This window comes from Eufriesea mexicana, unplaced genomic scaffold (genome assembly GCF_001483705.2).
Source record: "Eufriesea mexicana isolate 0111107269 unplaced genomic scaffold, ASM148370v2 scaffold1809, whole genome shotgun sequence".
NCBI lineage: Eukaryota > Metazoa > Arthropoda > Insecta > Hymenoptera > Apidae > Eufriesea > Eufriesea mexicana.
Window position 1 is genome coordinate 50,920 of NW_016909914.1, and position 63,977 is coordinate 114,896.

Sequence of the window (63,977 nt, forward strand, 5' to 3'; positions counted from 1 at the left end):
TTTAATTTGTGTTTTTAAGTGATTGGTTTCATTGGTAATTTTAAATCAGCACTTTAACACAATTTAAATTTCATCATCATCAAAATAACGTACATTATGATGTATAATTTAATTAATTAATCTTGGATACAATGCGTGTTCGTACATTGTATATTAAATATACATGCAAGTTGAATTACACGTAATTATTTGAAAAAAATTGAAAAATTAAGTTTCGCAAAATTGACTTCGCGGTTCAATTTAGTTAAATTGATAAATAAATAAAAATTATCCACAGATATACGTACCAAATACACAGAGCCCACTTAATCGCTGAATTTAAGCAGAAATATAAATGCAACAAATATAATACAAATTTTTATATATTCCAAAAAGATTTTGAGTAAATATAATTAAGTAGCGAATATAAGAAATATCCTATAAAAAGTATAATATAGAAAATAGGAACAATTAATAGATAAATTAATACTGATGATTAATACTGATAATACTGAATAATATTATTCTTACTGAATAATAATTCTTCGTTTTGTATCGTATAATAATAAGATTCCATTTGTTAAATAATGAGATTCCATTACTATAATACAATTAGACTCTTAGATAGATAGATGGATAAACAAGATAAAATACTGAAGATGAAATATGCAACGCATCAGTTGCATATAATTATTCATAACTTCATAGCTGTCTGCCCACTTGCGACCCATTCTGTTAGCCCTTCTGTATGACTAATATATGCAGTTAGGCAAGTATGCTATTCTGTGTGAAAAGTGGAGTTAATTAAAAACGTAGATAAATCTGAAAATTAATTATCGTATTTTTAGAAATGAAGAATAATTTTGCTCATTTTTTTCAGACATATTTTATCAATAACACACTTATATTTTCTGTAAAATAATAACAAATTATTTATTAGGATTAATTAATAGATTAATAATAGATACTGATTATTTATGAAATAATATAACAAATATTGATACATTATCAATATTCAAAACTCGTAAAAAGTATCATAATTCTAAATGTACTATACCAAAATTGATTAAAATTATAAAATTGGTTCACATGAACTAATTAGCTTTTATATTAATCTATAAGCCAAACGATACAACATAAATACATTATTACGTTAAAAATAAATTCATTATAGTTTATTAAAACAAAACAAGTATTTAAAATAAAAAGACACTTTCTCAAAAAAATTAAGAATAGCTCGAAATAAAAATTAATATATTATGAGTGAATTTGTTATTGCTATAGTAACATTTATAATCCTTTTTTGGGGTTAATAAATAATTTATTAGGTAGTTCCTTCTCGTTTGTTCTGAAAGCAATCGTATTATATCGTATTTTTCCAAAATATTTAATTCGAATACTTTGTTTAAATATATCACTGTTTTTCCCTTTAAAATACAAATTTTTTATTCTCTGTTTAAACTAAATTTGAAATAAAATATTCTTTTTTAATTTAATAGAATTTTCGATTTGAAGTCTTATTTACGTTTCAATTTTTATAAAAAATATTAAATACTATTAACGTTAATTATATCATTATTTTTAATGTAATCTTTAAAAGTAATAAATTGACATGTTAATTACTAAGAAAAATTAACATGTCATCCAATATCTATATCGATAATATTCTAAAATTAATTCTTTGAAAAAAAGAAAACGAAAAACAATTAACGTATCAATTTTTTATTCAAAAACCTAGTGACAAATTGATAAAACTATCCAACAAAAATTTGTCATAAAATAATCTTTAGTAAATACACTAATATACCAATGATACTAAAAATCATACTAGAAATTATATCAAAGATTACTCGGTAAATTATAATATAAATTATAACATCAGTCAGTAAATTATTATAAATTATTAAGTAAATATATATCGCCTAATTACTAATGAATAACAAGTGTATTCTTGTTTGTTTTAGGTTCTTTTAGGATTTACGACAATGGTTTGTGCCCAATTCAACAGATACCCATACAACCCTGATTATTACGGTCGACGTTTCGCCATATTGCGACAGTCGCAAGATTCTTCTCCGGATGGATCGTATTCCTACAGGTGAGATCGTCCTTCCACATCGTCCTGAACGTCGACAGAACGATAAGCGTCGTCGAGGTACGTTTCCTCAAAAGCAATCTCGACACGCTCGAAGAGTCTCACATAGTCTCAATCCTAAAAACACATTGTCATCTGTTCACGTCATTCTTCGTTTCGAATCTATTATTGGTTGCAGTATCTCTCGTGGATACATCATAAAATGTTTAATTTTGCAAATACTTTTTATGTCAAAGAAAGATCAAGACATTTTCTTCCAAAATTCATTTATTGTATGATTATCTCAATTATTTTTTCAATTCGTTAAAAATCCATTATTCACTTGAACGTAAACAAAATTTCGTTAAATTAATTTCTTTAAATTAAACAATTGAAATTTGACTCTAATTAAATAATATTAAATAATATTTTATGCTAAATTAAGTTACCGACTTATTTAAGTATTAACTTAAAGTATTAAGTCATGTTCCCTAGTTGTCTTTCGATATTCAATTTTATCTCGTTTGAATTTCCCGTATTAAGTCATGTTCCCTAGTTATCTTTCGATATTCAATTTTATCTTGTTTGAATTTCCCGCCAATTTCAAACACTCGTTTCCTGATTCTTAGATTAAAGTGAATTGAATTGAATTTCTTAGAATGATATCCTGCTATGTAAAGATTGGTAACCTGTACGTTTATGGTCATACGATTATGAAGTTACAAAGCTTGTACCTTTGAAAATAGAAACGTCTGCCTACGTTGCTAGTTGGTATGCTATCTATTATATTCGTTGTTTCTCCCACGCTGGAGTTTTCACGAAGTAATTACGTAAATGTGCAAATCTTGGGTATACCCCAAACAATTTTCTTTAAATTCTACACTGCAACATTACATTTAGATTAGGTATAATGATGCAACGGAACGATTAATAATGGTATCTTTCAGTAATTTTCAAACAGGAAATACATTGTTAATAATTTAATCTTGTTACTTTTTTCATTGCAAACATTGCAATACGTATTATGATGACATGAAATATGACACAAGCGTAACCTTGGCTTGAAAGAGTATACAATGTTTTATACAGCTGACCGGCATTTGGCACTTTCTATAGTAATTTAGCTTTCTATCACACCTGGGTTCCCTCGACCATGATTAACTACGTTAAGGTCATGAACAGATCTAAGGTTAAATTAAGCCCTAACTTTATAGAATATTCTACTTTTAAACCTGAGTTAATCCAGACATTTTTCTTATATTTATTACAAGTATTACGTGGAGTTTCATAACTAATCGCATATGCGATAATTATAATTACTCGTAACACATTTATATTATAGAAAGTTATGTGACGTATATGCACTATCAAATTATTATTATTATTAGTATTATTATATATATTTATATGTAATAATAGTAATAATTATTATAGATGCATATAAAGAAACATATGCAATAGTCCTTATTAATTACTTTATTGCTATTTTCATGACATATAGATATACATATTTGTGTTGATGAATTTTTATTCGTATTTCTCATACATGTATAATCAAATTACTTTATTAGATACACTCGAAAAAATATTAATTTTATAGCCTTTTATTTCTTTTTAAAACACAGTTGGTCTATAAACTATAAAATAACTATTTTATTTCATTTATTTGGAAATTGTTCTATTTTTCTCTTTTTTTAAAGAATGCAACTATCTGACAACTTCCAGTGTAATTGTGATAATACTTTAAAGAATCTAAGAATAACTTTTAATAATTTTCACTTGAACAAATGAATTTTGGAGACATTAGATTTATTTCTATTAAAGATAATATTCAGTTTACTATCATAACTACTACTAAGGATGACAAAAAATATAATGAAATTTACGTAAATAAAATGAAATCTTATTTTATAGATTTTTTAAAATTGTTAATCAAGCTTTGCGCGATTATATTAAATATTCTATTTCCGTATTATTATTATATTAAAATATTGGTTTTAAATATCATATAATATTTAAATATTAAATAAAAAAATTAATACACATACAATAGTCATAATGAATCTCGTGCCTTTTTTTCTAAATTATAGAAAAAATTTTGTTCAGTATATATACTAATCGAATACTAAATACTTCATGCACTAATTTCCTTCTAAAGATATTGCAATTACGGTACCTTAAAAAGTGAACGTATTACTTATTTTATTTCTAATAATTTAGTATAATTTACCTTAAGAAATGAAGGTATTGCTTATTTTATTTCGAATAATTTAATATAATTTGTCTATTTTCAAAGAAAATAATTATTTCAGTTGAAGAACACGCAACGCGTAAATTTTCAAAGATAATTCACTAGTGTCAGCTAGGTTGTTTCATATAGCTTGTTCCGTTAAATGCTACGCACGAACAAACACAAATTTAAAATCGAGAGTACGGAAGCGTAAACGGAGAAGTGGAAAAGAAGGAGAGGAAGGACTTACAGGATATTCAGCTGTGAAAAGATATATAATTAGCTTTGATGTTAATCATTCGTGTTAGTCGGCTGCGCAGTTAGCAATAATACATTACACAATAGAATAATTACGATCGACCTACCTACCTATCTACCTACCTACTTGCTAGCCTCTGTCTACTCTATGTAGAATCTGAACATCGTGCTTAGAACTTGGCCCCTCCTGTCACGTTTAACGTTTAACGAATCGGCCGAATTACGAGCTTCGTCTTGCGTCTCCGAGGTGGCACTTCTGTCGAATGACCACACTATCGATCCGTGCACCAACACGAACTGCCAAGGCGCACTCGCATTGATTTCACCGTAACCAATCATTTCTACGACCAACGCGTTTACTTTACGATAATCTCATAATACACGAACAAATATCTTAACGACCTTTCTTTTAGTTCTACGTACATTTATCGAAAGAATTTTGTATATATATGCTACGATGCAAAAAAAAATAACCTTTCCTTTTCTTTTAGAAAATTTAGATAATATTTGGAGTATTTCGAACATTTTACGAGTAAGAAAAATTAGTTATATTTGTATAACCTGTGAAATATCTGGAAAATTATATAAACTGCAGATGTTAATTATATTTGTACAGTATCTGAAATATTTGGAAGATTTTATAAGTTAAATTACAAATGCAATCTATGAATCGTAATAGAATAAAATTTTAAAGCATCGTGAAACTTTGTTTATGAGTATAATTCGTAAAATTAAAAGATTCATATTAAAGATATATATTAAAATAATTATGATTATAATTAATGATATCGAATTATATATGTAAATAATTAATTAATATCGTACAAAATACCTGTTTGTACTATTGTTCTGAAAAATTTGATCCTTTTTCTACACTACATATTATAGTATAATATCCAAAAGTAATATTCATGAATGACCTATATTGTAGTTACGACACAGAAAATGGCATATCCGTAGCAGAACAAGGAGTACCGAAGTTCTCTGGGCCAAATCAGATCGAATCTGTACGAGGACAGTTTAGTTACACGGCACCAGATGGCACTCCGATTTTGGTTACTTACACTGCTGATGAAAATGGTTTCCAACCTGACGGTGCTCACTTACCTACGCCACCGCCGATACCAGTAGCGATACAACGTGCTTTGGCTCATAATGCGGCTCATCCAGAAGAGGAAGAACCCTACAGAAGATACTGATGAAGATGAAACGTGCTTTAGCTAGAGGGAGCTCATGCGAAATGAATCGAGACAGTACAACATAGACGAAAGGAGACTCTGAAAACTGTAAGCTAACTTATTTAATAATAAGTTGTCTCTGCACGTATCTTAATCGATAAATAATACTGGAAAGATTTTGTTGCCAAGTATTTTTGAGGTCGTAGGAATAATTAAGATTATATTGACACTGTAAATAGCACGTTACGATTGTAATAAAGTTCTCGTATCTGCGTAATAGTAGGAACATTACTTAGAATGTATGATGGTTTCGTTAAATTTTGTAAAATTAAAATTGAAAATTCTGTAAAAGTTTTGTTAAATTATGTAAACACCACTTCGAATTATGTACCGATTTAAATACTTACAGTTAGTTCTATGTTGTATTGCCTGCTATGGTTCTAACCTATTGATCCTATTTACCATATTTTAAATGCCTGCCACGAAGACCATATACTAATATGTCGCTTTATGAATTCTAATACAAGAAAACTACTATTGCTAATATTAGTAGACTTGTATTTCCTATATCCTTCAATCTCATTTCTTATACATTGTTTCTTTGCATACGATGAAAATAACTTTTACAAGGGTACTATTTTTATATGTAGCAACAGATATGCAAAGAGAGAATGATGAAATGAAGGAAGAGTGGTAAAGAAAGACAGAGAGGGATACGCGAATACGAGTATTACATTATGAGCTACGCTATATGTAAAATTTTATTATAATGTATACTTTGTATGTATAAATATATATTAATATGGATATCACTCGTGTGTTGTATCTTTTATCGCTAAATAAACAAACTTTTTACTCGAGAAACAAACAAATAAATAAATATACGCTTATGATTATTTATAACAATTTGTTCATAGAAAAAAATGTTGATGTATTTCTTATTTTACATAAGTATTGAATAATATATGTATTATATCATTTATATTATTTATAATATAATACATATATCGAATAATTAACTTTTTATTATTTTCATTATTTTTAAACGACATGCGAAAAAAGTACTCTTTACTATAATTCTTTGATTATAAATAATAAAAAAGATATTTCAAGTGAATGTTTTAATAACAGTGACTTAAATAAAAAAAAAAACTTTATTGCATCTACCCTACATTCCCTTTTCCTGAAATACATTACACCCTAATTCTTTAGGTATTTGTTGCACATGTCCTAGGATCTCGTGCACTGTAAATGTTTACCTTTTTATTCCATTTAGTACAAAAAGAAATTGAAATCGATATCTGCGATGGTCTCGTATGAAACAACTTGTAACACTTTACCTGGCTCACTCTAAACAAGTTATTATCGTGATTGACTCTGAGTATCAGAATTTACATTTACCATTCGTGTGAAAAGTACTAGATGCGCAAGATGTAACGTTATATTGTCATGGCTGACACGTGTTCCTCATGTATACCAGGCTTAATACGGTGACTAAGATATATAATTATTTCCTAGAATAGTAAAACGAAAGGATCGATCATGTTTAGACATGATTGATTGGATACACGGTAGAATTCCATTTCTGGATTGAAATTTCAGTTGGTGTCTGATTAACTAAACTTTCGGTGATTCGTTCCAATTATTAAGTGAACTATATTATTCAAACGATAGACCGCAGAGGAGAAACCTTAGAGGAGAGCATCAGTGAACTATTATAGGAAGGTTAAGGAGAAATATCAGGGAATGTCCATTTATGTTAGCGATTTTAGATACAGAGGGTGTTCAGAAAGGTTGGGACCAAACTTGGACTGCTGAGGTTAAATAGATGAAAAATGTTCATATAAACTTATATCCAGAAATGCTTTATTAAAAAGATATAAGCGTTTAAAGACATTTATAATTTTTTATGACACTTATAAGAAATATTTGAAAATTCCTCAAAGAAAAAAGAAAAAAAGAATTCCTTATTGAGAATTTGTATTACGTGTACAATTCTCTACTACGAATTGTAAAATGAATTTTATCCGTAAATCTTTGAATGTTTATATCTTTTTGGTAAAGCTTTTTCGAACATATGTTTATATAAACTTTTTCATGTATTTGACCTTAGTAACACTTAGTCTCAGTTTGATCCCAAGCTGTTTGGACAATCTATATATTAGGTACATGTTGGCAATGGTAGTTATAACTGTGGCAGTTAGCACTGCACTCATCCATTTCTGATCTACCAAATAAGAGTAGAAACTTCAGGCTATGAATGATACAGTTCTATTTATTAAATCTTGTTTCTTTACTGATAGTTTCCTTTATATTAAGAATTGACTTTGTCTATTGGTTAGTTTATATAAATGGAGTTCCACTGTATATTCACACCAAATTGATAGGATATGAAGTAAGAAAATATGTGACTGTGGAACTTATGGAAAGGGAAGAAGCAGCTTAACTGTTGCAAATTAGCGTGGAGCAAGAAGCCGCGTGAAAGTTGAAAATTGCTTCAATCACGAACAACATTCCATCAATTGTTGTTATTTTGAAAGTACGTCAATGTAGTATGCAAATATATAATCTGGCTCGATGTACAGGAAATATAGTTCGTTAAAAATATTATTTATAAAAATTATATGCGTGAATCGGGTCAAGTATAATACATAAATAATAGCTTCTTAAAAATAAAATTGCATATTATGATAATACCAAAAAATAAATTATTGAATAATCTAAAAATCAGAAATATTGTCTAATAGCCTAACAAGGTAAGAAGAATTGAAATTGTGATTTACTGAAACAAAATCTCTTCGCAAAATAATTTGTTAATATCTAACTTAAAATTAAAACAGAATATTCAATAATATGATATATAAAAGAGGGAAATTTTAATTCATGGTTTATTTAAAAAAGAAGGTAATAATTTTACAAAATAATAATTTACATCTGATTTTTAAGAATAAAAAGACATAGAAAGTAATTGCAATTTTAAATGCAATATGTACATACAATGTTGCTTCATTACCTGAATAGAATTGGCACTGCCCCTAGCATCTGCACCGACGGAATTCATCCAATTCTTTAGACCCCCAACCAGTGCAACCTTCGTGGTCCCACCCAGAGCAACTTATATACTGCACCCAACGTTCATTCAATTTGCATGTTCTCATTGTCCCACGATTGTCGTGTTGTAATTCTTTTGTAATTACGAAGGCATTTTGTTGCAGTCTAAAAACGAAATTGGATACGAATATTGACATATGGTATATAAAAACAAAATCAGGCTTAAATAACGTAAAATTTCGTTTTATTATATTTTTTATTACGAGCTTATAAATATTATAAACGTTATCAGTTTTTATAAATATTATTTTCTCTTTTCTAATGAATTCAAACTTTGATACAGGCTTTGTGCATTAAATTTGCATAAAAATTGTAGCAACGAAGTTATATTTCATTTCCTTTGTGTTTATTAAATGAAAAAGCTATTTTTTCATTTCTTTCGTGTTTATGAAGTGAAAATGTAATTTTCCATTTCTTTTCCTTAAATTTTCAATTTAATTTCGTAAATAACGCAAAGATGACGTTCATTTTTCTTGATGTCACAATATTTTTTAATTTCATCAATCAGAATTATTACAAAATTATCCATGTAAGAATTAAATTCAAGAGCCTAAACTCAAACTTTCTTAAAATTAATATTCTTTCATTACATTGACAGATTGTCCAATATATTTGTACAATTTACAGGTACACTAATACAAATCAAAATCATTGACTACGATATATCAAACAATATACTATTTTTTGACTTTGATGAATTTATTAGGGGTTCTTTCCATTCTAATATCATATCTATATTTACATAATTTTTACACATAACATAATACTTGAAATTTGTTTATAAAACACTAATAGTGCTGGTAATTATGAAAATAAAATCAAAGAAAAAAATTTGGAAAAAACGATTTTATCACTTATCTTGTATTGCATTCATTTATATTGCGATAAAATAAAACTATTTTTAGAGAAGTAGCAAAAAATCAAATTTTTAGTTTGAATTTAACGTCGTAATTAATTAATTAACCTATGTTACTAATTAACTACAATTACTAATTAATCTATCATTAACGTATATCGTAATTAATTTTTTAATTTATTATATAATGTTTTTCAAACGCGAGACACAATTGTTTCAGAGCATAAAAATTATTCATTCTCTGTAACTATCATGACAACAACCCCAATGTGCGGCATATGTTTCCATGCATTCACATTGCCTAGTTCAATACTTGTAATATATATTAATATATTTAATATAATTAATCACTCTTAACTCTTAACATATCTACCTTTCCAAATCAAAAGTAGTACATATTATATCCAAAAAAAAGAATCCTTACTAATATTTATAATTCTATTAATACCAACACTATTTCAAAATCAAGAAAAGGAATCTTTACTAATAGTTATGATTCTATTAATACTAACACAACTTAAAAATTTTAAAAGGAATCTTTACCATTATTTATAATTATATTAATACTAATACAAATTAAAGAATAAAAATAGGATCTTTATTAATTACACCGATTTTGCATTTATCTCTTTTCGTTACATAACTAAGTTCATTTTTTTACCATTTTGCCATACGAAATTCTTCTTTTCAGTTTTCACGGTACAAATTAAAACTTGGCTGTTCAGAGAGATTTTGAGAGCTCACCACATTTGCGCAAAGATTTTAATTTTTCAGAAGATATACTTATTATAATATAATGGCCATAATTTACCTAATTAGTGATCCGCAAGCAGCGTGGGTGTCATTTTAAGAAACTGTACATCATTTTGCACCGAGACCGTTACCTTATGCGTGGGCAGTGGAACGGATCATTAACTGATGACAAATTATAGTTCTAATAGGTGCGAAATTTTAGGAGGAATAACCGAAATGCCAGTTGGATTAATGCTAATAGTAATCGTAATATCACGTTAAAGGTGAGTCAGTGAAAGCAAATCATCGGTCTCTTGTCCATTGCACAACGATCGACCGACCGACCGACCGATCGCATAAATGTTGGTAAAAGGAGTCGACGCATCTCCTCTACTATCTTTCCAATCGTCTAATTTTTATACGAAATTTATTTCATTCCTCGATATATTTCAATTAAATATCACTTGCATTTCACGTTGGTAAAATTGTTTCGTTTTAGACGGTGTACGAATCTGCTGGGTGAAATATTTTGCGTGCACACTCGAATCTTTCCATTTCATTCTTTCAAACTCTAAGCTTCCTTTCATACCACATTTTCAATTCATTTTTACGCGTATAATAGTATTTTTAATTATTCTGGTCACAACGTGTGTCGTTTCATATTTATTCGTGTAGGAAAATTGGTGACGTTAATTATAAAATAATTGGGAATAATTAAGAACATTTTCTCGTTTAATTGAATATCTATTGTAAGTACTTAAGCGTATATAGATTGTTTTTCGTAAAATTATAAAATAGTTGGAACAGTTTATAATTGCTAGTGACTTTTAATCAATTTAATTATATACTAATGTAAATGTTCAAAGTTATGGGTAAAAATATTGTAATATTTTAAAAAGCATTATCAAGTGAGTACTGATAAAATATTTGGGCGCTCAAAAAATTGTTCTACAATTTTAATTATTTTTTCCCTTATTTTTAAATTATATACCAAAATAAAATATATATTAATATATGGAGTATTATGTTATCGTATATCAAAATAAATAAATAAATATATATATCAATTTATAAATAAATAAGTAGATCATTTAGTATCAATGACAATTTTTTTGGGTTGCTGACTCAGTAAAGGCTTTCAGAGTGTAAGAGAGTATAAAGAAGAAAATAATTTTTCATAGCTTTCAATTTTAAATATTTAAAGAATGATAACCTAAATATGATAAAAAAACTAATGTCCAGTTAAGATATCAACGAATCTTCTAATTTAGACGCAAACAATTTCTTTTGGGCGCTTTAAAGCGCGATTATATACTATTTATTTTAATTTTATCCTTCTAATCTAAGAATTGCAAGTGCCCACCTTGAAGTTGTATCAATTTTGATATGGGAAATATATATTTACTGTAATTAATTAAAACTTCGCATTAGCTTGTAATATAATATCGTTATATTATATCCAATGATTAAAAAATCTCATAAATTTTACAGTAAGCGCTGTTTGCAGTCACCTTTTAATTAAAAATCATTTTCGAAATTAATCGAAATTAGTTATCTTCGTTTCAAATTGCACTACAAATTTCTTGTAAAAAGTCAGATCACCCGATCTATGTAGATCAATACAGAACATATACAATATTTACAATTTCAATCGGTACAGGAAGTGAAAATAGTTAAACTTTTCATCCACCGTGAGTATTACCAAACCCTGAGTTACAGGATGTATCAAAACAATAAACACCCCGGAATTTTCAATGTTTCCTGAGATCAGTGTAATATATACAAATGTTACATATATAATCATAATTTACATTTCTTTTTTCACTTTCCTTTTTATTTATTCGAGAATGGAAATATTTTTTACACACTTTGAATCCAAGTTCGAAAATTATTTATCGCGTTACGTTTAGGAAAGGAATAAACAAAGATTTGTAAATGAAGGAGATAAATAAATAAAAATTTAGGAGATATGTAAGCAAATAAGAATATTTCAAAAATACGTTCTTTTTTTCAATTCTTTTTATCAACTGTTTCGTACAGTACCAAACTACCCATGTAAAATCCAACTTAATGGATAATCACATGATCCTTTTTATATCTCTTTCAGGTTAGTCAAGAAATATTAGTCATAGGGCGTGCTACCATTTTGTCGCGCACTGTAGAAATATAATCAAGTTAAGTGTGATGATACAAGTTGATAGTTCTCTAGGCGTGAATATGACAGGCTGAATTCCTTTCATCTTTCATCACCTATAACAAAAAAGAAAAGAAGGGTAGAGCACCAATGAAGGAGTCGTCTGAATGCCAGTTAGGTTTCATAATTTGTATACAGGTGGCATTCGTAGAAACTAAAGCACCTCCTTGGTTCTTCTTACGTCACTATCATGAGTGATTTTGCTCACGACCAATCAGCTCGAGATTCGAAGTTCTCGTGATCCATCTTTTCTCAGAATATCTCGTCAAAGATCTCCATCAGACCTTGGTAATTCTGCTAAAAGGTGTAAAATAACACGTTGGATTCCAATACATTCTCCAATTTATCGGTAGAGCTATACGTCAAACAATAACTCGATAAATAATAACCAATTCCTTTATAGTACATACTTTTTACATCGAATTTTGTTTATATTATATTTTTCGTTTTACTGTTCTTTATATTATTTTTTAACATTGGTATTACGTTTCTTTTTCTGTTTTAATTACGTTATTTTTAGTTTATTTTTATAACTTTTATTTTATGTATTTATTTTTAATTTATATTTTATGATACTGTATGTCGAAAATAATGAAATTTTATGATCATATCGAATAAATGTTGTGTTATAATATCTCCAAAATATTTAGTTAACTCTAATATTTTCGGAATTCTTGAATGTTATTAAATCATTGAATTCGTCTTCATAATTAGTTTATAAAATATAAGGAAAATTATAAAATGTTCAAAATATTTAATTAATTCCTACATGCGAGGAACCTTGAATTTTATTGCCATTTAAGTCATCGAATGACTATTTTTATATAATGTAAAAGATTTATAGATATTTAAAAATATCCTTGGCCTTGTCATTATATAGGTAGCATAAGAAATTTAAAAGATTTATTCAAGTCATTGACTTTCATGTGAAAAGAGTGAAATTTAGCCTTCTTTAATTTGTTTTTATAGATTGACCATTTACGAGAATAATACTAGGTATTACAATAGTACTAATTTGTACACCCGGTATAAAAACTTATGTATATTTTAAATAATATGTACTTTCTTACATTAATAACAATAAGCATAAAATTAATACAAAATTATTATAGTACACGAAAAACAAGTTATTTATTATTTATTATTTATTATTAATTATTACAAGTTTTTCATTAAAATAATAAATGAGATACTGAAAAATATCGTTGTTGATATAGGGCTATAGTTGCAATATTAAATTATGGATTTTTACTTAATTTTTATTAGCCTACTTTTTCGTGGTCTGATTAGAATTAATTAGAACTACTGGAGAATTGCTCACGATACAAACTTTTATTAAATTTTGTAAATAAATTTCGCAGAAACGTATAGCTTGTTTCAATATATAATAACAAGTATAGAAATGTATAAAATGAAATTATAAATAAAAAGAAATTCTATTAAAAAGATTAAGAAGGTAGTGTTAAATTTGCAACTTTCAAATCTTTATCAATTGACATTACATGACAATTAAAATATTAAACCATCTGTAAATAAAAAGGATAAATTAATCAATTGAAATTAATTTGTATAAAAATTTTTATAGTATATTATCTATTTCATTATAATATAGCATAACACGAGATATTATATTATATAAGTATGGTATGTAATATAGTATTACAATGTAAAATGCTGTACTAGCATAATATAACATAGTATGATATGTCGTATTATCATTTACGGTATAATATAATAGTTATGGTAGTAATGCAAGAAGAAGAAAACGTGATGGAAGCAGAATAAATAACTAAATTATACATGTTCGAAGCTTTTTGTAATCGACTGTACATCAACAATATTATGTTATTAAAGGAAATTGAAGAATCTCATAAAACTAATTTTTGCAAATTAAATCCTCACTATTTGTTTATATCGCTACAAAATGGATAGTATTTTCTTTATTTCTAGTCCTCATATTTAAAAACTATTATTACTATCTGACATTAAGGAGTTCTTGATTATATGTATAACTTAATAGTATCTTTCTTCATCATTCCTGTATCTATGTTCTTTCCTTCCTTCTCATTTAATCATTATGGTCATAGACACATATGGTATACACGTACTCCTTTAAAAATATGTACATGTATAGATGCAATAAACTTAATTTCACTTCATAACGATCAAGATCGTGCATTATACATCAATTGATACGCTTTTGCTAATGACTCGATTATCCTAGTCGTTAAAGTACGTAATGCATGCATATATGCATGTAGTATTTTGAGATAATAAATCTATACTCTATTTATAATTTATACCTTCATCCATGAACTATTGACATTAATATTTTATTATAATATACTAATATTACAATATTATAATAACATTACTTTACTTTTCTTCCTTTTTTGTTAACATTACTTAGCTTTCTATATACTAATAAATGTAGTCATAAAAGTACAGGTTACTGTCGTAATAACCGTAATGTTAGGTTAGGTTTCACAAAAAAACGTGTGAACATTAAAAAATGAGATATAAACTTAACGATAGTCAGTCATTTACTTTCAACAGTGTGATTCTCATTTGATAAATTATCAGGTTCTCGTTTGATGAATTAAGTTCTCAGACTTTAATTACTTAACTATTATGGTATATTAGTTAATGTAAGCATAAAACAATCTATTCAATTAAATAGTTAAATTACTATAATACCTCGAAAATAATAAAAATACTATTTTATTACTCCCAAGAGTACTACTAATAAAAATAAAAATAAAACAAATATTTTTAATAAAGTATAAGTTTAGTTTTCCTCTAAGTAGGTAATTGTTTATAAACTTTCAATTTACTTGAAAGTAATAACCTCGGATAATGTAAAAAAATTCATCGTATTTTTGAAACCGTCTCACAATTTAATTTGTAATTTTTATTCAAAATATTAATTAATATTATATTATTTAGTATTATATAGTAGTAATAGCAAAAATGAATACGCAATGCATTTCAAGTTGTTTCTGCTTTTAATGATAGGAAGTAAATTTGTTTATAAAATTTGTATTTTATCAACAACAATAGTATCAACAATGTACAATTAATAATAATTTTCTTGGAAATGGAAGGTTATGAAACATTTAAATTTCAGTTATCATTTTCTTTTAAACACGTACTACATCTTTTTCATCTCTAGAGCAGTAATAAATAAGAAAAACAAATAATATCAATACGAGTATGTCATAGACAATGGAATTATTGACATAAATAGAACAATTTTCTTCTTAACGTTTCGTTTCCTTTCCATTTTATTTATTTATTTTTATACACGATATGAATTTCAAATTCAGTCATTCACAGTGAAACTCCATTTATCTAAATTTGTCAGAGGACAAACAGTTCGTATTGAAGATCATATAATACAATACTTCACGCATTCTCCTCACTACCCACACTACCTATAATTCCTCATTCGAATAACAATTGACGTCCAGATAAGTGGATTCAATAGGCAAGGATTTAGTTAATCGAACGAAATTTCCGACTAATTTCAAACTAAATGAAATTTTCTTTCAGTAAATTGTATCCAAGCAACTAAAATTTGTCTATAAATGCGTAACACGTGAAAAACCCGTAAAACAAATTTCTTTAAAATTAGAAGATGGATTTCTCGTAGTGAAAAGGGTGTCGTGTGACTACCAGCGCACTCTGGTTGAGGTTTGATAAACAATAACCTTCTACAATGATCATTTAGCGTCTTCACCACAAAACGAGTTGGAAAAGATAATTTTATATATTATATATCATAACCAGCCTTATGTATCATTTACTACAATAAAATATCTTAGACTCTTCTGAACGTATATTTCAAAATTGGATATGATTTCATTTGAATTTGAATTTGAATTTGAATAGCACTGTGAAGCATAACAAAAAATAATGTGAAAAATATAGAAATAAAATAAGGAAAGAATTTAAGGTTATGTTTGTAAATCATATCTTACTTTGATAACATTTATAATGTTGCAAATGAAAGTAACACCATAGTGACTTTTCTCGCTCAATAGGATTCTCAGAATGACTTACCAAATGGACCTATCTTACAGCAATGTTTCTCGCGGCGTATCATGTATAATTAATATCACATTAGCATACATTTTAAGCATACAGGGTGTCCTAGAACTTTCTGTATCTTCGTCATTTAATATTTTAAAATAATTTTTTCCTGCATGTAACAAAAAGCTACTCTACATATATTATATTCCATTCTAATGCATACATAATGTGTATATACTTTTGTATTGGTGAATTTATGATCACAGGACTTATGGTTATAGGTTAAATACATATTTTCTTGTTTAATTCTACAACTGTTAAAATAAGTGGTATATAACTGCTCTTGGGAAAATTAATATTAACTTTTACTAAATTATTGATATAATTATAATAATTTAACGTAATTATAATACACAAATAAATTAAATTTAATAATGAAAGTATACTTATTTATATATGGTTATACTATATCAATTACATAATATATCCTATAATTATATAATTATATAATTTATATTTAGTTATACATTTCGAATCGATAGTTTCAAATGCTAAAATAATAAATTAATAAAATAATAAAATAATATAATAATAAAAACAACATTATGAAATATTAAAATAAAAGTTACAATAGCTGTATTCACACAGCTCTAGTATGAAAGTTAATAAATTATTCCAGTTTAAAATCTTGACTAAAAGAATACTACCTTTGCATTTAGTTAAATACTAGTTACTTATAATTTATTTACACATTTACATTTTTATTTGACAATTTTCACAAATTACGAGTAATCGAGCTGCATAATATACTGTGTACACTGTATGTACACCTTAACCGTCGAAATATGAGTTATGGAAAGACGATGTAATAGTCTTAGAAAAATAACATGCTGTCGAGAGTCGTTCCAGTAATATATTCTTCCACAAATTACATCTTAGGCATTACAATTTTCCCAAGTATGAGATAGAGGATCCTGCAGTAGAAGCATTTCTTACAACCTCATTTGATCAGTAATTTCTTTAAGTTTCCTAAAATCTTTAAACAAAAAAACCATCTAAAACTAAAAACCAATTAATAGATGACGTAAGAGAATGTTTTACTGATAAAAATAGAAAATTCTACCAAATTTCTACGATAGGTAAAAATAAGTTTTCAAACGGGTGAAAGACATAAAATATATAGATAATAAAGGATATTATGGTGAAAGCTAATTAATAAAAGGTTAATAAGAATTTAAAGCAATCAATTTCTATTCATTCAAGACGAAACTAACATCCTGAGAACATCTTGAGAACATCTTGAGCGTAGCTTGCCCACACCCAGATCCGATCCCATGGCAGAGTATCGTCACGTTGACTCAGTCAAAGCAACAAAAAGGTTTACCTAATGTTCACCAAATAAATTGCAAATTATCTAAAGATTATAATAAAAAAAAATTCTTTCAAAATAAGAAATGCCAGTACCTTTCAATCAATCTGACACACGCGGAGTACGGTTAGTCTAACAATCTCGTTGATTAACCAAGCTGTCTATACACTAGACAAATTTCACGGTTTGAGCATTTAATTTAAGCACTTAATTTAATCAAATTATCCCATCATAAAATGTAATCAAGATGATACTCTAAGCTATGGTGTGGCAGCCAGATCTTGAGAGTTACTCGAATCCAGTCTGACCTTTCTCGTTTTATTAACCACGTCAGCTCAGGTATGCCCCATCATCTCAAGCAAAGCTTCGAGTCTCATAAAGATACGGATAGAAGCGCATACCTACGGGGTCCTCCCAGATCAGCTGTATCTAGAAATTATGCAAACTGATCCGCTATACACAATCTCGAATCACTTGACTTTTTCTTTTTGCGCACTGTTTCTCCAATAGGTTGCAGCACGTCAATTTTTCATTTCTCTTCTTTGATCTCCTTTGCATCGGCCAGCGGATGAATGACCTGTCCATTGTTTCGAAGCCTGTTTAATTAGATATCGAAAGATGATGATTTATCATGATAATTAATTACATTTAATGAAGTCTGCAATGAGGCACAGCAGGAGGAATTAAGATAGTAGAAGCAATGACATTGTTTGTCGAATAAAAAACCACCGATTTGTTTTAAACTTTTAAATGTTGAATGTGTAAGAAAATACAGGAAGTTCTAATGGTAAGTATCGAAAAATTTAAGTGAAGTTAAAAGTTTATTGGTATTTGGGTTATTGTTTTCTTATTTTTATTTTTTTATCCGTTATCATAACCAGTTTAGAAAATAATATATATTTGTGCTATACGATAGTCAGTGTTTCAAGGTTTCTTTAGAGATTCTTCGTATTCTATAAATTTGTAGCATTAGGGAAGCAAAATACAAAAATTTGTTCTATATATTATATTACATAGTATTATATATAACGAATTAATAGAATTATATAACACTGATATGTATTAAACACTATTGAAAATGTATAACATTATTTAGTGTACCTGTTTGAATGAAATTTACGATTTTAATTTCTAGTTAAATAATATATATATATATATATATACATGCAATAAACATCTTTGAAATACATTACTTACAATGTAAATCTAGTCTTCCATTAGAGTACCTAAAATTTCTAAATAAAAGATAAATATTAAGTTAACGTAGATAATAATGATATTAACAACTATAGTATTATAATGTACCATACACGTATAAACAGATTATTTTATTTTTATAAAATTTAATATATATAGAATATTTCAATATAAAATTCAATTTTGCAAATATAAATACAGTAATTTTCTCCTCCTTTTTTAAGTCATTCTTGCCTCAAACTCTAACCCCAATGTTTTAGAATTAATTAAATGGTAATGTTTCACAAGACATTAAAATAAAAAAATATTTATTGTAGATATTATGAAATTATAATTTTCAATTTATATTATTAAATTAAGATTGATTTATATTTATATAATTATTAATATTGCTATGTAATATAAGGGCGTCGTTAACTTTTAAATATGTACACGCTACGTAATATATACCAAATAGTTAAATCATATAGATTGATTATAGGTAATTACATTATGTGTATTGCATTAATTATAGTTAAATTATATATATTACGTTTTTGTCACATTATATATTATCTACTATATACTAAATTATTACATTTTAATCTGTAATATATACCTTTTTTGTTTAAGTATTATTATATCATTCTCATTTTATAACTATATTTTATATTTATATTTTATAATTATATTTTCAAATTATGTGCCCAGTATTATATAAGAAATTTTTGTAAAAATTATTAAATTGGTTTTCTTAATTAAAATTGAATTTCAAATGTTTCATGTTATTATTCTCATTCCTTGCTTGATCAATTATACCTAAACTAATTAGTCAATATACTGTATTATTATATTAAATTTTATTACAAATTTCTATCTGATGGTTATTATATTTGTTAAGAGTTATAATAATGGGATGTTATTATAGTTATTGTATTTGCTAAACTTTCTGCTAGAGGTTTCATTTTCATTCGTGTTTCTCTCATAATTTACAAACTTTTATCAAATCTTTCGTTGAATTGTTCAATACTTCAGTAAACGTATTATTAAATTATATAAAAGTTATGTATACATACTACATATTACTCGCATATTATTCAATAATACGTCTAACCAATAACGTTTCTTATCAGTGTTTATTAATAATAATATTTTTATTGATTAAGTATGTTTGTAACATATTACATCCGTAATATATTATATATCGATAATATTTTTATGTATTTTTATGTTTGATAAATACAGCAATAATTTAAACAAATTCTATTACATTTTGTACTCTGTTTAAATACACTACATTTTGAATTCTATTTTTTGAAAATATATTTCGAAATTGAAATATACATTTTCAATTTGCTTTAACTGGTTACATCATCGGTAAAATGCATGCAAATACATTTAAATTCCGCGACATACATAAAATTTATATAAATTTTACTAATCATGTGTGAATCTTTCAACTCTTTAATTTATACACATCAATTTTACCTGAAGACAGTATGTCACACAATTTCGTTTTTATGCAGCACAAGTTTCTCAATATTATAACCTAGAAATGTCGGTAAGATAATAATTGTGAAACAGACTAATTCAAATTGAACGAACTAAAGTTGCTTTAAGTTCTCTTCATTGATCATTTTAATTACATTTATACGATATATTAACAAATTCGTACAATTAAACGATTATATGATTATATTAAAAATAAAAATAATATTAATTAATAATTGTTATATAATGAAATAAATTAAAAAGGATTAATTAAATTGAAATTGCATTATGTTGCTTTTTATCATTTGAACTATTACCTGTATAATATATTAACAAATTAAAGGTCAATTTTTTTACGCAAGACATAATATTTTACTCCTTTCATATCTTGTATGATTTCCCATACATACATCTACATACACAATACCCAGATGAAACCTTTAGGCGTGGTCCCTGCTCAGGAGCAAAGAAATTGCATAAGCTGTTGAAAGCGAAGAATACACTATGAACGTAAAAACTATACCCTATCGCAATGACTGACTTTTGATGCTTTAATATTAACAAAAAAAATTTATATCTAAATTAAATAAACGTATAATTAACAATGAGAAAGGAAAGTTATGAAAAGAAGTATAATAATAATAGAAAAGTCTCAGTTCGCAGTTTATTGTTAGTAGAATAATTTGGAAAAATTATATCAATTGACGAATACACAATTAGTCACCCAATATAAGACAATTAGTTCCTAGTTATTGCAAATGGTTCTCGTAGAACCATATATCATGTAACCTTGAAGATTTATACCTTGTATTGCACAACCTTGAACCTTGTGTTACATAACACATTGAATATCAAATATCGCGGATTAAAATTAGCAAAGGACAAGTAGAAGAAAGCATGACCAAGATGACAACGCTATAATTTATCGACATATATTTATAATCCTTCGGCCATTTTCTTTTTATATAGAGATCAGAGGATTATACATTCTTGGCTAGTAAAGACAGAAAAAGAATATTTGCAAGTTGCAAAAGATGTACTAGAAAGTGAAGTTACAATGTTCTGTAGCTTGGAACGACCTTTTGCTACAACCTCTTGAACTCGTTTTAGCGACCACTATCGATATGGGGATACAAAAGTGTAGCATCCTTCCCATAAAGCTCTTTGCAGCCAGGAATTTGCTATACTATCCTTTCGTGACACTCTCGTGCAAAATGTACATAGACATTGATATATTGCACAGATACCGAACATTCCTCGACATTTATGTTTCAGTAGAATATAACAACGTTTTAGACCAGAGATTATCATATTACGTCTACGCGGCAGGAAAATTTTCATCCCCTGGATATATTGCCAATTTGTCATCCGCAAAATATAAAATGTCCAACTATTCGTTTATATCTCGAAAATTTCAAATTTCAGACTTCGAATTAAAATTCAAACTTTTACGTAAGTTACGATAAAACTACCAAGTTATATGAATAACGGAACAAGTATTAGCGAATCAATAAGTATCTAAGAAATTACAAACCCGCGATACAACATCTCTGAAGCTTAAACTCTCTTTATAAATGACATTCCGAATTATATAAATAACGAAAGAAACGTTACCAAGAGATAGTAACAAATAAAGTACTATCTCTATAGGGTACCGATACATCACAGCATTGAAAGCATAATTACTCACGGATGCATCGATAAGCTCAGTGGGTGACAAACGAAGTGCTACCGACTGACGTTGGTTCGTGCAAGATTGGTGCAGAGAAACATTAATTTTATCATGTAAGATGTTCGAGAACAGGATTGAGGTGGGGCAAAATTGTGAGGGCGAGAAGCTATGAGGAGAATGGTTAGACATATGAGCAGAGGGAATGGGAAGGGAAAATCTTCTTGAGCGTCTTCATATAAATGCTGGCAGTACTTGTACACGGTACTGCAGATTCGATCTTGTTCAAACGGACGTCACACAGCAGCCATCATCATGCAGCATATAGTGAGTGATCGTTGTATATCGACACATAAGTGACATTAAACTAAAGTGGACGAGATTTCTCATTAGATATCGATCGACGTATTTCCAAGTCATCATTGTCATTGTATCGATCAGTTTTGTATATCAATTAGACTTATGACAGTATTACATTGTATTACATTGTTTGTCACAACGAATGAAGCTACTTGTTCATAGTCTCGCTCTTGATACTATTCTTTAATAAAAAATTCAACTATGTTAGATGACTTTATAATAGTATGATATTTTTAATTATGGTATTTTGATTTGTTATTTAAGACTGTTATTTTAAGTTACTTTTTGGTAATCGTTTTCTTCTCGAAAGAAGTTCCTTGAAAACCGTATTATGGGAATTATAGCTGAATGAAAATTTGAAAAAATGGCAAAGTAGGTTTATATAAATTCTAAAACGAACGTATTTGTTACTAATACCATCACATTTAACGTGATGTCGGATAAAAAATTTGAGAAATTTGATTCAATCTGAAAAAGAATAGTATAATCCAATTGTATGTTTCAAAAATATTTAGGAAAAATATTTTAAGTTTTGTACGATTACATTATTAATATTGTTCTATTTTTCTATTGTAAAATTGGTTTACATCAGATTATTACTAAAATCACTGTTTGATTACAGTTATTGGCCTTTACTTTATTTGGCTGTGCTGTTGCACAATATGGCGCATTCCGTGGCTTCCCAAACCAAAATGCTTACCGACCGACACCTAGGCCAACGATACAACCCCAATATACACCTCAGTATAAGTATGCAATTACATGCTTCTAAATAAAAAAAAAGAAGATTATTATAAATACTATTTTCTAATTTTTTCATTTAAAATAATAAAATATTATTTTTTAATTTAATAATAAAATTTTATAAATTTTTATCTATTTCCTAAATTTTATCTATATCTATATCTATATCTATATCTATATTTACATTTATTTATTTGTATTTTATATTTCACATTTTGTATGAAATATAGATATATTTCTCTATTTATATATCTATATTTCATACATTTCTTTTGCGATTAACGTTCAGATCAAAGTTAATTAACTTGAAATAATTATTCAACGACGAATTATCTGCAGCAATTGAAAATACTAATTTAAATTGTGAAAAATGATAAATAATATAGTTAAAAATGATAACACTTCCTTGTGTTATCGAAGTACTACTGAAAAAGATAAGTACTAAATCAAATATGAAATATAAAATTCCGAGATATGAAAATACATATTAAATTTCGAAAATTTAAAACTGTGTGAATATTAAATTTAAAGAATTAAGAATTTCAACGAATATTCAATTTTAAAAATTTTAAATTGTACAAAATAGTAAGCTCAGAGAAATAAAAATTATGGCACGTATTAAAATTTTTAAATTGTTTACTGTAATACATATTAAAGTCCAAGAATAAAAAATTTTGAACGAATATAAAAAAATAATAAAGTTAAAAAAGCTTGAAAATTTTTTTGAATATTAAATGTAAAAAATTATAAATTGCAATCAATATCAAAATTTAATTTAAAAAATTTTTAATTATAGCGTGTATAAAAAATAAGTAATATTACATTTTTCATGAATATTAGAAATTATAATAAATATTAAATTTTACATGTTAAATGTAACAAATTTTTTACGTTACACTTCGCGTTTAATATATGATTTTTCTATACATTTTTCTATAAAGGTAAATTTCTATTATCTTTACAGTAATCCTGGAAGGTTTATAGCTATACGAAGTCAACAAAAGGATTCTTACCCAGATGGAACTTATACATTCAGCTATGATACCGAAAACGGAATTTCAGTCGCAGAAAGCGGACGTCCACAAGGCACTGCACAAGGACAGGGAGAGGTAAATTTCTGTTATTATAATATAATCGCTTTCACGCTTTCCGTATTTCTTTCATATTATATACTGCATCTGGGTATTATGTATCATTTTCTATTTAAAAAATCTAACTCTTTGTAGCAAAAGTTTGATCGAAAAAATGATTTACATCTTACCGTGCTAAACCAAGCTCTATTTTTGCAATACGAAAATCAGTTTATCAAAATAAATTTGAACATATTTATGTACTAAAGAAATGACTTACTCCGTCAAAATCTTTACTTCAAACTATTGCCCATCGTCATTACAATTGTCATAAATTTTGAACATACTTCGTTTAAAATACTTTTAAACAATTATTTTATTTTATTCACAAATATTATGAAAAAGGATATGAATATTAAGAAAAAGAATACTAATATTATAAAAATATTATGAAAAAATATTGATATTACGAAGATTTCACGAAACAAAAATTAATATTACAAAGAAACAAAAATACCAATACTATATAAACATGAAAAAATTGCTTTTTACCATTTTTCTGCATGATAATTTATATTTTATTTCAAAAGTTATTTAAAGTAAGCTCAGAGAAATAAAAATTATGGCACGTATTAAAATTTTTAAATTGTTTACTGTAATACATATTAAAGTCCAAGAATAAAAAATTTTGAACGAATATAAAAAAATAATAAAGTTAAAAAAGCTTGAAAATTTTTTTGAATATTAAATGTAAAAAATTATAAATTGCAATCAATATCAAAATTTAATTTAAAAAATTTTTAATTATAGCGTGTATAAAAAATAAGTAATATTACATTTTTCATGAATATTAGAAATTATAATAAATATTAAATTTTACATGTTAAATGTAACAAATTTTTTACGTTACACTTCGCGTTTAATATATGATTTTTCTATACATTTTTCTATAAAGGTAAATTTCTATTATCTTTACAGTAATCCTGGAAGGTTTATAGCTATACGAAGTCAACAAAAGGATTCTTACCCAGATGGAACTTATACATTCAGCTATGATACCGAAAACGGAATTTCAGTCGCAGAAAGCGGACGTCCACAAGGCACTGCACAAGGACAGGGAGAGGTAAATTTCTGTTATTATAATATAATCGCTTTCACGCTTTCCGTATTTCTTTCATATTATATACTGCATCTGGGTATTATGTATCATTTTCTATTTAAAAAATCTAACTCTTTGTAGCAAAAGTTTGATCGAAAAAATGATTTACATCTTACCGTGCTAAACCAAGCTCTATTTTTGCAATACGAAAATCAGTTTATCAAAATAAATTTGAACATATTTATGTACTAAAGAAATGACTTACTCCGTCAAAATCTTTACTTCAAACTATTGCCCATCGTCATTACAATTGTCATAAATTTTGAACATACTTCGTTTAAAATACTTTTAAACAATTATTTTATTTTATTCACAAATATTATGAAAAAGGATATGAATATTAAGAAAAAGAATACTAATATTATAAAAATATTATGAAAAAATATTGATATTACGAAGATTTCACGAAACAAAAATTAATATTACAAAGAAACAAAAATACCAATACTATATAAACATGAAAAAATTGCTTTTTACCATTTTTCTGCATGATAATTTATATTTTATTTCAAAAGTTATTTAATCTATTCGTCAATACCACGCAAACTAAGCGATACCGAATCAAAAATAAAAATCCATTTTATTCTATCAAAAAATAAATATTTAGAAATATAACTCATACCGTGTACACTTTGTAAATAAACGAACTCTAATTTTCTTTGTATTATTTCACAGGTTGTCCAAGGGAGATTTTCATACCCTGCACCAGATGGAACTCCTATCACTGTGGAATATACAGCGGATGAAAATGGTTTCCATCCTCAAGGTGCACATTTGCCAACTCCTCCTCCCATTCCAGAAGCAATCAGACGAGCTCTTGCCGCTAATCCTCCTGGACCCGACGATTCAGACTATAGGCAACCATATAACCCAAATATTTACCGAAGATATTAAATAAAATATTAACTAACTAAATGATTTTAAGAATGTCTAAGCTTGCATTTAATCTTTATTGCCTTATAATCTGACCTGATGTGTGTAAATATGTATATCATGCATAACCAACGAGATACCAACGTTCAAATCTATATAACAGTCACTCTACGTTAGATAAATAAATTTTTTTATCTGTTCTCACTTCATTCATGTCCTACATTTTTCCTCCGTTTAAAAGTATTTGTCACATTGCCAAGCAACCGATGAAATTCTTTCTCCGGTATTTGAACCACATTTAAAGTAAGGTTATGTTATGCAACACGTAAGTTTACGTAATGAGCAATAGGAATTAGACGCTTATCTTCATAATTCGTCGTACTTAGAGCACATTAAAATGCAGTCATCTTGTAACTAGTAGAATCAAGTGATCTTTCCCGCGCTATAACTCGTTCTTTAGACACGTTGCATCTTAAAATTTATTGAGATCGGGAAGCAAGTGTGAGGAGCTCGCATATGAAGAGGCACCAGGAGACTAGCATCTAAGAAGAAGACTAAGGTGTCAATAATAATGTTTGTATTATGTAATTAGGATGATGTATGTTCCTGTGTTTATGATACAAGATATAATATCCTAGTGATAGATCGGTATGAAAAGTATACATTTACATAACCATTAGAATATTCTAACTTGTCCAACACGCACGTTGCTTAAACATTTCATATTGCTCGCAGCTAAAACATGTAAAGAGGCCTCCTGTAAAGAGGCTTTGAAACATATTAGGTGACATTTCCAAACTTGTTCTGCAATGAGCAGAAATTTCTGCCAACTTTTACTCCTTTTTTTCCATTGAATATTTACCGTTGATTAAAAAATAAAAAATTTACTTAAAAAATGGAAAATGATTTATTTATATGTAACTATTTATTTCTAATTATTTAATTTAATTTAAAAAAGAAATTAAATTATTTTATTTTACTTGAAAAAATGACATCAACTTTTAACTCGGGATATTATTCAAAAACGTGGAATAAAAGTAGAAGAAATTATTTGTTACTGGCACGAAGTGACACTTTTAAAATGAAATTTACAATAAAAGAATATTTAAAAGAAAAAAAAAAAAGAGAAATATTTCTCAAAAACAATTCTCACATCAGTGTTAAAAATCAAAGTAACATTCCGAGTATTCAACGATATATCGAAACATAAATTTCGCGATGACCTAATATCGAAACTTCTTTTCAAAAATCCATGGTAACTCATACTTGCCAGTAACAAACTTCTTACGGAATACGAATTTTTAAAAACACTCGTATAAAATCAAAACGATGCTCCAAAAAAGACATATGTCTTAATGGTCCTCTCAATATTCGCAATCATAGATGTGACCTCGCGAGTGAACAGTATCGTAGCCTGTGCAAGGTCAAGATCAATCGAATTCGATTAGAAGAAACAAATGAACTTTCTCACGTGTGTTGAGCAACTCGTGAATACCACTTAATACCAAATCGTAGATGTGTGTAACGGATCACAATCACAATGAAATACAGTCTGGCCCATAACGTAACTTGTGAACTCGTACCTTAATACTACGGGAAAGCATGCTAGTTGAACTTCAATTGCACCATGCCTCTGACAGATACGCAAGAATTGCGGTAAATGAAGAGGGCTGGGATGAATACAGGTGAAAGTGTTCTATTGGATCTTTCATTATCTTACATTTTTCTGCAGATCATCCCGGTCAAGGACTGGCTAACACGAACGATGCAACTTGGGCGGTTCCTGCACTTCCTTTCAGAGGTTCATCCACCTGAATCAGTAACAATCACGTATAAATATCGGGTATACTTGTATCGTATGTGTAACAGTATAATTGGTCCAACTATAATACAGATTTGAACATTTTCTTCCTTTTAATCTGAATGTTAATCGTGAGAACTAGACAATCGTTAGGTAAATCGAAATGTATTATATTTTTCTTTATTTGATAATGAAAATGATCATGCTCCATTTAAGATGATATAGATTAAATAGATTAAAAAAATTAATTTTGTAATAATATTTTTTTTATTTCTTATTTTTCTAAGAATTTTGGTCTTTTTTTAAACTTTTATTCATATTTCTCTTTTTTGCTTAAGTCGATGGTGCTTATGTTTCTTTTATTCAATAATGATAATGCTTGTACCTGAATGGGGTTTATGGAGTTTACATAGATTATAAAAATTAGTCAGTTGCAATTATATTTTAGTTTCTATTTTACTAAAAATCTTATCCTTTTCTGTTACATGGTTCACGTCTTCTCGTTTGAATCTATTTTCAATTACTATCGGTAATAATTTTGGTAATAATTTTAATGAATAATACTATGTTTGATGCAAAATACGCAATAATTATTTTTGAAAATATTTTTAATTCTATAGTGCTAGGATTTTCCTTATTTACGAGGGGAAGAATTAAGGGAAGAAGAGTAAGGAAAGGAAACTAATAATTGCTGCATATTATTTAGCATTATTGCAACGATATAGTGATATAATGGTAAGTAATGAAGTAAAAGTAAAAAAGATAAGAATACACGATGTGTTACTTCTAAATTATGTAGAGTTATATCAAGTGAAATTTTCTATATGCACTATCGAAATACTAATATTTCAATTAAAATACCTTCCAATTTGTTTACCTCTTCGTAGGAAATGACAAGTTGCACCAGTCAGTGTACTAATATATTTGTACAATTCCTAATTTCTTACTTTTATAATACTGAAATCCGGTTAAAGTAAAGAAATTAGGAAATTGATTGCCATAGATTTTTACAATTAGGATAAGGATAAGTATTATAAAATATATTTAAAAATATCAAGCTTACAAAAAATAGTACTTTTTAAAATCACATGAATATTAACTAAAAACGCAATTTGAAATGACGTAAATTCACGTCAACGGCTGGAAATTTATTTAAAAAATAAAATTTAACTGCATATGTCTTCTATTCGTTCGTTTAGGAAAAACTTATTCACATCAGATTATATGTTGCTTAAAATCATTCGATTCTTTTTTTAAACATTTTTTATTAGCATCAGCTGTTTCACGATTTTCGAAGATTTCCAAATATTTAAAAAAGTATAAAATTTGTGTTTCAATATTTCAGAGTACTATATTAAGATTTATTTTGCTTGAAAATATATAATTGTTATAAGAGAAAAGTGGTAATTTAATTTATTTTCAAATTATCTTAAATTATTTATATATATATTTTTTTCCTTTTTTCAAATTATTCGAAAAATATATAAAAATTCTATCTACACGTTCAACTAACTTCGATAAACATTAACATAATCGTAGAAATACTGCATAAATCCTCTAGTGCAATATCTTTAACATATAAATTACAGTCTTATTTGTTTATTGAAAATTTAAACAGGGAAGATATCGAAATATTTTCAAATTTGATTTACTAATTCTCTTACACGGTACAAATACTTCTTGAATTGCATGATAATGATACAATTTATTAAACTAAATTCACTTGTTTCAAATGGTAAAGATAATTTTTTTTCATAAATAAGAATGAAGTTTGATAATATAAATAATATAAATGTATCTTAAAATATTGTACATTAATTCTGTGTTTTGCTATGATAATATTAATAGAAAAATTTATATGTATGATTCGATAAAAGCGTAATCTTATTTATCTATACGGATAACATATTGTTTCGGGAAATAGTAGTTCACAGTTATTAACATAGAGGACAGCAGAAAGAGTTGCTTTTTTGCTAGTAATCGCAAGTAAGAACATAACCAAATATCATTTTTCATCTATTTCTTTACGAGTTAAATCAAGTGCACTTGTTTTCTAATTTTTGAAAGCATCTGACAAATAGAAAAATGCCTGATCATTTGGGTGATGATATGCGAAAAATAAAAAATGAAGAGGGAAAAGAAGAGAAGGAAATAAAATGTAAGTTTTCCTATTAATTACGTATTCGCCATTAATTGTTGTAATTTAACGATTTATTGTAAACTTATTATTCTTTTAGCTCTGGATGATGGAGATATTGCTCTACTTAAAACTTATGTAAGTACAACTGTAGAATAAGTTTGACAGATAAATAAGACAAATTGAACTTTCAAAAATGCTTGAAATTAACTCATCAGAGATGAAATTAACATACCATTTTTATACAGGGTCAAGGACAATATACAAAAAGTATTAAAGGTGTTGAAGATGATATACAAACAATAATTAAACGTGTTAATGAATTGACTGGAATCAAAGAATCCGATACCGGTCTTGCACCACCTGCTTTGTGGGATTTAGCTGCAGATAAACAAACTTTACAAAATGAACAGCCATTACAAGTTGCACGTTGCACTAAAATAATTAATATAATTTTAGATGATCCTAAATACATTATAAATGTTAAACAGTTTGCAAAGTTTGTAGTTGACTTAGCAGATTCAGTTGCTCCAACTGACATTGAAGAAGGTATGCGAGTAGGAGTAGATCGTAATAAATATCAAATTCACATACCTCTCCCACCAAAAATTGATCCAACTGTGACAATGATGCAAGTTGAAGAAAAACCTGATGTCACATATAGTGATGTAGGTGGCTGCAAAGAACAAATTGAAAAATTGAGAGAAGTTGTTGAAACCCCTTTACTTCATGTTAGTACTTTGTAATTACTGAATTATGTTTTTTATATGTATAACAATAATAGTAGTTTATTTATTACAGCCAGAAAAATTTGTTAATTTGGGAATTGAGCCACCTAAAGGAGTATTATTGTTTGGACCACCAGGTACAGGAAAAACTTTATGTGCTAGAGCTGTAGCTAATAGAACAGATGCTTGTTTTATTCGTGTTATTGGTTCAGAATTAGTTCAAAAATATGTTGGTGAGGTAAGTACAACATGTTTCAACTTAAACCTATTGGATGAAACTTAATAAATAAATGGAAAACATAAGAGTAGACAACAGAAAATTTTAAGGATATAAATAAACATGATATAAATCTACAAATAAAATATTTGTTTTTTAACCTATAAAAAATGACATCAATCAGTCTAACTATATTTTTCTCTTGAATTTTTAAAAATATATAAAGAAAAATACAAAATATGTATTTCTTTAAAAATTCTTTATTTATTTGTATTGCCATATAAAAATTTATTTAGATTATAATGCATCAAAAATCTTTACAAATTAGCAAAATTTGTTAAAAATATCTTCTTAAATATTAAATTCAGTATAGGTAGTCTATATAATTTCGTATACATAGAATAAAACTAAGAAATTACCTGGTAAATTTCAATTCCTCTCTAATAAAAGTACTTGTATAATAAAAATAATATTTTATTTTCTAAAATAAACATCTTATATTACTATTGCTAACAGGGTGCCCGTATGGTAAGAGAATTATTTGAAATGGCACGTAGTAAAAAAGCATGTTTGATATTTTTTGATGAAATTGATGCCATTGGTGGAGCTCGATTCGATGATGGTGCTGGAGGTGATAATGAAGTGCAGCGTACTATGCTTGAACTTATTAATCAATTAGATGGGTAAAAAATGCTATTTACTTCACTTTTATTTTTGAATATTTCTAAGAATTCATAACACAAATAACAATTATATTTATATGATTTAAAATATTTCAGTTTTGACCCACGAGGTAATATTAAAGTATTAATGGCAACGAACAGACCAGATACATTAGATCCAGCATTAATGAGACCAGGACGTTTAGATAGAAAAGTAGAATTCGGATTGCCAGACTTAGAAGGACGTACACATATCTTTAAAATTCATGCACGTTCAATGAGTGTTGAAAGAGACATTAGATTTGAACTTCTTGCGCGTTTATGCCCCAATAGTACTGGAGCTGAGATTCGTTCTGTTTGTACAGAAGCTGGTATGTTTGCGATTCGTGCACGTCGTAAAGTAGCTACAGAAAAAGACTTTTTGGAAGCTGTAAACAAAGTAATTAAGTCATATGCTAAATTTTCTGCAACTCCGAAATATATGACATATAATTAAATTTTTGGTCAACTATCCTTGTTTGTTTTGAACTATTTATATGAATACAATAACATTGTATTGATAATTATAATATACAAATTAATTCTGAATTATAAAATACACAATAAACCACAGTTTGTTTTTTACTTAGTATTATCTTTTTTTTATTCCTATACATATTTTTAATTTAAAATAATACATCCTTTTTTAAACTTCATCATTCTCCTTAATATAAACACCATTGGTTTCTAAAATTTCATGAAAATTGAATTTTAACGACGCATTTGGTTTGTTAATTAATAAAGATATCATTCCAAGTTCATCTCCATGCCAAGAAATTTTAAACCGTTGACACATCTGCACAAAGTTAAAAATTTGTTACTTCGTATAGAAAAACATTTTCATATTTTTTAATGATATAAAACTATTTGAGTTATATTTATTACACAATAAATTAGATAATAAATATATTACATTACAAAATATAATAAATAAATAAATTTATAACACATAATACATATACATTTATTTATACATTTATATATACATGTGTACTGAATTTATTTATACATATTTTTATAAAGCCATACATATTAAACTCAGCTCCAACAATAAATTAAGAAGTAATTCATTTCCATTTAAGTGAGAAAGTGAAAACTTTTGAATAGGTATGACTTTCTTAACATGTAGCAATATGAAAACTTTTAGACCTCAAATTTTAAAACTACACTTTTTTCATGATTTGAATTTCTTAAAACTAAAGTTCAAAAAATATATAGAATAATAAATCGATTGCAACATGTTTATTTTTGATTTTAGAATAAATTGATCAGACATTTTAAAATTTTTACTTCACTCTGTAAATACTATAAATTTACAAAGTCTTAGACCATTTTCCTTGTACTACCTTCCACAACTAGTTTTAACATTCAATTACTAAATTTATAAAAAATAAAAAGTACAGAAGACAATAGATTCATATTGTGCAATAATATATATAAGAAGATACGTGGTCGATTGCTATTATTTTTTGTCACAGCCCGACTCACAGAATTAATGATCATAAAAATAATACAGGATGTTTCAGTACTTCTAGTCACCTGAATTTTCTTCATTATATTTAAAAATACATTATTTACAAAAGTTGTTGTAAATATAAGAAAAAGTTGTTACAATTTCTTAACATAATACGTTAATCAAATTTATTATTAAATTTATTTATATGAAAAAGAACTAGATAAAACTGAAATAAGGAAACTAAGTGGAAACACTAAACCATCTCTATATTTTTTATATAACTTTATCATATATTGACTTAGTTTTTTTAATAAAAAGTATCATATAAATTATATTTTCTTTTAATCTTCATAAATTTAAATCCTTAAAATTATAATATAAATAAAATTCAAAATTTATTTATCTGTAAAAATTAGACATTAAATTAATATACATGGACAACTAAAAACTCAAATTTCTACCGTAAATAATTTAGTTGATTGAAAAACGAAACATATTTTATCAGTTTTATTGAAAATATGCGCGAGCTCTCTAATACATAACGTTCACATTTACCGAGAACAATTGAATTATTATTTAATTGTCGATTATGTTTATAAATATTACAATATACACGAAAAATATAACTACATTTTTCTGAACTGTATACTTTTTCTATGTAATTCAATACAATTGAATTAAAATAATTCTTTAAATTTTAAGATATACTAAAAGTCTGATTTTATAAAATATTTCACATTTTTAACTATAAATATCTTGATTATATATAATTAAAGTTTGTAAACAAATTTTGCAATTTTTTTCCATTTTAATCAAACAAAATATAATCAATTCGAATTGTGTGCCTTATTATACATAGTATTTACTATTAATATGTATACAAATTTTTTCAATAAAATTTTTGATAAATTGTTACAAATTTCAAAACATAAGTTATTTTTATGTAACTATATTTTCTATTGTTATAATAAAGCAATACACTCATGTACATGTTAAGAAATTTTCAGCAAAACTTTAAAAAATTATAAATAAATAAAAAAAAGTGCATCTTTTTTGTTTTAATTGTGAAAATAGATTCTTCTGAATAATGTTCTTTTATACTTCAGAAATTTTTAATAATATACTAAGCAATTAAATATTAGTTTTTAAAAATCAAGTGACTTTTTATGCACATACTTTAAAAAAGCCTTGAGAAATCATTGAAAGTTGAAAACTTACTCTTAGTAATAACACCTGCATATTTTGTTCTGCAAAACGTCTAGCAATACAAGATCTAGGACCATGACCAAAAGGTAACAATATATATGGGTGTATTGATTTTCCACGGTATATTTTATTGCTGCTTTCTGAATGTTCTCGCAGCCATCTCTCTGGTATAAATGAATCTGGTTTATTAAAGTACTTAGGAAGACGACAAATAATTTGATTCTGTGTGACAACAACAGTCTAAAAAAAAAATGAATATACAAAATATGACAAATACAGATAAAAAATTTTTTATTCAAACATGTTTACTTAGGTTTTCAAAATATAATCAAAGATGAAATAAAATAAAACTTTTATTCATCAAAAATCGATTCTGCTAAAACTTATATATTGTATAATTTATGTTATATAAAAATTTATAACTTACCCCTTTAGGTACTTGATAATTATTAAGAACAACATCAGTTTGTAATATACGGCCAATTCCTACAGAGATAGGATTTAATCGTAAACTTTCCTTAATAACAGATTTGGTATAAAAAGCATTTCGTAAAATATCTGCTGTTATTGGTTGATTATGATGAGCTAACAATTGTTGAGTTTCAATCCTTAATTTGTTTTGAATATCTTGATTCTTTGCAAGATGATATAAAGCAAAAGCTGTACTATAAGTGGTCTAGAAAAAGAAAAATTTATTTGTTTAATTTAACTTTTTTTTAAACAATTAACAAAAATGCAAAATAATAGTTAATAAAATGAATATTCTAAAATAAAAATTATTGTATTTTAAGGTATAATTATACTTTATATTATGATATACAAACATTACATTTTATATTGAGGTACAAACTCTACAAGATAAAATTTTATTTAGTTTCCTTTAATGCATGAATAAGCATGTTCAACCTTAATAAGTAAATTTTTAATTTGTAAATAGTAATAATTTTCTAAACTTTGTATGTATTTAATTAATGAGTACAATGAGTATGCACCTACAAAAATTAGACTGTTAATTGTATTTTTTATTTTAATGATAAATATGCCTATTAAAATGCACATATTACATGACAATTTTCAACATTAAGTATAGCATTAGTTATATGTATAATTATGGATATTAATGATATTTACAGTATCTATACCAGCAAGTAACATATCACAAGCCATGCCCACAATATCCTTAATGTCCAGAGCAGGATTTTCTAAATAAGCATTTAGAAATGATTTGTTATGCTGTGATTTCATGTCCCTTTGTTTCTGTGATACCAGTTCTAAAGCAACCCTAATGCATTAAAGAAAGTATAAAATGCAAAAATAACAATTAAAAATAAATTATTTATAGTGTAAAGCATGAAATACTTAAGTTATTTTTGTTAGGTTTAAGACTTATTTACACTTATGTCTGTTTATGATAAATATTAACAAGTACTTTAAATATATTAAAACTTTTGCTATTTGTGTTTTTATAATTTCAATTTAAATGATTATGTATAATAAACTTTGCATATGTTTTGTATCATTAATTTTAATTAAACAAATATTGTTACATATGTATATATGGTTTTAATAGTGTAAATATTATCAATCATTTGTATAATTCATATATAATTTTAATGAAAGTTATAGTTTTTAAGACTTACGTAATATGCAAAATATGAACTATAAATATTAATTTTGTTATTATTTTGTTTCTACATGTAAAATTGAAGATTATTACTTACATTTCCATATATGCTTGTGCTTTGCGTAATTTTCGGTACAATGGTGTTTCAAAAAAGCGCCATAATTGCAAACCATTATCTAACTTTAAAATTACACTGTTTGTTGTAAAGGCAGCCTTAATTAACTTAGAACTTTTAGAATTTTCACATCTTTCTTCTTTTGAGAAACTATTCAATCTTATACCAAAAACAACCAAACATGTCACTGAAAAAGTTAAATAAACAAATTATAATGTAAATAAGATATAATAGTTAAATAAGAAACCATAAATAATATTTCATTTTTTATCAACATTTGTACTAAGAAATAATACTAGACAACTTTGAAATATTATTAAGATCTGTAAGAAAAAAATATTAATTTGGAAAAGAAGAAATTATAAAAAGCAGTACTATTATACTAAGTAATATGTCATATTACACTCAAGGTATAAGCGTGACAAAATTGGTAAGAAATCTTCAAATTTTTCATTGTTACATAACTCAACAAATTCTTGAATAACATGATCTGTTTCTTTTAAATAATTCATTACATCTTGAGGTTTGCTAGTAACTTTCTGAAATTCTTTTCGTAATCTCCACCATTCTGGTCCATTTCTGTAATTTGTAACATAAACTAAATTAATTTTATAAAATGTTATATACATATAATATTGCTAATACTATGTTCAATACTTATTTTATATAGTAATTATTTCATAAATAACAGAAACAAAATGGCAAAATTTCATATATATATATAACAAGAAATATAAATAATAAACTGCAAGTATGCACGATTAAGTGTACAAAATTTTTAGAAATAAATTGTTTTATTAAAGAATTATGTATCATATAAAACATATTATTAAGGGTTTAACAGTTAGTAAAAGAATAATAATAACATAAGATTTGAGAAATATGTAATTTTTCATGATATTTATTTATTAAATTCTAATTAATTCTATTCTTTAGTTAAAATTCGATTCAATATTTCATACATATTTTCTATATTGCAATACCTTAATTAAACATTTCTATGTATTCAGTTAATAATACAATGTGTTATAAGCATAAAAATATTTTAATGGATAATTATACACCTTTATTGTATTATATCATTTACATATAAATAAATATTTCATGTACTTACATACATATGATATATAAAGACATATTATTCTCATATCTAATACATAAATTATTTAGCATACTTTGCAAAAGAATAATCAAAACATGTTAAATGAAAAATTACATACAACATTCAATAGTGTATGATTGGTATTTTTATTTCTATTAGTTGAATTAAAAATTAAACATGCATTCAAACTTTTTATTTTTTATTACTTTTATTATCTTAATTTTTATTTATACAGCACTATTGCCACAATTTGCATACAATATGAATTATATTATAACAAGATTAAAATTATATATAACAAAAATTTTTGAAATCATTAAATATATTACAAATTGATATTTCTCTACTTTTCATTTTAGGTCCAAACAAAAAAGTATTTAGCGTGATTATATTTATCGCGAAATTATTAGTGATTAAGTAATAGAGACAATTAGCAATATAATTATAATCTTATTTAATATAAGTCGCGACATTTACGTTTAACCTAGTTTCAAGATTACACATATATAAATTTTGTACAAAGATATTGCATATATGTAGTACAGAATGTAATTTACTATACAATATAATATATTGTATTGAATATACTGAACGTAGTATAGTGCAATTTGCTGAAAACTATAGAAATACGTGTATTACGTGGGTAATAAACCTCCAGTCCTGTATACATCTGTACGATCTTTTCGATACTTTAAAAGAGCTAAATGACTTCTTCTTTCTGGATGTAATCCTGATTCCGCTTTGAAAATTTCAGCTATATCTTCTGGTCTAAATACCCATATAACATTTACGTTAGGTACTATTTCTTCACGTACTAACGGCCCAAAACGCTTCAACCTTTTTCTTCCACTTTCATATAAATTTGTAAAACTATATTCGCCTATCAAATATTACAATTTCAATAAAATAACAATAACAATATAATCGACTTGCAACATTAAGATATTAGTTTATACAGGCGACATTAAGTATAAACAATAGTAATTGAAATGAAAAGAATTTTAATTTTTTGATATCATTAAATTATTAAAAATATTTGTACTTGTTAAATTAGTAATAAAAATTAAAAAAACAACTTTGACCAACATGTTATACCCGTCATACTTTTATTTATTTGTATTATTAAGAGTATATTAAGAAACCTGTATTTAATCCTAGTCAAATATGTTATATATGCATGATAAATTTTACATTGAATTTTATTTTCTTACCAATAAACGGTAAATACTTGTAAAGTGTTCCAATGACAGGTAAAGATTTCGGTCCAGGAATATCATCGAAAGCTCCGGGTTGATTTGTTTTGATCTTACACTTTTTAAGGTCATCAGAGTAACATTTAACATACAGCTTTTTCTTTATCACAAATTGATTGTACTTTTTCAACCATTTGTACATTGCACTTGTACAATCATGCAAAAAAATAAATTGAAATAAATATTACAATTTTTTAACGTAAAAGATTTAACAACGATTCAAAAGTAAAGTAACCACACCAGATTGATTTTGCAGACTATGTATCTGGACCTTTTCGAGCTGAGCTTGTCCAAGAATGCGTCGCTTTCTTTTTATTTTATCATCTCTTTCTAACTTTGCTCCATCGTTCCCTGTCCAGTTTATACAAAGAATTTCAATGTGATGCGTACCCTCGCATGAATTCGATACGTCGGCGATAAAACGTCTTGACGAATTCTCTTACCTGCTACAATTTCCGAACAAAGTATTCTATAAAAACTTATATTTCTCAGAAATTTTAATTTAAAGTTGCAAAAATGGAATTTTATTCAATAACAAGTTAGTAATAATCATATTAATAATAACATAATTTATTTGTTTCTTTATTGTAAATTAAAATTTTCTTTTTATTCTATCACTTAAATGCAATTTATCTTGTAAAACAATCATAAAAGAGCAACTGCTATTTAGCAAGCAAGATGCCACAAGCATATCATAAATGCGATACAAGCAACAGGAAGAATAATAAAAATTTGCAAACCTCAGCTAATAGGACAAAAGCGGACTAGATGCTGTACATATATGTATTGGAAATAATAATAAATTTACAGCCACCTATGATGTTTGCGATAAGTATATTTGCATGGAGCACTCTCATTAAAGCTGAGCAATTATATGCCATCGATGAAATGAAAAAGTGTTACAATAAATGATGTGTTCACTATAAATTGCTTTTATTATTAACTTTCATTCCTCTTCTCTCTCTTTCTCTCATATTTTACATAAAAAAATTTCAAAGGATATAGTTGTAAAAAATAAAGGAATATATATGTATATGTTTTTGCGGAAAAAAAAACAGGATTGGACTAGTATTTCCCCGGAGTGTCGTTATCGTCCAAGTATTTTTAAGACTACAAGCTTATATTGGCAGCTTTTCCCAATCCTAATTTTCTGTCCAGTCCAACACTGAGGGAAAGTGACTGAAAATGTGTATTTAGAAGAATACACTTTCAATTGACACAGCTTAACCTTGAATGACTGAATAATGTGGAATAATGGTGGGGATCTCGAGTTCGAGAGGCCGCTAACATGTATTAGTGAAATATCGTTGTGGGTCACGAAAGACCCCGTTACCTTACAGCGAGTGACAGTACGCTGAAGGTTAATTAAGAGTATAGTATATTTTTAATTAAGCATAATGAATATAACGAAGTAATAATAATTCAAGTTTAATCAAGTTATTAACAATTTTTTATAGTATCCTAAGTGAAAAGGCAAAATTCAATTGAATACAAATTATGCACGTATATAATTTATTAATTATTTCAACGTGTAACTATTTTGTCTAATTTTTTAAGCTTTTAAATGTTTTATGATATTATATTAAAATATATGATTATTATCCACTATTTTCCGATAATTGATAGCATGATATAAATTATAATAACATGAAAATTATTTAGTAATCCTATTAAATCAATGTAAAAATTAGCATCACATACATTTTGTTATGTGAGAATGTGTCATCAATTATACATTATTATGGTCTTGTTATTAATTACTGTCTGATGTTGAAAATACTTTTTGAAATTTTTTTGTTGTACTGATTTATAGTTACTTGTGATGGAGCTACGATCTGTGATTATAATTTTTTGATGCTATTTTATTCATTATATGCTAAATAAAATATTCATGTAATGAATAAAATATACGTATTATTCATGCATTTTCTAAACTTTTATCGATCTCTTTATCTTTGCTTGACAGTCATTTCGTATTTAGAATTTCTAAAATATGTAAACTGAAAATTGTATACAAATTTTTATATATATTTCTACTTATAGAAATTATAAGAATACAAATTGTATTCTAATGTTTGTAAATTATAAGTATTTATGTTTTGTTTGTAAATAGATTTCTTAATGTACATGTATACATTATCTAAAAAAAGGAAAACATGTTTTAATCCTTTTTGAAAATGTACCTTTGTGAATCGCTATTTCGCATTATATTTTCCCATTTATCCTTCCTACAAAACGATACTTATTCTAAGTCATAATAAATTCAAAATGAGAATATTATTTAAAATCCAACTAATTGTAAAGTGATAATATAAACATTAATACAAAGATTAAATAATATAAATAAGATCTAAAAAATATAAAACCTTTTTATTTTCGTAGATAAAAATCTGTTAGCACTCTACAGAAATTAAAATTGTAATACAATTTAGAAAATGTTTATGAAATAAGTATGAAGAACTTTTATGAAAAGTTTATGAAAACTACTAGTTTATGGAACACTAGTATGAAAAACAAATAAAATTAGTTAATCGTTAAATTACTAATCGATGGATGACTGTGGCGTTAATTTTTAAATTAATTTTTTAAATTCAAATTTTAATTATTATATAGGAATATGTAATATATAAGAAATGTATATATCTAAGAAATATACTTACATCTGTTTAGTTGTTTAAAATTTATTTATAGTTTTCAAATAATACAAATAATAATTTGAACTCATAAAAGAATTATTTATAAAATTCTGATACATATGAATAAAAAGTAAAGAGAATTATGGTTATAAAATTAATAGTTTTAGAGATGGAAAATTATAAAAACTATTGAAGACAATTAAATCAACGGTATTTTGCTTTTAAACAATTTACATAGATAACGTTTATGTACGTGGCCATTGAAGACTCAACGGTAACTAATGACTCGACATTGACGATAACAAATGTTGTAAGATTGACCGATGAGAAAAAATGCAAAAAATTGCTCGATGAAAAGAAATTGCTGGATGAAAAAAAATTGTTTGCTTTAAAAAATAATAGTAAAAATGTTGTGGGTGTTTTCCGATAAAACTGTGGAAAATAATATGATACATAACCTAGAACTTTGAAATAGAATGAATATCTGAATAATTTAGTAATATTTTTTATAAAAAATTATTGTTTTCTAATATTATTATTTGATATTGCTAATAATGCTATTTGATCTCTTTCCATTTATTTGAAAGTAGAGTAGTATATAGTAGTATAGATACTGTGCTCTCACTTGATCAATTCTTTTTGGAGTCACTATAATGCACAAAGTCCAATTGTGTATTCTCCCAGCGATGTGCATTGGATAATGCTAATGTCAATGATAGGTCAACTTTGAGAGTTCATCTCAGTTCATCTCAGTTTATACAAACATTATATGTAGGTAGTGTTCCAAAAACGCTTTGATACAAGTTACACTAACATACAATAAAGAAAATAGATTTTAATTAAAAAATTTCCGAATTGACTTTTGTAGACTTCTTCAAGGACATTACAAGACCAAATAAATGATAGCTTAATCTTCCTCAAAACCATTGAGGGAGACAACTGATGTCTAACAATTTTTTCATATTTTTCGTTTTTCTTTTTTCGAGGTTTCGTACTGGGAAATTGAAATGAGACACCTTGTATATCACAGGACAGTAGTACTAGTGTTAAAAGTGTGAGAAATTCTTTGCCAGATTGGCGACATTTGATCTATTTGACATTATTCGATATTTATAATTCTACCTTTTGAAATATCAGATCCTATGGAATCTTTCATACTAAATTTTTTAAATATGCTAAGAGTTTTGACCAATAAGGACTAAACTAATTTAGTTAGTTACGAATTTTAGTTACGAAGTTAATTTAATTATGAATTTAATACCATGTAAATAAAAATGTTACATCTTGTATTAACTGAATTCATCTTTATATTTTCATTTTTCTGTACGATATTATAAAAGAAGGAAAATAAAATAAAATATGTGTCCATTTAAAAAATTAAAGGTGACCCTAAAGTATTTCGGAAATTTTCATTACTTTTATATGTTGCCTACTCAACTTAGCTTATGAATAACTGCTAATTAAAAATTGTTTTTATTATATTATCACATATGGTTACAGAGTCGTGCCGACCGTTAGAATGAACAACCGTTAGAGCGAATAAAATGTATACTCTGCTTACGTTCATTGATACACGAAAATTTAGCAGATTCCAGAGATATTTTAATCAATTTTTATTTACAACTCGCAAACAGAGTTTCAAATGTATTATCATTATCCTCTATTCGCAATATACTTGCGTATAATTTCAGAATAAAATTTACATGATTGAGTGAAAACTTGGGTATAATCATATAGAAGGTTGAATATAAAATGAAACTTGAGAATGTCTGTTTGATGACAAACACGAGATATGTACCTAATTTAAATGCAGTAGAAATACAAGAGTGTCACTTTGAAGCATTTATAACATTGGTAAAAAGACTTAATATTAAATAGTTTTACGATTTATAAAAGTACAATTAAAAGGTTTAAACAAAAAATACAATTTTCTAAATATATTTAAAAAGTTTGTACAACATAATAGCCAGAAAAATATAAAATATATATTGTAAAAATTTATATAAATATATTTCAGCAATATTTGTTGAAGAATTGTTAAAAAAGATATGTTACATTTTTAATTCAATTTAACTTGATTATCTTACTAAAAACAAAAAAAGAGAAAATTAGGTGTTAATTTAATACATTTTATGATACTATTATGTTCGAGATAGTTGTCCAAGGACAAATATGCTACTTTTTTTCATTATATAATGCTATGCGCAATACATGAATTTTTTATAGCTCTTCGTTTATAAATGTTGTTGATGTTGTATAAATTGATAATCTACCACATAATAATTTTTCAATGATTATAGCAATTATGACTTGCAATTTTTTAAATAGAATGTCATTCTCTAGTATTAATAGTATACAAAAGAATACATAGTATTCTTTGTAATTTACAATTTTAGTAGAAAATTTTTGAAATTAATATAAATTATAATATTAGACATAAAAATTTATTAAGCTCTTTTTTCTTCCTTCTTTTAATATACATTTTCCATAGAATTCTTTTTAATTTAATATTTATTTAATTTAAAAATATTATTTTAATTTTTAACATTCTTTTAATATACATTTTTTCATATAAATGTAAGCTAAGAAATTCGTAAATTCCTAATATAGGTAAAAAATGAATAATTTAATTACGAAATACTACATTTTTTAACTTCTCATTAATTTTTAAAAGAATTTTATGAATAAGCTAATAATAATAAGTTTAAATACCACCACAAATTACCTTTAAATAAATCTTAATTGTATGTGTTAAAATTATCTTCTTAATCATATGAAAATAAAGTTGTTTGTTGTTAAACTGCAGGAATCAAACTTAATGTATTAATAGATTTGTCAAGATAGCTAACTTATTAATTTTTATACCTCATTTACGCTTTAGCTGATAAAATCATATCTAATACTTTCAAAAAACTATTTAATCGTAATAATCTTTAATTTATTGTATAATTTTTTAATAACTTGATAAAATCTCAAAGAAGTTACAATTATTTAAGATTTTTAACTTCCGTCGGTAAACAAGTGTATTTAAGAAAATTATAATAAATGTTCATATTATATAAAATAAAGTTTAGTAATTTAATAAGCGCAATAGAAGTTAAATTAATTAATGTCAAATAATGCAAAGTACAAAACTTTAAAAAAAAATTTTTTAAATTACATAAATGGTGAAATTTTATAATTTACAAGTTAATAGTTTGTAGAAAAATATTTCTTTGTAAAAATGGTTTACTTTGCAAAATAAATATGCCATGGTGTTTGTACACTAAATAATCATTATTTCCTACCCCACTACTTTTACTTGTTATTTCAGTGTACCGCTCGATGGAATTACGAAGTGAATGGAGTCGAGCGGCAGAAAGGCCGTTATTCGTAAAGCGGAGTTCTAAATAAATAGGTCTTTTATACCATATTGTCTGAATTAGTAAGGAGAAGTTGTTTATAAACATGCGATTTTTAAGTAATTATTGCAGAAGCAATGTTCGTTTGACTGGAAAGACTATTGTTATAACAGGTGCAAATTGTGGAATTGGGAAAGAAACAGCCAGGGATTTATACAGAAGAGGTAACATTTATACTATATTATTGACATTGCATATAATCTATTTTTACTTAGTAGAATATTTTCAAAATATGTAATTCTGAATTTTTATACATGCTATACCAATATGCGTGCTCTATATATACTAACATATCTTTTTATAATGTTTTCACTTCTGGTATTCAAGAACTTAAAAACCCTATATCTTGACTAATATACTAACAAGGGTAGTGGAAATCGCTTTCGGAACGATAATAGGTACAAATTATAGTACACATCTAGTATCAAAAAATCCTAATAGGTTTCTTCACAATGGGCATTCGTTTTCTAGATAAATTGATTTTAAGTTTTGTACGCACCTAGTAAGTAAATTATTTAACAATCCTTACCATAACAAATTGTGAGAAAGTCGGTAAAGCGGTTGATTTATATTCTATCAAGTTGACTGTTGCCCATTGTGAAGAAACCTATTAGTATTTTTTGATACTGAATACCTACTATCATTCCAAAAGTGATTTCCCCTGCTGTAAGGTTCCCTTGTAAATGTAATCATATATGTATATCATGTTACAATTTTTAATATTTTTTACAAAATAAAAATTAAACAAGATACATTTATATGTATCATTACGATGTATTACTTATTTATTTATTTACTCTAATTATCATTATAGTATTGTAGTTATGTACATACATACATATATGTAATAATATTTCATCGAGTGTATAATTTTATCTTGTATATTTGATATTAAATTGTTGGTGTCAATTTTAAAACATAATATTATAATACGTATACTTAATTATAATCAATTATATAATAATGTCCAATTATGTTTTTACAGTTAATAGTTTGTAACTAACGTACACCAACAACGTATTAGTCTGTAACTAATATTACAATATGTACTAGATTGATAGATAATTTGTAAATGCATTAATAGGCATAGCTTGCATGCAAATATATTGATCAGATATATATAGTTTATAATATGTTACATAATATATTTTGTGAATGTGTTTTGATATATTTTATAAAAATTTGTAATTTATAAGGTATAATGTTAATTATATTTACGTACATATTTATATGCTTGTTATATTGTTATATTATATGCATATAATAGGTTAGGAATTCGACTGGAGGGTATATATATTAATACTTATTTCATTTAATATAATTATGTACAAAATTAATATTTAAATATTTATCTATAACACTATTGTTATATTTAACAAAGAAAAACAATTGACCCAAGAATGAATTTTTCATTACTTATCACTTTAAAATTATAACTTTTTTTATGTATTTTATGATATCTCTCAGAATTTACATTTTATTAATTAATATTCTTAGAATGTTTTGTATTAACTTGAATTAATTTGTTAAAAATTATTTCCTTCACTATTAAATCAGTTTGTTATACCAAATATATCTAAGGTTATATATTTCTTGCGTATTTACTTATGGAAAATGTTTTTAATAGATATATAATTACTTAATATTTTTCCCTTCAAAACTAAAATTTGCACTATGACTTTGCTATTTAAAGTTATATAATGTATAGTATAAAATATTTTAGAACTATCAAAAGAAATACTAAAAGAGAATATTACTCATTGTTATTATATATTTTTTTTTAATATAGTTCTGTTTACAGTTACAAATGCAATTTTTTTTTTGTAAATTTATAACAGAATCTATTTATGAAAGAAACTTTTATGAAGAAATATTTATTATAATCTGTATTAACTTTAAGAACATTATTGAATTATAGTATATAATTTTAGGAAAAAATGATTATATTTGTATCATAAATATAATATACAATTCTAAATATGATAAAGTTTATAGACTATTACTTTATATGTGTATTACAATAGCCATAGTTGAAATTTTACTGTTTTTATGTACAGTATACTAATGTAATAAAGCGTTTCACCTTGTGTTATAGTTAAAGAATTGGAAATAATGAATATTATGTAATTCTACAATTTCAATGTACTATATATATACAGTATATGTATATATTCTATACCTTATTTAAAAATAAGGTTGTAAGATAAAGCTCGACATAAAACTATTATTAAATTGTGACCGACATTAAATGTTTCAAATATTATGTGAATGGTATTAAAAGTACAAGATGTGACTTATTATTTTTTCTATTATGTAGCATTTAAAATTTATATTTTTGAATTGACTACAATAGTAGAAAAAGTAACATTTGTTACGTTTAATCATGTTATTTATCAAACCAGTAGCAAATGTGTGAATATATGAAATGAAAATAATAAATGTTGAGAAAATATAATACCAAACTAAGTGGAGATATTTTACATGATATGTATGTTAAAATTAATATTTATATATATTAAATATTCTTAATGTTTTAAATGATAGTTTCAATTTTGATTTCTCTTCCCTTGCTTTTTTATAATTTATTTAAAAATTTAATAACAACATGTATATATTTTGTGATTATTAATTCTTTTTATATGCATGTTTAATATCGAACAAAACTATTTATTTTTCTTTTAATAGATATATAATACATATAATATACGCAATGTAAATAATTTAAGTGGAAATATGTATTTTGCTTATATATGCTTTCGTATCTTATAGTAATTAGTTTTATGTCTACTTTCCAGATACATATTTAGTAATGTTGCTAAGTTTTTCGAATTCAGAGATTGATAATTTACATTTTCTTGTTGCTATTTTGACAGAATAAAATATCAGTAACTTAAAAAATAAACTGTGTACAGTTTATACGGAAATTTGAATTTTAAGGTAATATAATGATTCAAAATATACATCAAACAATAAAACTTTTTTAAGAAAAATATTACTCTTACTATGACCATCTCAGAATCCAGATCTTAATCCTATAGAATATTTATATATTCATTTAAATTGAAATATTTCGAACGAATTTACAGAAAACAAAACTATCTATGAATAAATATTATTATAAGTTTGCTTGGAATAGTCAATCATATCTTTTATTAAAGATATGCTTATATATATTTAATGCTAATATTTTATTTATATTGATAAAAATAATGTGGGAATTTTTTTTCTATTCTAGGTGGACGAGTAATCTTAGCGTGTCGTGATATTAATAAAGCAAAAGAAGCAGTGGATGATATAAAGGAAAATCCTCCAAGGTATTTGATAATTATGTCTCATTTTACAAATTAGCATAAAATATATTTTTTGGAAATATATTTCTTTAATCGTAAAAGTGGTTTATTTTATCCTCATTTTATTATTGTTTTAAAGGAAACTTAAATTCTAGAAAATTACAGTGGTTCAAGGTTGTTTATATGTGTGTATTCAAAGTCAATTGATCATTTAATTTTATTTAAGACTCTTTAGTTATTCTGATATATTGTGTCTTTTTTTATCATTTTATGTTTTCGATATATTCGTTTTGTAAATAAAAAATATAAATTAAATGTAAATAGAAAATAAAAATTAAAACAGAAGTTATTTATATAGAAATACATGATATTTTTAAATCAAGTTCACATGAAAACTGTAATAGAAAAGCTTTTTCTGTGATATTTTCAATTGAAAAAATAACTTAGTATAATTACTTCTGTTAGGGTTAATTAACGAAGAAGGCCATCTCACACGAAGTTTTTGTTTATTATAATCGTTCACTCGATACAACCAACAAATGTTTCAAAGAAAACTCAACAGGTGGCATGAGCATTACAGTTTAACGAGAGAAGTTTATACAATTTAATTTGAATTAAAAATATATATTATATTAATTTTAAAAGCGTCATACACTAATGAAAGTTTAAACATCTTTGATCATATGCAGGATTTGTTTGAAACGTTTTCTAGTATCATCGATAGTTTCAAAGATATTCTATCGAGTCGATTTTAATGGAACACCTTGTATAGCGACGTTTTCTACACTCTACGGAGTAGTGGCTTTAAAATGGTTGAAGATAGACATAAATTTTGAGAAATAAAATTAAATAATTTCGAGTAATATGTTACATGATGTACCTGTTTATTTATTTTTAAAACTTCTGCAATTTTCTTTTATTTGACTTATGTTCCTTTGTACTTCATTGGATGTCTGATCTTCGTAGTAAACTGTTTTATTTACCACAAAAAATCAGTTCAAATTCTAATATCTGTCTACTGTTTGGATAAACCTATTATACAGTCATAATCTTCTTATCCAGTTTCCCCCAAATATCTTTTTGCCAATCCTCCGTACCTGTTTCATTGTCTTCCTTACTTTTTCTCTTATATGTGCTTCCTGTTCCCCATTTCTCTTTATGCCGTATCCCAAATATAATATAATCTTTCGAATGCTACATGTGCAATTATCCACCATTATCTCTTAAGCACTCTTCCTATTTCATTTTTAAGTCGTTTCATACATGTTTCACAAAGTTCTTGTTTCGATCTGATGTTCTAAAATGCATATTCTAGTCTGCATTTCACTTATTTTACGAATGTGAATGCTTGACTTGAACGGTATACTATGTGTTATACTATGTGGTATACTAGATATGTTTGAACCCTAACAAAAGAAGCTGAACAGTATTACCACTAGAACTATTAAAGGGTTAAAATAACTAATTTCAGACTCCCCATTTTTGTAGTTATTGAAACGCAGCTCCTTCTGGCGAAATTAATTTTGGTTTTTGTTTAGATAGGAACATAATAATCGTGTACATTATTTTATTTTCATTATATTACTTTTATTATTATTATGTATGTGTATTATATTTAGATACACATTATGAGTTGGTAATTCTAGTGGTAAATGTGTTGACCTATTCAGAGTTCCAAATATCTCATTTATAATAACAATGCTCATATTGACCATTTAGAACAAGGCCGGGTACCATCAATCATAAAAATAATATAAACTTGTTAGCTTTACATATTCTTTTCTTACGTTTCATTCCTTTCATCGCTTATACGTTTTAATCATTCATGTCTCGTCCCGTGAATCGTAATTTGTAATTGTTTAATTTCCCGCACTTGTAAGAGACAATGCGTTCTTTCGCAATGGTTGATGAAAAGTCGGTTGCTTAAGCCTTAGTACTATTAATTATTCTTGGCAGAGTTGAGAAGGAATAAAGAAACTATTCGTGCGTCATTTTACTAATTTGTGTGTTTTTGTAAATGTATAAATTAATATATCTATATTTAATAGTATATCTATAGTATATCTTGTAAGTGTATGAATTAGTATATTTAATATAATAAGATTAATGAAATTCTCGAAATACCGCCATCCATGATAAAAATTTGTCATCGAATGATGTACCACTTGGAATCATTTAATTTTGTATTGCGCAATTCTTTTTATTTTCGACTGTTTTAAAGCTATAGTTCCAGCCAACTGCATAAACTATTCGGTATAAGAACATTGACATACTGCTCAATAATTATGAGTTTAAGTTTACCTAAAAGTTCAGTGCTTTTTGTATTTATTTACGTTCGTTATTGATAACAAGCTTGAATTTCGAAAATATTTGAGGGTCAGATTTGCAGAATGTTTTAAAATTGTTTGTCATTGTACCAAATTGGAAACTGTTATCGAACTACTATTCTACATACTATATATATACAACTACATAAATTCGTCGAAAGTAAATCACGATGTCTGTAACGAATAAAGTTTCAGAGCTTATGAAAGCAATCCTGAAGACGAACCAGGACAATTAGAAATTCGTCACTTGAATCTTACTAGCTTCGCAAGTATTAAGAAGTGTGCACAGCATTTATTATCAACTGAACCAGCCATTCATATATTAATCAATAATGCAGGAGTGTTCTTGCATCCATTTGAAAAAAGTGAAGATGGCTTCGAGACTCATTTCCAAGCTAATCACTTGGGACATTTTCTTTTAACACTTTTACTATTACCAAAAATTCGAGAATCTGCACCAGGTTGTAGAATAATTAATGTTTCATCATACTTGCATAAGGGTAAGTACTCGTGATATTATATGATTATGTAAACTAAGCATCGTACCTAGCAATGATGCTGCATAAAGTGTATATGTTCTACAATATCACTCTTATTACTAGGCTTTTAAATTCGATATTGTACACGTAAAGTTATTCTTTTGCATGAAAAGACATTATTATAAATTTTCATTGTTATAAAATAGATTCATTGATATATCTATTCAGTCTCCCCTATTTATCCTATTACCTATGTGCAATGAGTTCGTTCAACAAAGAAAATATTAAAAGTTTAAAGGCATAGCGTAACACCATGACATTCGTTCAATTGATTCGATAAATAGAATCGGTAACTAACTGGTGTGAGTGGCTATAAATTAAGCAATGATCCGGTTTGTTTTTAAATTTGCATTAAAGCAGATTTGATTTTCAATGGATACAATACAGTGTGATTCTTTTGCTAGTGGCAACACTGCTTGCTAGTGGAAAACCAGTGTTGCCACCTAAACATGGGATGGTGTAAATGGTCTAAGTCACGTATATTTCGTTACAAGACATTCAATGCTTCGTGTGTGGATAAATTAAAAAATTAATTACGTAGTATCTATATATATATTATTTAAATAAGGTTGACTAAAGAAAACGGTTGATTATGGTATATATATAGTGATGTATATATAAAGAAAAGACAACATAAAATAATTCTAAACAACTTCCCTCACGATTTCTTTCGAAATCCTCTCCTACCAAGCTTCACACAATTCTCCTTTCTCAAAAACGATTGTCCCGCGTTTTTCCTAATTTTCCTTAAAACTACCCTCTCTCATTTGATCGCCGAAAATATCGCTGACCCATCGACGAATGTTTTTCCGATGAGTCTAGTTTTTGTCTTGTCCACACACTTTCACTCACTTTCCCTTTTATGGCCCTCTCCCGTTTTGGGTCCTACGATACTACAATTACGATATAAACGCAAACATAAGCTGACGGTTTGATTCTCTAGAACTTCAGAAAATGTTATTACGATGTAAATTAATACAATGCAAAATAAATGTTAAATTAATTTTATTTAAATTCCTGATTTAGATCACTTTCATAATTACCAGTATATATTATTTCGACGTTTCGACAGTATTGCAAATACAAGGTTCAAATAACGCGATGAAACTGTCGTATTCTTGAGATGGGATATAATATATATATATACTGAGTGCGTTTATATCACGAAACAATGGTCACCAGTGAGGATTACTTTTTGAATGTACAATTCAACAGGAAAGAAAATAAATTAACGAACACAGAAGCGAATACGAAAAGAGCACGAAGAAGAAACCAACGCAAAGAAATTAATCTTCCTGTGCTACATACGAGAAAACTGTTGGCCTGCTTCCTTATTTCTACGTGTTAGAATGCCAGTGTGATGCTTTATGTAATTTGCACGGTGGTGCCAACTCGTGAACCATGTTTGAATATTTAGTTAAATCCCTGATAGCTTTCTTCTTTTTTTCCTTCAATTGAGGTTTCCTTTCGCAAGAGTTTAAGCCCTCTTAAAAGAGAAGTTGGTGGGTGTATTAATGTTAGTTACTAACTTAATGTAATTAAGTTAATTGATCCAGAAAAAAAGTCCAAGTATTATGACGAAAACGTGCTATAGTATCATAGTAAGATCATTAGCAAACAGGGCAAAAGAATTTCACTAATCCATCAAGAGACCCTTCCAGGAGCCGCCAACAACCGTGCCTGGACCAGTATTGACCCACATTTTTTCTGTGCTGATCATTTCAATTATATTTTTGTATATTTATTGTTGCATATCTTTAAATTAAAACACTGAAATTTATAATGTATTCTAAATTTATACATATTTAATAGATAAATTTTCTAAAAACAACTTCCTTTTAGAATTTATATTACAATCATTTGTATATGACGAATTTTTCAATTGGTATATTACAAGCGTGTCGTAGGTAGCAATGTTTTCCTAACACTGGAAAATGATCAAAGAATATACATATATAAGAATTGTTATTGGTTTAAATCACTCATCATTAGTCGAGCAGTTCGGTAAGACACTTACGACTATAGAATAAAGAAGATCAAGGGCCCGGCTGATAGAAAGTTAACGAAAATATTGAGCATCGATCAAAGGGTAGAATCTTACGAGACATCAGCAACAACTAGCTTGAAGGAAGCTATTCCATTGACAAAAAGTACAATAAATTTATTTTAACGACAATTCAATCGATTAGATGAAGATGCAAAGAAAATCTGTTCTTTGTACTTGTATATCTGTATTTCGTATCACACCGATTCAAACGTACACGTAAAGTTAAGAAGAATCATAGCAGGGATACTAGCAATAACTAGAAACTTGGAGGAAGTTATCCTATTAAGAAGAATGGCGAGTAGTATATTTTAAAGATATAATTCGATCAATCGGATGGGAATGTCAGATCAATTTAAATGTATGGATGAAGTTAATAAAGATCACATAGTTGCACAGTTCTTGATGTTCAGTTTATGATTAATGAATCGCGAAACACGCATAAATTGATGACATAGAATAACTAATATTGAAAGCAAATTATTGGTGAATGATGATATTATATTTATGGAGATCAGTTACATAAATGCAAAGATTTCGCAAAATTTAATTTTTGAATCAGACGAAATATTAAGCGAAGTGGTCAATTTCAGTTTCATAATTTCATAATTATTTCACCACTTTCGTCAAAAACAGTGATATTTACCTTACTTTTACTTTTGGTGGACCTGAAGGCAATCTGGGGGAGTATGACCCATTAAGTGTCAGATGACGTCACAATGTTGGGCTATAAGTTTGTTATGTGACAATCGTTATAAAAAGATCGAGCGAAATGTCGAAGTTTAAGAAAAGGTTACGAGTTCTCGACATATAGTAAATCTCAATCGGCATTTATTTCGTATTTTCAAACTACGGATTTCGAATCCGATTTGTAGAAGATTTGATAGAAAAATATTTAAAAAACAAGAAAATTAAATCACTTCAAGAATAATCATACATGCAACATCATAAATGTATTTTCGACAGATATCTACAAAATATTCTGCTCTTCTTGATAAGTGTATATTGAAGAAACTGGCTGAAATTTGTATACGCAACTGGAAAGATATTAGAAGTGTATCAAATTAAATTATATATAGTTGACTGTAGTAGAACATTACATAACTAAAAGTTAGAGGATATTTTAAATCATGGTTTCAATCAAAGAATACTTCCCCTCAAAATACCGAAAATCTCCAACAATAATGTAAACATCATTAAGAAAGATGCTATCTTTATTATCATGGAAAACCTATCTGAAACACATTTCTCCTAATTTTTGAATCGTCCATTGCACAGTTAGAAAATGTTCCTGATCGGTGACCACTGTTTCTTGACAGAAATAAAGTCAATTGTATATCTGAGCATAAGAATAAACTTCTGCATCTCATTTTCATTTCTATAAAAGTTATAGAAATATAGTACTAGCGAAATGTCGAGATAATAATTGAAATAATATTGGACAAGGTTGATGCAATATTGAATCGAACTGAATGTTCTAGTTACTAATAAAATTAGCTGTTTGTTTAAAACTTGTTTTTTTTTAAAACAAAAATGGCTAAAGTCTCCATTCCTGCATCGATTACTGCAATAAGAGTAATTGGGAATATGGTTTTAAGATAGGACTGCGGATAATAAGATCGTTAGCCGCCCAGTTAATCGCAGAAGAGCTGTCATTCAGTTAGTTACATAAACTAGTATATTGTATTATATAATATTATATAATATAATAGCTATTAGACAAAATATGCTAAAGTCGAAAGCCAAGAGCCTAGTTAAATCTCGTTCAGTAAATCAGAATAAATTTATCGTTATATTTTATATATTATTATTTATTACTAACATTTTATTATATTCATTATTAATTCAGAATCTAGTATAATAAATTTCAATATATATGACTAATTTCATAAACTGAAATAATACATAGTCAGTTAATTCTATCACACTATCGAAATCCCGTATCATAGGTCAAATTCCTTGAATAGTCTACAAATACATAAGAACAAAGTTCTTATCTATCCCTAATCAATATCTAAGGGTATTGGACATTGGAAGCGAAGTTTATTAAATGTATAATAAATTATGGCATCTATTATTTTCGTCACGAAGCTAAATTTTCTGTCGATATTTTTGAAAATCAAAAGATTTTGGGGATTTTTAGGACCTAGTCCAAACCTAAATTGTCAGATGTCATTCACATTATTGACTCAACGCGTCTTTAATACACGAATGTTATTGATTAAGATTGATATTGAGTTTGCATTTCATTTATGCCAATAATACTAATAAAAAAAACTTTAAAACACATTAATGATTATTAATTAAGATTTTTATTATAGTTGGTAACATAAACTTTGAGGATTTAAATTTGGAGAGTTCTTATACTCCTTTTAAAGCTTATTGTCAAAGTAAACTGGCCAATGTTTTATTTACCAAGGAATTGAGCAAAAAGTTGCATGGTAAGTAACAGCATTATGTGTGTGGATAAATTATTTTATAACTAGTAAGGCTTGTTATATTTGTATCAATAAATTGACTAAAATATTTTTAAATTAAATATTTAATTAGTTGAACAAAGATCCTATTTTAATGATATTACGTTTTTTACAATAGTGCTGATAATTATGAAAATGGTCAAAGTTAGAAATCAAAAGAAAAAAAAATTATATAAAGTTATGGTTTTTATACAAAAAATACTAGGTTTTTAAAAATACATTCATTAACTGTTTCTTCTATTTACTAATTAATCAAATACAGTGTGGTTTTCGTTTTATCTACAAAAAAATGGATAGCATTTTATATTATTTAAACGCAATATAGTAATTATTTTCAGTATCCAATATTATTTATTTCAATATTTAGCATGATAAATGAAGTAAATAATGTATTTTTTAATTTACTTTCAGAAGCTGGAATTGAGGGTATAAATGTATATTCTCTACATCCTGGAGTAGTAAAAACAGAACTGGGTCGATATGTAGATAGAAGCATTTTTCGAGGTGCAAGGTCACTAATGAGATTAGCCACTGTTTTTGGGAAAACTGCTGAACAAGGTGCTCAGACGAGTTTATACTGTGCTGTAGATGAAAACGCAGGAAAAGAAACCGGCCTATATTATGAGTGAGTTTATTATACGTTATATAAATTTCCAGGCAGTAGTTAAAGAATATTATATATGACAAAAATTACTATTATAATATTTAAGAAAAATATTGATCGAGTGGCCATCCGATGCATCTCTGCATAATAAGTCAAAATTTTTCATTAATTTCTTAGAGTAATAAAAGATCGAATATTGGAAGTATTAAAATTTTCAAAAAATAATATTTTGTATTATTTTATACTTTCTTTGAACAGTTCAATTACTATAAAATGTTTATTTTATTGTAAATATATAGTATTAATATATTCTTTTTTTTTATAGTATACATGTTACATATATTATAACATAATTGTTATTCAATTATATCTTTCTCCTTCATTTACGAATGAAGGGCCTGTGGAATTGATGAAGTGTATTAATTCATCTTTAAAATGGTGTTAATGTCTAGAACAAATCTATGTTGTACACTTTCTAGAAACAACTGTATTCATCATGATTCTCCTAGTTAACAATTTGATCATAACTATACATTGAAAAAGTTAAAACTGAAGCTTCTAATATGATTTATTCAATTCGTCATTTTAGCTGATTAATCCTTTTTTCTGTAATTGTCCTTAATTACACTTAACAAAAACGTCACCATCATATAAATAATTTTGCAGACTTATCAAATACGCAACTGACAACTTGGGTGCCACAAACTCAACATCGATCTTCGTTTCTTCAAATACCAGTTTCTGATCATAGATTCTTGATCCCACATTTGAACTTTTGTAAGCATTTTATCAAAGAAGTTTTCCTAAGCCTGTCTAATTTACATATCTAAGAAACATGGATTTCTTAAATACATTCTTATATTTATTTTATTATTCCATGTGAAGATTCTTTTTACACATTCAATCGGTATATGTGACAATGTATTAGAAAGTATTATTCTTTGTGACATGAAAGGGTGATTAATGGTCTTATTACAATACTGGTACTCTTGGCTATGTTGTAGTATGTTGTGCTGACAGTTGACATGCAATTTGTTTACTGTCATAATCAATTATGAATACTTTTGTAATGCTGTCCGCTATAGTAGCTTTTTCTTTGCTGGGGTATATGCTTTATGAGTGTACTATTTCTTCAATAATACAAAACAGCATGTAATCATCATACTACAAACAGTATTTATTATCAATTTTGACAATTTATACAAATTATATTATTTTCTTTTGTAGGATACATAGTACATATACTATGAACCCTGTATATATGAACATTTAACTTATGTTACATTTGGTTCAGAGTTTATTGTTTTTCCTCTGCATAATATCACAAACTATACACATTTTTATTTTTCATCCAGTACTTTAGTTACATTTACTCATTGACCTTTTGCAAAATAAATTTAAAGTTCTTTGAAATATAATTGCTGAAGAATCAGTTAGTACCTATTAAGGGCTAAATAGTTAGAGAAAAGGTTTTGGATAGTGCTGCAATTTGTTTATCAGGAGTAATTATTGAAGAAAGTATCATATATGGTAGTTGCTTGTGTGATTATGAAAAATATTGCCATTTACATAGATACGTGTACAGTTGTTTCAGAGTATATCTAAAGTCTAAATCTTCATTATTGGGGTAGGAAAAATAATATATATTTATTAGATTATGGTTTCAATAGGTTTTAGCCATGTTTTTATTAAGATTTATGTTCTTCTAAGAATGGATTTAGATTTTAATTTAGTTTGATAATACTCTATAATAGAATACTATTAAATAACTAAGTAAAATGGATAATATTCTTAGAAGAACCATGATTCTTAAGGAATTAATGTTGTGATTTTGTATTTGTGTTAAATGTGCTGTTAACTTTGGTAACGCCTCTTCTTCTTATGAATTCAATATCTTTATCTTTGGCTTACAGTGTCTTAGTTTATTTTTGTGGAAATCTTTGTTGTACTTTCTACTTTAATTTTGACATTTCTTTAATAATTTTATTGCTAACACTCAATATTGAAGTTGTAATACTAACAAAAATTGATAAATGATTGAACACATATGGTAAGCAAGGTTTTATAGATTATGTTATTATCACTGCCTCCTATAAATTTTAAATATAAACATCCTGGTTCTTTACAGGGATTTAAATTTACACATCCTAGTATTTCATGAAGAGGAGAGCTTAAATTTCTAGGATTTTTGCTTTATTTATGTTTACTAATCTTTTATAGGATTTTTCATTGATATTTCTCAATTTTCATGTGATATTTTTAATTTCTTTTGTAGAGATTTTAATTCGACGCCTCCGATTTTTCATAAAAATTTGAATCTACAGTGATAATCGCAGAAAATCACACTTAGCAATTTGACAGTTTTTGTTTTATATAAACGTTCATTACATAATAAGGAGCTACTGGTGAAAAAATGAAAATTTATAGATAGATTTTGCTCTCAACAGAGACTACTATACTTACAATGTATCGAGAGTTCAAACACTTTAAAAAGAAAGAGGCATAAACAAATTCTAAATCTAATATATATATTAATTGTAGTAAAAAGAAATCCATCATTTTTGCAATAAGTGGCTTCAGTGATCTATATCTCGCGTGGTATAAGTGTGATTGGATTATGCTAGATGGCGTTAGAAAGATAAGATTTCGTACTAAAAAAAACTTCTAAAACAGTTTTGTGATTGCTTGATTCAGTATTGTTTGAGCGCTTGTCGAAGATGAAGCAAAGAGAATATAGGTCACATTTTACAGCTTTTCTTCGATAAAGGCGAAAACGCAAGCCAGGCGGCTAAAAATTTAACTAGTGTTTATGGTCCTGACACTGTAACTGCCGATCACGCGCAATTTTGGTTTCGTCGATTCCGTTCCGGTAATTTTTATATCAAAGATGCACCACGTTCTGGAAGGCCGATTGTCGAAAATGTCGATAAAATAATGAAAATCGTCGAGTCTGACTGTCATGTAAGCACTGTTTCGATTACCCAGGAGTTAAACATTGCACAAAAACCGTTTGGAACCACTTGAATAAGGCTGGATACAAAAAGAATCATCTACTATGAGCTGCTCCCCTACGGCTAAGCTCTTAATTCGGACTTGTACTATCAACAATTGAACCGTCTGAAGGAAGCAATCGCCCAGAAACGGCTAGCTTTGGCCAATAAGAGAGGAATTATGTTTCATTAGGATAACGCCAGGCCACATACATCGATAGTAACTCGCCAGGAGTTCCCGGAGCATGGTTGGGAGGTTCTTATACATCCACCTTATAGTCCGGACCTGACACCAAGTGATTACCACCTGTTTCTGTCTATGACGAATGATTTTGCTTGTGAAAAATTCGCCTCAAGAGAAGCTGGTGAAAATTGACTGTCCCAGTCTTTTGCCAATAGGGACGAGAGTTCCTATGGGAGAGGCATAATGGAGCTACCTTTAAAATGGCAATAAGTTATTGAACAAAACGGTACATATTTGACCTAAATCGGATCATTCTAACTATGCTAAATAAAGCCTTCAATTTCATACAAAAATAATGGATTTCTTTTTACTACATCTTATGTATATATATACACTATATATGTATAGTTATGTATGTGTGTGTATATATATATATATATACACTTATTAACAATACAATGAAAATTCAACGAATTAACTTAGAAACTATTTAATACTGTCTTCATACTTGTTTCGATGAATATTGCACTTTTCACGTTCAAATTTGTATTCGAACTACGATTTACTTCATGCCATGGAATTTTCATAGTGCATTGCGTGTCGAAGGCTCAGGGACTGAACCTAACTGACTAGAAAAAGTGGGTTTCATTTCTATATATGTTATACTCATGATCCGAATTGCGGTCGTAACAACACTATTTAGTTAAATGTTTCTTTATTTGAAATGTTAAAAACATATTGAAAAAGTAATAATAATATTTAATAAAATTAATAAAAATTTATTACATATGTTACATATAAAGCTTGCCAGGAAAAGTTGTACATTGTTGGTAACAATGTAAAATTGGGAAGTACCCTACCTCCTTTTGTTTTGAAATGTATAATATAGTTGCATCAGTTAGATTTTATTAATTTTGTGTGTCATTTTACCTGAAAATAAAAAAAAATTAATTTAGTGTTATAGTTTATTTGTTTTTTACTTACTTGTTTCTCTAATTATTTGTTTTTCAGTAACTGCAGAGTAGCATGCACTTCATCAAAGGGTTGTGATTCTGAGTTAGCTATGCAATTTTGGAAGCGTAGTTGTGAATTACTTAATCTACCATCAGAAGTAGAACTAGAAGAACTGTTGAAAATATTGAATAAGAAACTAGTTGAACAATAAGGTAGTAGAGAGTAGTTTACAATGTTCATAATGATAAATTTATGCTAAGGATGAAGGTAATTTAAGAAATTATATAATCATTTTATAATTACTCAAATTAGTTATTTAATGTGTGTAAAAAATTACAGAAATTTGAAGATGGACGTTTTTGAAGACCAGATATTTGAAAATTGAGTAAGAATGTTAATAATGTATTACTAATTATTATTAATAAATGCGTTTTCTCTTTAGATATCCATTTGTAAATTCACAGAGTTGTTTTATAAACTTGACAGTTATTTTTCTGTTGTTAAATCCTTGACTTATTTTAGAAAAAGAAGAAAAAAGTGATGTATATTACCATTTAAATTTTAAGTTATATTTCAAGTTATATTCCACTTTATTCTTTTTTTTTTCTCATTTCTGGTTTAATCATAAGTTTATTAAGCCTTGGATTATTTTAACTGTTAACAATAATTGAAGACATAAATATTATATTCTATAGAGTTTCTTCACATTTTGAGTTTTACTGCTGCTTTAAGAAGGAAACATGAAAGAAAAGAAATATTAAACGAAGTTTCTAACTTTGATAATTGTTTATTTCTTTAAAATTTACATAATTTAATTGGGGCAACTCATTAGATTAAATTCTTTTATATATAAAAGTAAGGTTACAATAACAATAGATTCAACTAATATTTCAGACATTTGTTGTATTTTAATAGTATATTGAATAACATATAGCATTGGGAAATGAATGTCATATTTTAAACAGTAGAAAAATGCATTTTTTTAATATATAGAATAACAATTTTATAATCGATTGCTTAATATATTTGCTCAAAGCTAATGAACATTTAAACTTGTTACAAGTAGTAGAAATTTAAAATATACATTTAAAACATTTAAGAACATAAAACATTTAAAAGCCATCTTTTATACATTGTTGACTTAAAAAGAATTTAATAAAATTAATAAAAATTTATTACATATGTTACATATAAAGCTTGCCAGGAAAAGTTGTACATTGTTGGTAACAATGTAAAATTGGGAAGTACCCTACCTCCTTTTGTTTTGAAATGTATAATATAGTTGCATCAGTTAGATTTTATTAATTTTGTGTGTCATTTTACCTGAAAATAAAAAAAAATTAATTTAGTGTTATAGTTTATTTGTTTTTTACTTACTTGTTTCTCTAATTATTTGTTTTTCAGTAACTGCAGAGTAGCATGCACTTCATCAAAGGGTTGTGATTCTGAGTTAGCTATGCAATTTTGGAAGCGTAGTTGTGAATTACTTAATCTACCATCAGAAGTAGAACTAGAAGAACTGTTGAAAATATTGAATAAGAAACTAGTTGAACAATAAGGTAGTAGAGAGTAGTTTACAATGTTCATAATGATAAATTTATGCTAAGGATGAAGGTAATTTAAGAAATTATATAATCATTTTATAATTACTCAAATTAGTTATTTAATGTGTGTAAAAAATTACAGAAATTTGAAGATGGACGTTTTTGAAGACCAGATATTTGAAAATTGAGTAAGAATGTTAATAATGTATTACTAATTATTATTAATAAATGCGTTTTCTCTTTAGATATCCATTTGTAAATTCACAGAGTTGTTTTATAAACTTGACAGTTATTTTTCTGTTGTTAAATCCTTGACTTATTTTAGAAAAAGAAGAAAAAAGTGATGTATATTACCATTTAAATTTTAAGTTATATTTCAAGTTATATTCCACTTTATTCTTTTTTTTTTCTCATTTCTGGTTTAATCATAAGTTTATTAAGCCTTGGATTATTTTAACTGTTAACAATAATTGAAGACATAAATATTATATTCTATAGAGTTTCTTCACATTTTGAGTTTTACTGCTGCTTTAAGAAGGAAACATGAAAGAAAAGAAATATTAAACGAAGTTTCTAACTTTGATAATTGTTTATTTCTTTAAAATTTACATAATTTAATTGGGGCAACTCATTAGATTAAATTCTTTTATATATAAAAGTAAGGTTACAATAACAATAGATTCAACTAATATTTCAGACATTTGTTGTATTTTAATAGTATATTGAATAACATATAGCATTGGGAAATGAATGTCATATTTTAAACAGTAGAAAAATGCATTTTTTTAATATATAGAATAACAATTTTATAATCGATTGCTTAATATATTTGCTCAAAGCTAATGAACATTTAAACTTGTTACAAGTAGTAGAAATTTAAAATATACATTTAAAACATTTAAGAACATAAAACATTTAAAAGCCATCTTTTATACATTGTTGACTTAAAAAGTAAGAATAAAATGAAAAAACTTAATATAGATATTATGATACCGATCTAAGGTTCTTTGAGATTGACGAACTATTCTTTTATTTTCGTATGTTACTTCATCTTTAGAAAGAAATACGTTTGCAATAAATTGTTTAACTGTAGAAATTGATGGATGTTGCTAGAATCGAATTAAGTAATACTACTGTGCACAGTGGCTCAAACACAAGATTACGAAAAAATATTTTTTCGCATTTACAATGTATAAGGACAATTTAATATTAATATTAATTAATTTTTCAAATAAAAGATTTTTTCGGTATTTGATTACGTGTTTTAATATACCGGATGTTAGTAAAATTGTGGTTAAACCGCAAATAAGGTTACACTAATCGATAAAAGCTGACCACAGATGTCGTGTCATATTGCAACGAGAAATCCGACAGTACTTGACTAATTGTAAGTGGCTACTATTGAGTCCAACTAATATGTTATGATGCAACAAATTTTTGTCTTAATTTTGTTGTTTTGAGAAGTTCCTGATACTCGATTATAAATATACAAAATTTGTACTTAAACGGTTCTGATCTTATGTCAATTAGTATTGTTATTGTATCATTATGAATATTACATCATTTCTATTGACAAGAGTAATGCCCATTTTAGCGTCCGCAGTTGGGACCAAATGGGGACGCTTATGCAGGAAATGCGACTTCCTCGAATTGAGTTGGAGGAAAGAGAAGAAATGAATGTGAATATTCGAAACAATTGAAAAAGATCGGTGTCAAGTTTTGTCTAACAGTTTATTTCAGCCGAGACGTTTGAAGTTCATTCTGAGGTCCCATTTCCAAAAGTTAGCGGGGATAGCAATGGACCCTAAAGTGGACAAAATTCTGGAATCTAAAGCGAGCACTATGTATTGCTTATGGTACGATATACTACTAAAATTTTTTTTTAATATTAGCTATATTGAAAAATTTTAAAAGGATTTGCGTTTATAGTGAGAGCCTATTAATTCCAGCCAGTTAAAAGATTAGTCAAACATATTTCAAAATATGTTAAAAATTATTTATTATTTTGCAATAAAGCTTGAAAATGCACGGCCTAAATGAATTAAGCATATATCTAATATATTTATATGTATTATTTTTTATAAAAATAGCG

General features: G+C 26.5%; 5 protein-coding genes across 5 annotated transcripts in view; 4 read left to right on the forward strand and 1 right to left on the reverse strand.

Annotated features, from left to right (window-relative positions):
* The window catches only part of LOC108549009 (endocuticle structural glycoprotein SgAbd-1), a 7,605-nt gene extending 1,148 nt beyond the window's left edge, over positions 1-6,457 (forward strand). Inside the window, exons 2-4 of the mRNA XM_017902206.1 lie at positions 1,944-2,077; positions 5,473-5,827; positions 6,370-6,457. Coding sequence (XP_017757695.1) covers positions 1,944-2,077; positions 5,473-5,740 — 402 coding nt within the window. The 3' untranslated portion in view covers positions 5,741-5,827; positions 6,370-6,457. The remainder of the gene's footprint in view (positions 1-1,943; positions 2,078-5,472; positions 5,828-6,369) is intronic.
* Positions 6,458-22,608: 16,151 nt separating this feature from the next.
* Positions 22,609-26,713, forward strand: LOC108549012 (endocuticle structural glycoprotein SgAbd-2). Its single transcript, XM_017902211.1, has 4 exons — positions 22,609-22,676; positions 23,332-23,459; positions 24,418-24,562; positions 26,358-26,713. The coding sequence occupies exons 1-4, from the start codon at positions 22,665-22,667 to the stop codon at positions 26,574-26,576; spliced, it is 504 nt and encodes a 167-aa protein (XP_017757700.1). The 5' UTR covers positions 22,609-22,664; the 3' UTR covers positions 26,577-26,713.
* Positions 26,714-30,341: 3,628 nt separating this feature from the next.
* Rpt1 (26S proteasome regulatory subunit Rpt1) lies at positions 30,342-32,703 on the forward strand. The gene is made up of 6 exons (XM_017902205.1): positions 30,342-30,514; positions 30,594-30,631; positions 30,742-31,224; positions 31,295-31,459; positions 31,955-32,121; positions 32,218-32,703. Exons 1-6 carry the CDS (start codon positions 30,442-30,444, stop codon positions 32,594-32,596), a joined length of 1,305 nt encoding a protein of 434 aa, XP_017757694.1. The 5' UTR covers positions 30,342-30,441; the 3' UTR covers positions 32,597-32,703.
* An 82-nt stretch (positions 32,704-32,785) lies between these two features.
* On the reverse strand, positions 32,786-39,710 carry dib (Cytochrome P450 302a1, mitochondrial). The gene is made up of 10 exons (XM_017902193.1): positions 39,636-39,710; positions 39,136-39,341; positions 38,854-39,041; positions 38,282-38,522; positions 36,944-37,119; positions 36,523-36,727; positions 35,933-36,083; positions 35,229-35,477; positions 34,814-35,041; positions 32,786-32,935 (listed from the first exon to the last, which is right to left on the reverse strand). The coding sequence occupies exons 3-10, from the start codon at positions 39,035-39,037 to the stop codon at positions 32,786-32,788; spliced, it is 1,584 nt and encodes a 527-aa protein (XP_017757682.1). The 5' UTR covers positions 39,038-39,041; positions 39,136-39,341; positions 39,636-39,710.
* A 5,151-nt stretch (positions 39,711-44,861) lies between these two features.
* LOC108549011 (retinol dehydrogenase 12) lies at positions 44,862-60,711 on the forward strand. Its single transcript, XM_017902210.1, has 7 exons — positions 44,862-45,096; positions 48,168-48,246; positions 50,739-51,049; positions 55,454-55,573; positions 56,021-56,234; positions 60,399-60,608; positions 60,681-60,711. Exons 1-6 carry the CDS (start codon positions 44,979-44,981, stop codon positions 60,550-60,552), a joined length of 996 nt encoding a protein of 331 aa, XP_017757699.1. The 5' UTR covers positions 44,862-44,978; the 3' UTR covers positions 60,553-60,608; positions 60,681-60,711.
* Positions 60,712-63,977: the final 3,266 nt, after the last annotated feature.

Excerpts from the sequence above, each read along its gene's own strand:
- dib (XM_017902193.1), bottom strand. The coding sequence starts at position 39,037 with ATGTACAAATGGTTGAAAAAGTACAATCAATTTGTGATAAAGAAAAAG. Across the intron at positions 36,084-36,522 it reads GCACAAGCATATATGGAAAT|GGTTGCTTTAGAACTGGTAT; the intron begins GTAAGTAATAAT and ends TTAATGCATTAG. Across the intron at positions 35,478-35,932 it reads TACTTGCTGGTATAGATACT|ACCACTTATAGTACAGCTTT; the intron begins GTAAATATCATT and ends TTCTTTTTCTAG.
- Rpt1 (XM_017902205.1), top strand. The coding sequence starts at position 30,442 with ATGCCTGATCATTTGGGTGATGATATGCGAAAAATAAAAAATGAAGAG. Across the intron at positions 31,225-31,294 it reads TTGAAACCCCTTTACTTCAT|CCAGAAAAATTTGTTAATTT; the intron begins GTTAGTACTTTG and ends TATTTATTACAG. Across the intron at positions 32,122-32,217 it reads CTTATTAATCAATTAGATGG|TTTTGACCCACGAGGTAATA; the intron begins GTAAAAAATGCT and ends AAAATATTTCAG.
- LOC108549011 (XM_017902210.1), top strand. The coding sequence starts at position 44,979 with ATGCGATTTTTAAGTAATTATTGCAGAAGCAATGTTCGTTTGACTGGA. Across the intron at positions 55,574-56,020 it reads ATTGAGCAAAAAGTTGCATG|AAGCTGGAATTGAGGGTATA; the intron begins GTAAGTAACAGC and ends ATTTACTTTCAG. Across the intron at positions 56,235-60,398 it reads GAAACCGGCCTATATTATGA|TAACTGCAGAGTAGCATGCA; the intron begins GTGAGTTTATTA and ends TTTGTTTTTCAG.
- LOC108549012 (XM_017902211.1), top strand. Across the intron at positions 23,460-24,417 it reads CAATATACACCTCAGTATAA|TAATCCTGGAAGGTTTATAG; the intron begins GTATGCAATTAC and ends TTATCTTTACAG. Across the intron at positions 24,563-26,357 it reads CTGCACAAGGACAGGGAGAG|GTTGTCCAAGGGAGATTTTC; the intron begins GTAAATTTCTGT and ends ATTATTTCACAG.